The sequence below is a fragment of the Lissotriton helveticus genome, chromosome 4_2 (genome assembly GCF_964261635.1).
Source record: "Lissotriton helveticus chromosome 4_2, aLisHel1.1, whole genome shotgun sequence".
Classification (NCBI taxonomy): Eukaryota; Metazoa; Chordata; class Amphibia; order Caudata; family Salamandridae; genus Lissotriton; species Lissotriton helveticus.
In genome coordinates, this window is record NC_136064.1 from 127939337 (window position 1) to 128011425 (window position 72089).

The 72089-nt window shown below is 44.0% G+C and overlaps 1 protein-coding gene across 1 annotated transcript; it reads left to right on the forward strand.

Moving 5' to 3' along the window:
- Positions 1–14499: 14499 nt before the first annotated feature.
- On the forward strand, positions 14500–50925 carry LOC144752105 (nicotinamide N-methyltransferase-like). Its single transcript, XM_078640047.1, has 3 exons — positions 14500–14648; positions 31266–31473; positions 50123–50925. The coding sequence occupies exons 1-3, from the start codon at positions 14501–14503 to the stop codon at positions 50565–50567; spliced, it is 801 nt and encodes a 266-aa protein (XP_078496173.1). The 5' UTR covers position 14500; the 3' UTR covers positions 50568–50925.
- The last annotated feature ends 21164 nt before the right edge of the window (positions 50926–72089 follow it).

A 72089-nucleotide genomic window follows, 5' to 3' on the forward strand; every position in this document is an offset into this window, starting at 1 on the left:
CTGACTGGCCTTATCGGCATCGGGGACCGCTTGCAAAGCATTAAACACCTGAAAGTTCACCGCATCTCCCTTTATATTAGAAATGTGCCACATAGTCTCATTCCCAATTCAACCGCAGCCTCAGGTCCATGTTCATCTTGAACACATTTAATGACCAAGGGAAGGACAGCCATTGACGGAGTGCCGAAGCACCTCGTATACACTGCCGCAAAGATCTTACTCCATGACTCACAGTCACCGGCTTCCGATATCAAGTCTTTAGACAAACTAATTGTAAGAATCCTGTGTTTTTCAACAGGACTCATATTAGAAAATACTGCTTCCAGCTGGTCAAATTTCTTGTCAAGCCAGAAAGGCATATCATCCTTATCTTGGGGATGCTTGCCCATCACTGCATTAACCATTACAGGATGAAGCTTCATTCCGTTCGGTCCGGCTGGAAGCGCTGCAACACCCGGGGCCCCGCCCGGGAGATTGCGGGTAATGTATTGTACTAAGGCCCTAATAACTACAATTGCGGTAGTATGTAGGCACCTTGGATTGGCTAAGGCAACCACCCCCGCTTGAGGATGCGGTGTAAATCCAACCAAAACAGGCCAAGTAGCGCTTGGAATGGACAAAGGACCTAATCTAGTCATTGTTAAAGAGTGGGGAAGGGCGCCATTAATCCAAACTCGATGCTGTCAAGCATTAATTGGAACTTCCTGTGTTGTATAAGGAACATATTCCGTGGGCACGGCTGTGTGTGTATATGTGTGGAACACACCAGTATTTGCGTTCACATCAGGAAAGGTCACCCATCAGTAAAAGATCTCAAAAAGTTAAGCAACCATGATAACTGCCATGCCCTCCAAGGTGACGTTATAAGTTTGCAAATGATTGCGAACCGCAATGCGACTATGCTGCGGTATGTCAACTTCACCCATAACGACACAGAAAGAAAGTGGTACAATGCAAAACTATGTAGCACAACTGGGTAGTAATTCAAAAGGAAACTGTTTTTATAGATTCAAGCTTGCAAAGACCTATGTAACTATAGGTAGGTTTATCCGTCACCACTGTTATCCGGAAACGATAGTCAGGGGGTCATGGACTGATATAAGCACTACTCAAGCGACTTGTAAATACGACCAAACCACATTGGGAGCCATGTTGCAGTGATTCTGCTCCTACACAGAACTGTGCATAGAGACTTAGGACCTCAGTGAATTAGGGTGTACCAAAACCCACCTTAGTACCCAAACCCCCTACCAGACTAGCAATTAGTGACTCATTGGTTCTTCGTCCTATAGCAAAAACACCAATGATTAGTCAACCCAGAACATGTGACTTAGGTTACCTCAGGTAAGGTGAAAACAAGAGCACTCTTTTGTTACAGTCTTACACCAGTCCAAAACAAGGAGTAAATAGAGACACAAGCAAGTTTAAATGTTTATTTCTAACGCTGTACCTTAGATATTACAAGCAAACATATTACCAGAAACAAGGTTGTCAGCATTGTTACTATTCCATAAAATACAAATGGAGAAAGCATCTTATAATGCTAAAGGGAAACAGGTTTAAGAAATATCTAGATTTCACCCTCCCTAACTAGTAGGTTAGTTTATAACTACAGAAGGTCTCATAGGAATACATGGGCGGCCCCATACCTCTGGTACTCAGCAGAAGTGCATCACATTGAGTTCTGCACAAGCTATCAGCATACGAATGTTCTCCAAGTGTGTCTGATCATGCCTGCACAGTGCCTTATTAAACGGGCCAGTATCAGAGGTGGCCACAGCTGCATATGTGTTATGGCTAGAACGTGCGCTGATCATTCCCAATAACAGACACAGTGTCCATGATAACGTTGACGGCCCAGGCTTTCACTGTACAGACTAAACTAGCAAGGCAGTTTAGAAATGTAGCATAGCAAGCTTTTCTCATGTGAAGCAATATATTCAGCCTTCTCGAAACAATATCGCAAGTGTGTGTCGTGTGCAAAGCAGAGCAGGAAAGTAAAAATGGCGTTTAAGCTTCTAATAAAGCCATGCTAACTTAACACTGTGTGAGTGTAAGGCTCAGCCCCATGACAGCACATCTTGATGAAGTTGCAAAAAACTTTGAAGAATCCTAATGGACAATGTGAAAAGGTAAAAAGTTTGACTGGATTTGTTTTTTGCTTTATAATTGTTGGTGCTGCTTCAACATTGCACACTTTTCATATAAGCCAGCTGGCTGCGTGTACTATAGCTACCAGGGGCTTATTGGAAATTCGCTCAGAAAACTGTTTTGATATACCCAAAGAGAGTTTTTTGTGTTGGTATGAGTACCCCTTCCCAATTAGTAACCCTATTTTTAAAGAAATATTCACAATGTGGTGATTCCCGACTTGGCACATTTATAAGATTTTGTGTGAATCTGATATCACGCACATGGTTATACTTTAAGGGCGCAATAGTTATTTCGGTCAGAAAGCCATCCAACAGGTTGTCGCAGGCTTTCCGTCCACAGGGGGATTTCACTTTGTTTCTGAAGGGCTCACAGAGCCTGTTGGAGCTGGCGGGAGGAACAGTAAATCCAAAATGCCAGTGGGGCCAGCTTTGACTCAGCCGTTGGGATTATGATGTCATTTTGTACCTGCCCTTTCATAGCTCTCTGCTATGAGGTCTGGGGGGCACCATACATCCTCCAGCATATGGCAGGCACTGCATGGTGTCTGCCATATGGTCCATGGATGGTATAAATGTGTATATGTTATATTGAGGCCTATGCTGCAACCTGCAGCATAGGCCTCACAAGAAATGATTTGCTCCCAGACCAGTGTTAAGGTGGCCGCATCATAATAGTGGAAGGAGGACTACCGACTCCTAGTCCGGCGGTCCTGTTTCTGATTTGATGCTAGTCGGACTCTCGTCCAACTGACATCATAATTAGGGCCTACGTTTTGTGTATTTTTGTGATACTAATAATTTATTTGATCAATAAAACCACTAAATACTAAAAGCCCAAATCCAAGCTTGCTAAGAGAATGATTAGCAAGTGCACATTTTAAAGGACTTTTACAAAAATCCTTTTCACTGCAGTGGCAGACATTGCATTGCTGTATCTGTTTCAACGAAGATGATGACACATGTGGCTTACTTTATAGCATTATGCTTTGTAAACAGAATGCTAAATATGTATAAGGTTGACTCTGCTGACATCAAAGAAGAATGGAATTTGGAATGAGGTTTGGAGTGCACACACATGAAAGTGACTTTTGTTCATCAATAATTTGCAATTTAGATTATTTAATATAAGAATATGTGCTCACACAGAAGAAGTAAAGTTTGAAACTTTTCATCATTGAACATGGCATCATTTTCTGACCCGAAAGAGCTCCATGATCGATACATGGATACAACAGCGGCAGTGAATTTATACATGGCAAAGGATTCTGCCTTCCATTATGAGCTAAAAAACGGTGATGGATCAAGCCCTGATCTTTTGACTGGGTAGGAGTGTTCTGCTTAATTCAGATACTCTGTCCATCACGACCCCCCTTTTTGAATCGTTTTAGCCACCACAAGTGTGGAATGGTATGCTCAGATGTGAGTCCCTTGCTCACTGCACCATTAGGATTCAAGCAAGCCGGGCCGAAGACGGCTGTAATGCCAGAAACCGGTCCCCGGAAGCTTGTTTCCTTTCCAGTAAAGAATTGGCTTGGTATTTTGGTCTGCCCTGTTCCCATGATGCACTGGGCCAGGGTCAGACTAATTTGCATGTAGCCAGGTTCTGAACTGGGATGGTGCAGTGAGCTAAAAAACGGTGATGGATCAATCCCTGATCTTTTGACTGGGTCGGAGTGTTCTGCTTAATTCAGATACTTTGTCCATCACCACCCCCCTTTTTGAATCGTTTTAGCCACCACAAGTGTGGAAGGGTATGCACAGATGTGAGTCCCTTGCTCACTGCACCATCAGGATTCAAGCAAGCCGGGCCGAAGACGGCTGTAATGCCAGAAACCGGACCCCGGAAGTTTGTTTCCTTTCCAGTAAAGAATTGGCTTGGTAGTTTGGTCTGCCCTGTTCCCATGATGCACTGGGCCAGGGTCAGACTAATTTGCATGTAGCCAGGTTCTGAACTGGGATGGTGCAGTGAGCTAAAAAACGGTGATGGATCAAGCCCTGATCTTTTGACTGGGTAGGAGTGTTCTGCTTAATTCAGATACTCTGTCCATCACCACCCCCCTTTTTGAATCGTTTTAGCCACCACAAGTGTGGAAGGGTATGCTCAGATGTGAGTCCCTTGCTCACTGCACCATCAGGATTCAAGCAAGCCAGGCCGAAAACGGCTGTAATGCCAGAAACCGGTCCCCGGAAGCTTGTTTCCTCTCCAGTAAAGAGTTGGCTTGGTAGTTTGGTCTGCCCTGTTCCCATGATGCACTGTGCCAGGGTCAGACTAATTTGCATGTAGCCAGGTTCTGAACTGGGATGGTGCAGTGAGCTAAAAAACGGTGATGGATCAAGCCCTGATCTTTTGACAGGGTAGGAGTGTCCTGCTTAATTCAGATACTCTGTCCATCATCACCCCCCTTTTTGAATCGTTGTAGCCACCACAAGTGTGGAAGGGTATGCTCAGATGTGAGTCCCTTGCTCACTGCACCATCAGGATTCAAGCAAGCCGGGCCGAAGACGGCTGTAATGCCAGAAACTGGTCCCCGGAAGCGTGTTTCTTTTCCAGTAAAGAATTGGCTTCGTAGTTTGGTCTGCCCTGTTCCCATGATGCACTGGGCCAGGGTCAGACTAATTTGCATGTAGCCAGGTTCTAAACTGGGATGGTGCAGTGAGCTAAAAAACTGTGATGGATCAAGCCCTGATCTTTTGACTGGGTGGGAGTGTTCTACTTAATTCAGATACTCTGTCCATCACCACCATCCTTTTTAAATCAGTATCAGAGGTGGTCACAGCTGCATATGTGTTATGGCTAGAACGTGCGCTGATCATTCCGAATAACAGACACAGTGTCCATGATAACGTTGACGGCCCAGGCTTTCACTGTACAGACTAAACTAGCAAGGCAGTTTAGAAATGTAGCATAGCAAGCTTTTCTCATGTGAAGCAATATATTCAGCCTTCTCGAAACAATATCGCAAGTGTGTGTCGTGTGCAAAGCAGAGCAGGAAAGTAAAAATCGCGTTTAAGCTTCTAATAAAGCCATGCTAACTTAACACTGTGCGAGTGTAAGGCTCAGCCCCATGACAGCACATCTTGATGAAGTTGCAAAAAACTTTGAAGAATCCTAATGGACAATGTGAAAAGGTAAAAAGTTTGACTGGATTTGTTTTTTGCTTTAAAATTGTTGGTGCTGCTTCAACATTGCACTCATTTCATATAAGCCAGCTGGCTGCGTGTACTATAGCTACCAGGGGCTTATTGGAAATTCTCTCAGAACGCTGTTTTGATATACCCAAAGAGAGTTTTTTGTGTTGGTATGAGTATCCCTTCCCAATTAGTAACCCTATTTTTAAAGAAATATTCACAATGTGGTGATTCCCGACTTGGCACATTTATAAGATTTTGTGTGAATCTGATATCACGCACATGGTTATACTTTAAGGGCGCAATCGTTATTTCGGGCAGAAAGCCATCCAACAGGTTGTCGCAGGCTTTCCGTCCACAGGGGGATTTCACTTTGTTTCTGAAGGGCTCACAGAGCCTGTTGGGGCTGGCGGGAGGAACAGTAAACCCAAAATGTCAGTGGGGCCAGCTTTGACTCAGCCGTTGGGATTATGATGTCATTTTGTACCTGCCCTTTCATAGCTCTCTGCTATGAGGTCTGGGGGGCACCATACATCCTCCAGCATATGGCAGGCACTGCATGGTGTCTGCCATATGGTCCATGGATGGTATAAATGTGTATATGTTATATTGAGGCCTATGCTGCAACCTGCAGCATAGGCCTCACAAGAAATGATTTGCTCCCAGACCAGTGTTAAGGTGGCCGCATCATAATAGTGGAAGAAGGACTACTGACTCCTAGTCCGGCGGTCCTGTTTCTGATTTGATGCGAGTCGGACTCTCGTCCAACTGACATCGTAATTAGGGCCTACGTCTTGTGTATTTTTGTGATACTAATAATTTATTTGATCAATAAAACCACTAAATACTAAAAGCCCAAATCCAAGCTTGTTAAGAGAATGATTAGCAAGTGCACATTTTAAAGGACTTTTACAAAAATCCTTTTCACTGCAGTGGCAGAAATTGCATTGCTGTATCTGTTTCAACGAAGATGATGACACATGTGGCTTACTTTATAGAATTATGCTTTGTAAACAGAATGCTAAATATGTATAAGGTTGACTCTGCTGACATCAAAGAAGAATGGAATTTGGAATGAGGTTTGGAGTGCACACACATGAAAGTGACTTTTGTTCATCAATAATTTGCAATTTAGATTATTTAATATAAGAATAGGTGCTCACACAGAAGAACTAAAGTTTGAAACTTTTCATCATTGAACATAGCATCATTTTCTGACCCGAAAGAGCTCCATGATCGATACATGGATCCAACAGCGGCAGTGAATTTATACATGGCAAAGGATTCTGCCTTCCATGATGAGCTAAAAAACGGTGATGGATCAAGCCCTGATCTTTTGACTGGGTAGGAGTGTTCTGCTTAATTCAGATACTCTGTCCATCACCACCCCCCTTTTTGAATCGTTTTAGCCACCACAAGTGTGGAAGGGTATGCTCAGATGTGAGTCCCTTGCTCACTGCACCATCAGGATTCAAGCAAGCCGGGCCGAAGACGGCTGTAATGCCAGACACCGGTCCCCAGAAGCTTGTTTCCTTTCCAGTAAAGAATTGGCTTGGTAGTTTGGTCTGCCCTGTTCCCATGATGCACTGGGCCAGGGTCAGACTAATTTGCATGTAGCCAGGTTCTGAACTGGGATGGTGCAGTGAGCTAAAAAACGGTGATGGATCAAGCCCTGATCTTTTGACTGGGTAGGAGTGTTCTGCTTAATTCAGATACTCTGTCCATCACCACCCCCCTTTTTGAATCGTTTTAGCCACCACAAGTGTAGAAGGGTATGCTCAGATGTGAGTCCCTTGCTCACTGCACCATCAGGATTCAAGCAAGCCGGGCCGAAGACGGCTGTAATGCCAGAAACCGGTCCCCGGAAGCTTGTTTCCTTTCCAGTAAAGAATTGGCTTGGTATTTTGGTCTGCCCTGTTCCCATGATGCACTGGGCCAGGGTCAGACTAATTTGCATGTAGCCAGATTCTGAACTGGGATGGTGCAGTGAGCTGAAAAAATGGTGATGGATCAATCCCTGATCTTTTGACTGGGTAGGAGTGTTCTGCTTAGTTCAGATACTCTGTCCATCACCACCCCCTTTTTGAATCGTTTTAGCCACCACAAGTGTGGAAGGGTATGCTCAAATGTGAGTCCCTTGCTCACTGCACCATCAGGATTCAAGCAAGCCCGGCCGAAGACGGCTGTAATGCCAGAAACCGGTCCCCGGAAGCTTGTTTCCTTTCCAGTAAAGAATTGGCTTGGTAGTTTGGTCTGCCCTGTTCCCATGATGCACTGGGCCAGGGTCAGACTAATTTGCATGTAGCCAGGTTCTGAACTGGGATGGTGCAGTGAGCTAAAAAACGGTGATGGATCAAGCCCTGATCTTTTGACTGGGTAGGAGTGTTTTGCTTAATTCAGATACTCTGTCCATCACCACCCCCCTTTTTGAATCGTTTTAGCCACCACAAGTGTGGAAGGGTATGCTCAGATGTGAGTCCCTTGCTCACTGCACCATCAGGATTCAAGCAAGCCGGGCCGAAGACGGCTGTAATGCCAGAAACCGGTCCCCGGAAGCTTGTTTCCTTTCCAGTAAAGAGTTGGCTTGGTAGTTTGGTCTGCCCTGTTCCCATGATGCACTGGGCCACGGTCAGACTAATTTGCATGTAGCCAGGTTCTGAACTGGGATAGTGCAGTGAGCTAAAAAACGGTGATGGATCAAGCCCTGATCTTTTGACTGGGTAGGAGTGTCCTGCCTAATTCAGATACTCTGTCCATCACCACCCCCCTTTTTGAATCGTTTTAGCCACCACAAGTGTGGAAGGGTATGCTCAGATGTGAGTCCTTTGCTCACTGCACCATCAGGATTCAAGCAAGCCGGGCCGAAGACGGCTGTAATGCCAGAAACCGGTCCCCGGAAGCTTGTTTCCTTCCCAGTAAAGAATTGGCTTGGTAGTTTGGTCTGCCCTGTTCCCATGATGCACTGGGCCAGGGTCAGACTAATTTGCATGTAGCCAGGTTCTGAACAGGGATGGTGCAGTGAGCTAAAAAACGGTGATGGATCAAGCCCTGATCTTTTGACTGGGTAGGAGTGTTCTGCTTAATTCAGATACTCTGTCCATCATCACCCCCCTTTTTGAATCAGTATCAGGGGTGGTCACAGCTGCATATGTGTTATGGCTAGAATGTGCGCTGATCATTCCGAATAACAGACACAGTGTCCATGATAATGTTGACGGCCCAGGCTTTCACTGTACAGACTAAACTAGCAAGGCAGTTTAGAAATGTAGCATAACAAGCTTTTCTCATGTGAAGCAATATATTCAGCCTTCTCGAAACAATATCGCAAGTGTGTGTCGTGTGCAAAGCAGAGCAGGAAAGTAAAAATGGCGTTTAAGCTTCTAATAAAGCCATGCTAACTTAACACTGTGTGAGTGTAAGGCTCAGCCCCATGACAGCACATCTTGATGAAGTTGCAAAAAACTTTGAAGAATCCTAATGGACAATGTGAAAAGGTAAACAGTTTGACTGGATTTGTTTTTTGCTTTAAAATTGTTGGTGCTGTTTCAACATTGCACACATTTCATATAAGCCAGCTGGCTGCGTGTACTATAGCTACCAGGGGCTTATTGGAAATTCTCTCAGAACGCTGTTTTGATATACCCAAAGAGAGTTTTTTGTGTTGGTATGAGTACCCCTTCCCATTTAGTAACCCTATTTTTAAAGAAATATTCACAATGTGGTGATTCCCGACTTGGCACATTTATATGATTTTGTGTGAATCTGATATCACGCACATGGTTATACTTTAAGGGCGCAATCGTTATTTCGGGCAGAAAGCCATCCAACAGGTTGTCGCAGGCTTTCCGTCCACAGGGGGATTTCACTTTGTTTCAGAAGGGCTCACAGAGCCTGTTGGGGCTGGCGGGAGGAACAGTAAACCCAAAATGTCAGTGGGGCCAGCTTTGACTCAGCCGTTGGGATTATGATGTCATTTTGTACCTGCCCTTTCATAGCTCTCTGCTATGAGGTCTGGGGGGCACCATACATCCTCCAGCATATGGCAGGCACTGCATGGTGTCTGCCATATGGTCCATGGATGGTATAAATGTGTATATGTTATATTGAGGCCAACGCTGCAACCTGCAGCATAGGCCTCATAAGAAATGATTTGCTCCCAGACCAGTGTTAAGGTGGCCGCATCATAATAGTGGAAGGAGGACTACCGACTCCTAGTCCGGCGGTCCTGTTTCTGATTTGATGCTAGTCGGACTCTCGTCCGACTGACATCGTAATTAGGGCCTACGTTTTGTGTATTTTTGTGATACTAATAATTTATTTGATCTATAAAACCACTAAATACTAAAAGCCCAAATCCAAGCTTGCTAAGAGAATGATTAGCAAGTGCACATTTTAAAGGACTTTTACAAAATTCCTTTTCACTGCAGTGGCAGAAATTGCATTGCTGTATCTGTTTCAACGAAGATGATGACACATGTGGCTCACTTTATAGCATTATGCTTTCTAAACAGAATGCTAAATATGTATAAGGTTGACTCTGCTGACATCAAAGAAGAATGGAATTTGGAATGAGGTTTGGAGTGCACACACATGAAAGTGACTTTTGTTCATCAATAATTTGCAATTTAGATTATTTAATATAGGAATAAGTGCTCACACAGAAGAAGTAAAGTTTGAAACTTTTCATCATTGAACATGGCATCATTTTCTGACCCGAAAGAGCTCCATGATCAATACATGGATCCAACAGCGGCAGTGAATTTATACATGGCAAAGGATTCTGCCTTCCATGATGAGCTAAAAAACGGTGATGGATCAAGCCCTGATCTTTTGACTGGGTAGGAGTGTTCTGCTTAATTCAGCTACTCTGTCCATCACCACCCCCCTTTTTCAATCGTTTTAGCCACCACAAGTGTGGAAGGGTATGCTCAGATGTGAGTCCCTTGCTCAATGCACCATCAGGATTCAAGCAAGCCGGGCCGAAGACGGCTGTAATGCCAGAAACCGGTCCCCGGAAGCTTGTTTCCTTTCCAGTAAAGAATTGGCTTGGTAGTTTGGTCTGCCCTGTTCCCATGATGCACTGGGCCAGGGTCAGACTAATTTGCATGTAGCCAGGTTCTGAACAGGGATGGTGCAGTGAGCTAAAAAACGGCGATAGATCAAGCCCTGATCTTTTGACTGGGTAGGAGTGTTCTGCTTAATTCAGATACTCTGTCCATCACCACCCCCCTTTTTGAATCGTTTTAGCCACCACAAGTGTGGAAGGGTATGCTCAGATGTGAGTCCCTTGCTCACTGCACCATCAGGATTCAAGCAAGCCGGGCCGAAGACGGCTGTAATGCCAGAAACCGGTCCCCAGAAGCTTGTTTCCTTTCCAGTAAAGAATTGGCTTGGTAGTTTCGTCTGCCCTGTTCCCATGATGCACTAGGCCAGGGTCAGACTAATTTGCATGTAGCCAGGTTCTGAACTGGGATGGTGCAGTGAGCTAAAAAACGGTGATGGATCAAGCCCTGATCTTTTGACTGGGTAGGAGTGTCCTGCTTAATTCAGATACTCTGTCCATCACCACCCCCCTTTTTGAATCGTTTTAGCCACCACAAGTGTGGAAGGGTATGCTCAGATGTGAGTCCCTTGCTCACTGCACCATCAGGATTCAAGCAAGCCGGGCCGAAGACGGCTGTAATGCCAGAAACCGGTCCCCGGAGTTTGTTTCCTTTCCAGTAAAGAATTGGCTTGGTACTTTGGTCTGCCCTGTTCCCATGATGCACTGGGCCAGGGTCAGACTAATTTGCATGTAGCCAGGTTCTGAACTGGGATGGTGCAGTGAGCTAAACAACGGTGATGGATCAAGCCCTGGTCTTTTGACTGGGTAGGAGTGTTCTGCTTAATTCAGATACTCTGTCCATCACCACCCCACTTTTTGAATCGTTTTAGCCACCACAAGTGTGGAAGGGTATGCTCAGATGTGAGTCCCTTGCTCACTGCACCATCAGGATTCAAGCAAGCCGGGCCGAAGACGGCTGTAATGCCAGAAACCGGTCCCCGGAAGCTTGTTTCCTTTCTATTAAAGAATTGGCTTGGTAGTTTGGTCTGCCCTGTTCCCATGATGCACTGGGCCAGGGTCAGACTAATTTGCCTGTAGCCAGGTTCTGAACTGGGATGGTGCAGTGAGCTAAAAAATGGTGATGGATCAAGCCCTGATCTTTTGACTGGGTAGGAGTGTTTTGCTTAATTCAGATACTCTGTCCATCACCACCCCCCTTTTTGAATCATTTTAGCCACCACAAGTGTGGAAGGGTATGCTCAGATGTGAGTCCCTTGCTCACTGCACCATCAGGATTCAAGCAAGCCGGGCCAAAGATGGCTGTAATGCCAGAAACCGGTCCCCGGAAGCTTGTTTCCTTTCCAGTAAAGAATTGGCTTGGTAGTTTGGTCTGCCCTGTTCCCATGATGCACTGGGCCAGGGTCAGACTAATTTGAATGTAGCCAGGTTCTGAACTGGGATGGTGCAGTGAGCTAAAAAACGGTGATGGATCAAGCCATGATCTTTTAACTGGGTAGGAGTGTCCTGCTTAATTCAGATACTCTGTCCATCACCACCCCCCTTTTTGAATCGTTTTAGCCACCACAAGTGTGGAAGGGTATGCTCAGATGTGAGTCCCTTGCTCACTGCACCATCAGGATTCAAGCAAGCCGGGCCGAAGACGGCTGTAATGCCAGAAACCGGTCCCCAGAAGCTTGTTTCCTTTCCAGTAAAGAATTGGCTTGGTAGTTTCGTCTGCCCTGTTCCCATGATGCACAAGGCCAGGGTCAGACTAATTTGCATGTAGCCAGGTTCTGAACTGGGATGGTGCAGTGAGCTAAAAAACGGTGATGGATCAAGCCCTGATCTTTTGACTGGGTAGGAGTGTCCTGCTTAATTCAGATACTCTGTCCATCACCACCCCCCTTTTTGAATCGTTTTAGCCACCACAAGTGTGGAAGAGTATGCTCAGATGTGAGTCCCTTGCTCACTGCACCATCAGGATTCAAGCAAGCCGGGCCGAAGACGGCTGTAATGCCAGAACCCGGTCCCCAGAAGCTTGTTTCCTTTCCAGTATAGAATTGGCTTGGTAGTTTGGTCTGCCCTGTTCCCATGATGCACTAGGCCAGGGTCAGACTAATTTGCATGTAGCCAGGTTCTGAACTGGGATGGTGCAGTGAGCTAAAAAATGGTGATGGATCAAGCCCTGATCTTTTGACTGGGTAGGAGTGTCCTGCTTAATTCAGATACTCAGTCCATCACCACCCCCCTTTTTGAATCGTTTTAGCCACCACAAGTGTGGAAGGGTATGCTCAGATGTGAGTCCCTTGCTCACTGCACCATCAGGATTCAAGCAAGCCGGGCCGAAGACGGCTGTAATGACAGAAACCGGTCCCCGGAAGCTTGTTTCCTTTCCAGTAAAGAATTGGCTTGGTAGTTTGGTCTGCCCTGTTCCCATGATGCACTGGGCCAGGGTCAGACTAATTTGCATGTAGCCAGGTTCTGAACTGGGATGGTGCAGTGAGCTAAAAAACGGTGATGGATCAAGCCCTGATCTTTTGACTGGGTAGGAGTGTTCTGCTTAATTCAGACACTCTGTTCATCACCACCCCCTTTTTGAATCAGTATCAGAGGTGGTCACAGCTGCATATGTGTTATGGCTAGAACGTGCGCTGATCATTCCGAATAACAGACACAGTGTCCATGATAACATTGACGTCCCAGGCTTTCACTGTACAGACTAAACTAGCAAGGCAGTTTAGAAATGTAGCATAACAAGCTTTTCTCATGTGAAGCAATATATTCAGCCTTCTCGAAACAATATCGCAAGTGTGTGTCGTGTGCAAAGCAGAGTAGGAAAGTAAAAATGGCGTTTAAGCTTCTAATAAAGCCATGCTAACTTAACACTGTGTGAGTGTAAGGCTCAGCCCCATGACAGCACATCTTGATGAAGTTGCAAAAAACTTTGAAGAATCCTAATGGACAATGTGAAAAGGTAAACAGTTTGACTGGATTTGTTTTTTGCTTTAAAATTGTTGGTGCTGCTTCAACATTGCACACATTTCATATAAGCCAGCTGGCTGCGTGTACTATAGCTACCAGGGGCTTATTGGAAATTCTCTCAGAACGCTGTTTTGATATACCCAAAGAGAGTTTTTTGTGTTGGTATGAGTACCCCTTCCCAATTAGTAACCCTATTTTTAAAGAAATATTCACAATGTGGTGATTCCCGACTTGGCACATTTATAAGATTTTGTGTGAATCTGATATCACGCACATGGTTATACTTTAAGGGCGCAATAGTTATTTCGGGCAGAAAGCCATCCAACAGGTTGTCGCAGGCTTTCTGTCCACAGGGGGATTTCATTTTGCTTCTATAGGGCTCACAGAGCCTGTTGGGGCGGCGGGAGGAACAGTAAACCCAAAATGTCAGTGGGGCCAGCTTTGACTCTGCCGTTGGGATTATGATGTCACTTTGTACCTGCCCTTTCATAGCTCTCTGCTATGAGGTCTGGGGGGCACCATACATCCTCCAGCATATGGCAGGCACTGCATGGTGTCTGCCATATGGTCCATGGATGGTATAAATGTGTATATGTTATATTGAGGCCTATGCTGCAACCTGCAGCATAGGCCTCACAAGAAATGATTTGCTCCCAGACCAGTGTTAAGGTGGCCGCATCATAATAGTGGAAGGAGGACTACCGACTCCTAGTCCGGCGGTCCTGTTTCTGATTTGATGCTAGTCGGACTCTCGTCCGACTGACATCGTAATTAGGGCCTACGTTTTGTGTATTTTTGTGATACTAATGATTTATTTGATCAATAAAACCACTAAATACTAAAAGCCCAAATCCAAGCTTGTTAAGAAAATGATTAGCAAGTGCACATTTGAAAGGACTTTTACAAAAATCCTTTTCACTGCAGTGGCAGACATTGCATTGCTGTATCTGTTTCAACAAAGATGTAGACACATGTGGCTTACATTATAGCATTATGCTTTGTAAACAGAATGCTAAATATGTATAAGGTTGACTCTGCTGACATCAAAGAAGAATGGAATTTGGAATGAGGTTTGGAGCTCACACTCATGAAAGTGACTTTTGTTCATCAATAATTTGCAATTTAGATTATTTAATATAAGAATAGGTGCTCACACAGAAGAAGTAAAGTTTGAAACTTTTCATCATTGAACATGGATTCCTTTTCTGAACCGAAAGAGCTCCATGATCGATACATGGATCCAACAGCGGCAGTGAATTTATACATGGCAAAGGATTCTGCCTTCCATGATGATTTGATTACACGGATGTTACCTACTTTCAACAAAATCTTCTCCTCAGGTCTGTTTTTAATAATAAATATATTTTTATTTCATGTTGCTAGAGAAATCAAAAGCAGGGATAGGCAATTCAAAGGAATTATCAAATGTACATTCTTGTGCTTTGGTCAAAAACACATTGATAATTAAAAATACATTGTAAAGTATATCAATATTTACCATTCATCCATAGCGTCTTGTACACTGTGTATTAAAAACCAAGATGGACAACATATATGTCCCTTACTTTCCCTGATGTTGCACACATAATGTATATTTTCAGAATAGAGAAGTGTAATAACACACAGGAGGCTGTTTCTGCAGCTCAATATATAGAAATCACCAGAGACTGAGAAGAGACAAATTGTATTACAGATCTGATGCCATGAAATATTAGTGACATTAAAATTCTGAAGATTCATAAATACAATAAACAAATATATTCCCCTAATTCTTTTTTAATCTCACTATTTCATGATAACACATTAATACCTGTGTATATATTTTACCAAAGATTATGTAAACTAGACTCAACATCACAGGCCCCCACACCATTTAGCTTGCCCAGAGGATAAACATGGCACTTGCAAGGGCTGCATTCAAAGGTATATCAACCTTCCACCTTTCTGGAGGTGGCTGTGGTTTTAAACATATTTAAAGGCTGTGTTATATTTGGATACTGGGTTAGATTGTGCATTAAACTACTTCTAAGTTGAAGTTAAACATGTTGAGCTAATGTTAATAGTACCATCACATTGAATCAACCACACAAAATGAGTTAGAGATGACACCTTATAACATACATTGTGTCGCTACAAACATGCAGGGCTCCAGAACAGGGCCGCGTAGAAATCACCCTCCTTAAAATGTTACCTTTCAGTGCCCTTGCAAAGACCCACCAATCAATCAAGTCATGAACTGTATTTAAAATTAAAGATTTAAGATATTAACTATCTTTTGAATTAACCCTGTACATGTATCCAAGAAATGTTGTGATGGCAGTTATTCATATAAGTTTTGTCTCTTGTTATTATGTCTGTAAATGTTATGATGTTTTTCTTACAAATGTCTGTTTCTACCCAAATCAAGCAAAGAAAAAATGCTATGATTTATGAAAAGCTTCAGTGGATCATGACAAATCAATAATGGACAAGTCACATATAAAGGTGTGATACATATGAGTGTATAACTTGGGCTGAATATTTAAATAATAGTGGGTCAAATCAAAGTCCATAGAAGGAACACCTTTTTGGTTTCTTCTATGAGAGTGAATTTTGAGTGATGGTCTGGGAGGCACCATTCCTATTTTGATTTTGTACGTACTGATTCCAGCCTCCACAGTCCACAATCGAATCACCCTGCTCTTCAGCCAATATATTGAGATACTCTGGCACTGTTCAGAAAGGTAAATTTACCTCTAGTAGAAGGTACTCCTACAATTTTGTGTATTTATTGTTTTTGGGTATTAACAAAATCGGACTGTAAAGTTATTCAAAAATATAGTCTTACTTTTCCATCACCCTTGAAACAGGGGAAGAGACACATTTATAAGTGAAAAGTTACTACTGCCAGAAAGGAACAGTAGTAAGTACAGCACCATACATGGCCCACCACTGAAACTGAACACCTTCCCATAGAAAATAATGATGGTTGTGACTTTAAAAAAAAGTATTTACTTAAAATAAAGTAAAATGTACATAATCTTATTTAATGGTTATACATTATCTAAAAAAACATATCATTTATGATAAATTAATTTAACAGCATTTTATTTTTAAGGTGACATTAGGTTTTACTGAAATATAATTGAATAACTTTAGAATATGTCTATACATCACTTATAATAAGTAGTAATACATAATAATAAATAAAATATTTATTCTGTGTGAGGATTTTTTTTTCCTGTATACTTCAGAAAAATAATGCTAATTTATTTGAATACATTTGACTAACTGATTGCCTGCCTACCCTATTCAGTGTTGGGAGGACCACCAGATTTCTATTGAACAAGGCCTACATTGATGGAAAGCAACCTCTGATCCCCCAATGTGATAGGAGCTGTTTCAGGTAGCACCTTAAACAGCCCACCCAACTTAGAGCATACTGTCTGAGTCCTTATCCTGTTTCCCACAGCCAGGTAAAACCTGGGGTGGGTAGAAATATTGACCTCACCCTCAGTAGAAACTTTCCCTGGATACAGGGTTAAGTATTTGTTTTTGTTATGCTCTGAGACACCACTGTGTGTGTTGCTCTATAAAGTTTGGCATTCATGGGACCTGTGGGCACTGAGCAATGAACCAAGTTCTCCCAAAATCTTGCAGGCACAATAATGACACAGAAGACACGCTAAACACTTTGACAGGAGTTTTTGCAGTTAGTCGACCAACTGGCAATCACTCAGGGTAATATTCTGCGCCTTTGCTCTTTTGCTTACCTCGCCACCTCAAATGTGTCCAGTCCCATCTGTATGCAAATTATTCTTGGCACTGCTTCAATATGAAAAGCCCATTCCACATTGCTAAACCAGGCCCTCTCTTAAATGCAAAATGAACATCCCAAGAAGGGGTTTAGCCAGATTGGGCCTTGTCAGTTGGCTGTGGGTTGGTTCCAGGTGCACAGTGAACAAGTGCCCCTTAGCCACTTAGGGCTACATAACAGGGAAATGGCAAGAATGTGCCATATTGGCAGCATTTTGGCTACATAGTGCCTTTGCAGTCACCGTTCAACCAGGGTGCCTGTGTAGCATGCAGGATTGCTTTTGTGCTGGAAAGGGTACCTTCATGCACAAACACAATTCTCAAATTGCTACACACATAGAAATGGGAAGTAACAGGGGTAAATAAATATATTTCTCCTCATACACCTCCCCTAAAGGTATAATGTGTGAATTCATGTACACATACGGGCAACTGTACATGTCACGCCCTACTGCCACTGTAGAGGAAATCATGGACTATCTATCCGACGTAGAGATTGCATGGCTTTCAGATGCACACAGGGACTATTTGTCACGGCCTGTTACCGTCGAAGAGATAACGGACATAATTAAACCGCTGCCGAACGTTAAGGCGCAGGGCCTTGATGGTTTTACGGGCAAATTCTATAAAACGTTTTCGGACATGCTAGCCCCACACATGATACGGCTGTATGGAGACGCTTACGACAAACAAACCCTCCCACCCACATTACGGGAGGCAATGCTGATTGCACTGCTTAACCCCGAAAAAGATCCGGAATATTTTGAGTCTTATAGGCCCTTGTCAGTAATCAATGTAGATACAAAGATTTTTGCTAAGTTGTTTACAAGGCGCCTCAAGCCATTAATGCCATTATTGATTCGGCCAGATCAAGCAGGCTTCATCCCTGACAGATCTACGGCACATAACATGAGAACACTCTTCGCATTGTCACACTACCTGATCCCTGGAACTAAAGCTGCTGCGATCCTCCTGGACGCGTCATACGTACGAACTATGGCAAAGTTATCAGCACAATGGAGGATAAAATTAAAAGATGGAATAGATTTCCATTGGCACTGGCGGACAGAACAGCTATAGTGAAAATGGTGATTCTGCCAAAATTCCTTTACTGATTTAACAATGTCCCTATAAAGCCACCGATGAAGGTGTTAAGCAACATAAACACGTTGATACTAAACCTCATTTGGGCAAGTAAACAAGCCAGAATTAATTTGCAGACATTAACTTTGCCCTTCGGTTGGTTGTAATACTTTATTCGATATGTGCATATCAATAAAGTACAAACTTTTCCAGACATAAAAATACTTTAAAAAAATATTGTATCCATTTCTTAGCTAAAAAGCAATAAAAAAAACTATGTACAATTAAAAGGTATGGTTTACAAAGGGATACAGTGCATTCACAGTAATATACAGCATTTAACAGCCTTGTACGAATAAACCAAGCACTTGCAAGATAGTTTGCAACCCCACATACGATATACAAAGATGTTGTATCTGTTGAGAGGATACGTAGGGCAATACTGAAATCTCTAACGCCCAGCTCCCTGCATACTGGTTTTAACCATCTTGTTCTGGGCATCTTGTATGCTTTACAAGCAAACAGGAAGTGGGATAGAGATTCCTTCGTACATGGGCAGCCTGGGCAAGTGAGATAATGATCCCTCGTTCTTTTCCACCCATCTGTGAATTTATTAAGTATCCCATATCTCATTTTCAAGAAAAGAGATCTGTCTCTTGGGATCTGAATGTAGTCTAGGAAAGGTTCAAGCTTTCTAATGGGCTTGTGTTCCAAAAATTGGCTAGTTAACTCCCCCCACTTTAAGCTCTTTAGTTCCACAGCCTGCACCCACTCCCAATAAAGTTTTTTCAGAACTTGCTTGTGGGGTGGGGACTGGGAAATCTAAAATTCAGCCAGTCCTAGACTCACAACCAACTGCTTCAGTTTGTTAAGACACTGTATCTTGTTCGAGCTATTCAGACTAATCAGTTCATCCAGCACCAAAGCGTAATTTGCCAGTTCTGGTGTCCTTCTCAGGCGCACCCAGAACAGCAAAGGTCGGAGGCGTACTATGTCTGCGATTGGGTGTTTACCCAAGTCATTGAAAAGGGATTTCAAAGGGGTGGAGTGCGGTAGGGAAACTAAGTCCCACACAAACGTGTTCTCAGCTCTTACCAAATCCGTGATGCTCTCGCAGCCCCACAGTTCAGAACCGTAGACTGCAGAGGGCAGCGCCTAACCCTCATAGATGGCAAGGGCGGGAGCTATGGGCCTACTGATGGACATACGCTGATTCTTCAAAATTGCTCCGGAGACTCTTTTGAGGTTTAGGAGCATCTTGGCCACATGGGAGTCCCATTTCATTCTGTTGTTAATCCTGACTCCCAAGTAGTCAAATTCCTCCACCACCTCAAGCAGGGACCCATGAAGGGTAACATGTACTCTCCTTGCTTTTTTTGAGGAAGATAACACTGTCAATTTAGTTTTAGTGGTGTTTACAGTTAGCCCCCGCTCACATCAAAACAGACTAAATCTGTCTAGCAATTTCTGTAGACCCGTGGGAGTTTTGGACATCAGGAGGGTGTCATCTGCAAAGAGGAGGGTAGGTGTTTTCTCTCCCGCCAGGACTGGGGCATCTGCAGGGTCCTCCCTCAAGTGGGCTACCACCCCATTTATAAAGAGGGAGAACAGTGTTGGGGCCATCACACAGCCCTGGCGGACCCCCCTGTTCCCAGGCGCCCTCCCTGTTTACTGTTCTTGACTCCCCACCTAATTCTAGCATAATTATCTTGGTGAAGCTTCATGTTGTATATAAAAGAAGTCCATGAGTCATGGATATATTTATGGTTGCTTTATTCAGGATAGTTACAGGTCCAGTTCTTGAGATGATAATTAGGAGACCCCACCAGGAGTGACCTCCCTGTCACTCAGCCTGCCTCCAACTGCCCTTAGGCTCAGGCAAAGCCCCCAACATTCTATGATGTCACTAGGAAATATCACAGTGACATCAAGAGAGCAACAAGGAAATACAAAGCTAAGAGAAAGAGACAAAGTCCCTGTACAACATATATCCTTTCTTTAGGGAAAAGAACAAATAGATGCAAACTAATATAATTATTAAATGAGCAAATAGAAACAATTAGTACAAACTAATATCATTGTTAAATAAGCGAATAAGCTATGTCGCCAAACAAGAAGATACGAACATATAAGAAGCCATAAGAAAGAAAGAGGGGTGGAAAAACAAGGAAGACACAAAAACCACCAGTGAGGTATCGCACACCACCACCTTCTTCCTAATAATGGTCAAAAGCAAGAAACATACAAGAAGTTAATGAAAAACACAAGAGAAAGAATACCAGACGTCTCCGGCACCCTAAGTATAGTGAAAAAGAATCCGCCAAAACACAAGTGAACCAGCACGAAGAGTAAAGGCAGGAGACTAAACACCAAATTACAGGAAAATAGAAAGTTCAAGAAGAAAAAAAAACATGAATGAAGGGATACACTCACCCAACAATCACTCAACCCGGAAACAATCTGTGGAATACATATAGCCACACGTACTAACAGTAAAAAGATATAAATTCACCCATCAATTACTCAACACTCAACACCAATAACGTAACACGAAAACGACCTGCAGGAATTACACATGAAAAATCAAGGGATACACTCACCTTAAAAACAAGTTGCAGGGATACACTCACCCAGGGATGCAACTAGGACGTAACGGGGTTTACAAGAACACCTTAACCCGTGAAAATATCAAACGAAATCAAGGGATACACTCACCCTAAAACAAGTTGCAGGCATACACTCACCCAGGAATGCAACTAGAACGTAACGGGTTTTACAAGGAAGCCTTAACCCGCGCAAATATCAAGTAAAATAAAGAGAAACACTCACTCTAAAACATTTTTTTTTTTTTATATTTATTTCTATGATGTCACTAGGAAATATCACAGTGACATCAAGAGAGCAACAAGGAAATACAAAGCTAAGAGAAAGAGACAAAGTCCCTGTACAAAACTTCACAACAAACTCCAGGAGGTAACATGGGAACCCCATGTCTAGCAGCACCTTCCAGAGTTTATCGCGGGGGACCACATCGAACTTGTTTTTTAAATCTATGAAGGTCAGGCATAGGCTGCCCTTCGCGATGGACACAGATTTCCAGTATATCGCACAGAACCTGAAAACCTGTTCCATCGTGCCCACATTTTGCCGGAAACCCGCCTGGAAATGGGTCAGAATGTTACCTTCATCAAGCCAAGACCCTATTCTAGTGACAATGGCCCTGCCAACTACTTTCTGAAATGTATCGATTAGACTTATTGGTCTGTAGTTGGCAGAGTCCTCCCTATCACCATTCTTGTATATGGTTACTACTTCAGCACCCTTCCATGATTCAGGTACAGGATGTCCATGAAGGATCAAATTCATTAGGAGGGGGATGAAGTCGGACTACAGCTTAGGGTCATGCAAAAGTAGGTCGCCCGGTAACCTATCCGGACCTGCTGCTTTACCGGGTAATATGTTTGTAATAGCATCATACACTTCCCGGGCGACAAAGGGTTCTACATGTGATTGGTTCTCAATCACGAGTTCAGTTGATGGCCCCAGTAGTTGGCCCATATCTGCTTCACCACAATATAATTTTGAGAAGTGGGAATACCACTGCTGCTCCGTTATGTGGTTTGCTATGGGCTCAGCTCCCCTTCTGTCGAGTTTATTTACCAAATTCCAGAACACAGTTGAATCTTTCAAGCTGGCAGCGTGCTTAAGTTGCTGCCAATGCTCTTCCTCCCAATCCCTCTTAGCCGTTTTGATGCTAATATTATACTCTTTTCTAGCTGTCCTCACTGCTATCGCATCCTTCCTCCTAATAGAAATCGATATGGCTTTTCTCTTTTTCCTACATTCGGTCGTATACAATGGGGTGCCAGTCTTTGTTTTTTTTTTCATCTTCATTAGCCCACTAGCCCCCTCAATAGTAAAACATGCACCAATTTTCTCTAGTAAATTCATGTAGGAATCAGTTAGTTTAAAACTTTGAACATTAGCCTGTACAGGCATGAAGGATAAAAGGTCTCTAGTCTCTGCTTGCACACGCTCTTTAATGCTGGACAGTTTGTCCTCTTCACACATTACCCTGTTCCATTTTAACTTGCGATTGCAATTGGAAGGAATTACTTCTTTTGCAATCATTAGTGGGCCACTCATTACTTCATTCTCACTCCCCCATCCAATTTTCATGCAGAGTGGGTTATGATCACTGTCCTGTGATTGTCTAACCTCCATATCCACTAATCTGCCCCAGGATTGGGTATCAAGTAATATATAATCAATAGGCGACGGGCAGCTAAGTCTATTGTACGTCATTGCCCCGTTAGAGTCTGAGATAGTCCTCCCGTTTAAGGCGCGCAGATTGTGTTCTAATGTTAAAGCATTTATTTGAAATGCTCTAGCTGTCCATTTCTTAATTGGTGCCAAATTTAGGGAGGGGATAGACTGCCTCAAGTCCTCTGTGCTTAACCCCAGTAGATCTTCTTCAGCTAGGGGTTCGTATGTACCATTGAAGTCTCCCCCTACAATAACATTAGACCAGGGGGAAACGCCCGCTAATTCTACATCAAGTAGTGCTATCGTAGGTGAAGTCTGACAACCCGGGGCGCCTCTAGCATACACACAAAATAATTCCATAGTACTTCCCGCATGGGGGCCTTTAAGAGATATATATAGAATATCATCTGTAGGTAAGTTATGCAAAGTCACAGCCCAGTTCAGTACCACACTGATCCACATATGGAGACCACCAGATGGACGTCCTCTCCCTACCGAAGTTGTCGGGTTAAAATAAGTGGCATACCCACTTTTATAAAGTGGGATCATGCTCCATGTTTCTTGGAACATACAAATCTTATACCTATCGATGAATTCATTCCATTCCGGAATGGCCAATTTTTTTTGGAGACCCGCTATGTTCCATGAAAGAAGGTTGATTACATTGGAGTTTGCCACCGTTCCCTTATAGGCTACCTGAGAGGGAGAAGTCATAAGATTTTCCATAGTACAATCAGTCATCTCCTTATTCAAATTTGTATCCGTCATGATTAAGTTGCATGTCATGGAAGTATCTATTATGCAACTACTCAGAATACTTATACAGGGTTGTCCCTGGGGGTCAAGTGTGGCCTGATTTGCCATGCCTAAACGGCACGGGGAGATTTCGGTTGTATTATCGGCTACATTCTTGGCTATTGGTCAGTGTACCCCCCCAAGCCCAGAGAGGGGTTCAAAACGATTATTTATTGGGACATTAAAAGGATCCCCTGAGGGGCAATAATTGCCCCCACGGTAGCAATTGTTAGGCAAGAAACCTCCATGAATACCATAGACCTGTGGGGCTTTATATTGATTACCTGATATAAAGTTGTTCCTTCCACTATATGGATTATGAGGCCTTAATCCATCAAGACAGCCAAAGGCGGCAGGAGCCGGTGGGTAAAATTAGGTTAGATCAAAAGAGAGTATACCCCCAGAGTTACCATAATTCGGAAAAGCACTAATAAACTGTACCACTCTCGGGTCTCTAAAGTTAACTATGATACAGTCACCTTCGATATCCTTTCTTTTGTGACCCACCCAGTTTACTCTTCGCACGTTTAAAATTTCCCCCTGCAGGTCTGGTCTTAAAGTTCTGTTCTTTCCAAACCAGAACATGACTTTATTTTTCAGCTCATAGAAGGTTTCAACCCTGCCATGCTGCCACTCAGGTACACCAGCTAACACAATCACACATGGATATGAATCTGGGGGAAGATCTATTCTCATTCGGGAACCTTTTCTGCTTAATTGTGCATCTTTCTCCGGCACTTTGAACTTTTCTACTTTCTCCAAATTTCTCTCAGCACTATCTTTGTCTTTGTGCCCCATGGCTATTGCTCTGGTTACTACGGGTCTAACTCCCTCAGCGACCTTACTGCTTACCTTTCCACATACCAGCTTGAGTTGTACTTTACTCACTTGCCCTGGCTTTTTACTAACTGTACTCAGCTGTTTATCTCCAAGTAAAGTGGTGGGACTAATTTCAATGGATTTATTCACTACCAACTTCTTTAACATTGCAAATGGGGGTGGGGTCGCACACTACTCATACACCAGCGGTATCGCCCCTAAGGACCATGGTTAATGTAGTTACGTGTTCCGCGATGCATCTTCTTTCGATTCTCTGCTATCTTCGCTGTCTTCGCCATCCCTGGAAACGTGTTTCGGGGTATCACCCTTCATCAGCAGGGATAGGCCGTGCTCAGGGGTTGCCGGTGGCTGCCAAATATCTGCCAGGTTTAGTACTACTCAGGCGCGCAGGTGCGGGGTCCCAGGCTCGTCAGCCAAATGCTCGAGGGAGCTTTAACAATACAAATGGGGGTGGGGTCGCACACTACTCACACACCAGCGGTATTGCCCCTAAGGACCATGCTTAATGTAGTTACGTGTTCCGCGATGCATCTTCTTTCGATTCTCTGCTATCTTCGCTGTCTTCTCCATCCCTGGACACATGTTTCGGGGTGTCACCCCTCGTCAGCAAGGATAGGCTGTGTTCTGGGGTAGCCAGTGGCTGCCAAATATCTGCCAGGTTTAGTACCACTCAGGCGCGCAGGTGCGGGGTCCCAGGTTCGTCAGCCAAATGCTCAATGGAGCTTTAACATTACAAATGGGGGTGGGGTCCCACACTACTCACACACCAGCGGTATCGCCCCTAAGGACCATGGTTAATGTAGTTACGTGTTCCGCGATGCATCTTCTTTCGATTCTCTGCTATCTTCGCTGTCTTCGCCATCCCTGGACACGTGTTTCGGGGTATCACCCCTCGTCAGCAAGGATAGGCTGTGTTCTGGGGTAGCCAGTGGCTGCCAAATATCTGCCAGGTTTAGTACCACTCAGGCGCGCAGGTGCGGGGTCCCAGGTTCGTCAGCCAAATGCTCAATGGAGCTTTAACATTACAAATGGGGGTGGGGTCCCACACTACTCACACACCAGCGGTGTCGCCCCTAAGGACCATGGTTAATGTAGTTATGTGTTCCGCGATGCATCTTCTTTCGATTCACTGCTATCTTCGCTGTCTTCGCCATCCCTGGACACGTGTTTCGGGGTATCACCCTCGTCAGCAGGGATAGGCCGTGTTCTGGGGTTGCCGGTGGCTGCCAAATATCTGCCAGGTTTAGTACCGCTCAGGCGCGCAGGTGCGGGGTCCCAGGCTCGTCAGCCAAATGTGCGAGGGAGCTGCAACATTACAAATGGGGCTGGGGTCGCACTCTACTCACACACCAGCGGTATCGCCCCTAAGGACCATGGTTAATGTAGGTACGTGTTCCGCGATGCATCTTCCTTCGATTCTCTGCTATCTTCGCTGTCTTCGGCATCCCTGGACACGTGTTTCGGGGTATCACCCCTCGTCAGCATGGATAGGCCGTGTTCTGGGGTTGCCGGTGGCTGCCAAATATCTGCCAGGTTTAGTACCACTCAGGCGCGCATGTGCGGGATCCCAGGCTCGTCAGCCAAATGCTCGAGGGAGCTTTAACATTACAAATGGGCTGGGGTCGCACTCTACTCACACACCAGCGGTATCGCCCCTAAGGACCATGGTAATGTAGTTACGTGTATGCGATGCATCTTCTTTCGATTCTCTGCTATCTTTGCTGTCTCTGCCATCCCTGGACACGTGTTTCGGGATATCACCCCTCATCAGCAGGGATAGGCCGTGTTCTGGGGTTGCCGGTGGCTGCCAAATATCTGCCAGGTTTAGTACCGCTCAGGCGCGTAGGTGTAGGGTACCAGGCTCGTCAGCCAAATGCTTGAGGGAGCTTTAACATTACAAATGGGGGTGGGGTCGCACACTACTCACACACCAGCGGTATCGCTCCTAAGGACCATAGTTAATGTAGTTACGTGTTCCGCGATGCATCTTTTTTTGATTCTCTGCTATCTTCACTGTCTTTGCCATCCCGGGACACGTGTTTCGGGGTATCACCCCTCGTCAGCAGGGATAGGCCGGGTTCTGGGGTTGCCGGTGGCTGCCAAATATCTGCCAGGTTTAGTACCACTCAGGCGCGCAGGTGCGGGGTCCCAGGCTCATCAGCCAAATGCTCGAGGGAGCTTTAACATTACAAATAGGGGTGGGGTCGCACACTACTCACACACCAGCGGTATCGCCCCTAAGGACCATGGTTAATGTAGTTACGTGTTCCGCGATGCATCTTCTTTCGATTCTCTGCTATCTTCGCTGTCTTCGCCATCCCTGGACACGTGTTTCGGGGTATCACCCCTCCTCAGCAGGGATGCGCCGTGTTCTGTGGTTGCCGGTGGCTGCCAAATATCTGCCAGGTTTAGTACCACTCAGGCGTGCAGGTGCGGGGTCCCAGGCTCGTCAGCCAAATGCTCGAGGGAGCTTTATTGTTACAAATGGGGGTGGGGTCGCACACTACTCACACACCAGCGGTATCACCCCTAAGGACCATGGTTAATGTAGTTACGTGTTCCGCGATGCATCTTCTTTCGATTCTCTGCTATCTTCGCTGTCTTCGCCATCCCTGGACACGTGTTTCGGGGTATCACCCCTCCTCAGCAGGGATGGGCCGTGTTCTGGGGTTGCTGGTGGCTGCCAAATATCTGCCAGGTTTAGTACCACTCAGGCGTGCAGGTGCGGGGTCCCAGGCTCGTCAGCCAAATGCTCGAGGTAGCTTTATTATTACTAATGGGGGTGGGGTCGCACACAACTAACACACCAGCGGTATCGCCCCTAAGGACCATGGTTAATGTAGTTACGTGTTCCGCGATGCATCTTCTTTCGATTCGCTGCTATCTTCGCTGTCTTCGCCATCCCTGGACACGTGTTTCGGGGTATCACCCCTCCTCAGCAGGGATAGGCCGTGTTCTGGGGTTGCCGGTGGTTGCCAAATATCTGCCAGGTTAGTGCCACTCAGGCGCGCAGGTGCGGGGTCCCAGGCTCGTCAGCCAAATGCTCGAGGGAGCTTTAACATTACAAATGAGGGTGGGGTCACACCCTACTCACACACCAGCGGTATCGCCCCTAAGGACCATGGTTAATGTAGTTACGTGTTCCGCGATGCATCTTCTTTCGATTCTCTGCTATCTTTGCTGTCTTCGCCATCCCTGGACACGTGTTTCGGGGCATCACCCATCGTCAGCAGGGATAGGCCCTGTTCTGGGGTTGCTGGTGGCTGCCAAATATCTGCCAGGTTTAGTACCACTCAGGCGCGCAGGTGCGGGGTCCCAGGCGCGTCAGCCAAATGCTCGAGGGAGCTTTAACATTACAAATGGGGGTGGGGTCGCACACTACTCACACACCAGCGGTATTGCCCCTAATGACCATGGTTAATGTAGTTAAGTGTTCCGCGATGCATCTTCTTTCGATTCTCTGCTATCTTCGCTGTCTTCGCCATCCCTGGACACGTGTTTCGGGGTATCACCCCTCGTCAGCAGGGATAGGCCGTGTTCTGGGGTTGCCGGCAGCTGCCAAATAGCTGCAAGGTTTAGTACCACTCAGGCGCTCAGGTGCGGGGTCCCAGGCTCGTCAGCCAAATGCTCGAGGGAGCTTTAACATTACAAATGAGGGTGGGGTCGCACACTACTCACACACCAGCGGTTTTGCCCCTAAGGACCATGGTTAATATAGTTACTTGTTCCGCGATGCATCTTCTTTTGATTCTCTGCTATCTTCGCTGTCTTCGCCATCCCTGGACACATGTTTCGGGGTATCACCCCTGGTCAGGAGTGATGCTGGTGTATAAGCAGTGTGCGACCCCATTTGGTGAACTTCTTTAACATGGCACAGTTATCCTGGGTAGTTTTTCGAGTATCCCTAACTGGTCATTCATCCTTCTCATTCGTTCCAGTAGGGGCAACATTAGAGATTTAACCAGATGTTATATATTTTCTAATGTACACCCTTTACTCCTGACCTCATTGATTGTGGAGTCACCCCTATTGTCAGTGGGACTGTTAGAACTAAGTACCAAATCCTCCTCATGTTTAGGTCTAGTTTCCCTTGCCTCAATAACCTTTACAATAGAGTGAAATGGAATCACTTTAGGCTTTTTAGTTTGCCCCCCTTTCTGCTGGTTTCCTCCTCGCTTATGTTTTAGCTTATTGCCAGTAGCCAACGTATGGTCAGATATATTTTTTTCAGTAAGTGGCTTTTTGGACATATGCAAGGGTTCATAGGGGGCAGGGTCCACTCTGGGATATAAAGGAAACAATGCTTGCTTCAGCCTCGCTCGAGTCTAAGATGATCGATAAAACCTGTTGTTGTTGAGATATAACATCATCCTGAGAACTAATAGTAACTTTATGCTCGGGAGAGGGCACTGCGGCAATCCCCCCAAGAGAGGATCTTCTCTAGAACGTCGGATCCAGAGATAGACGGCGTTCTGTCAATGCTATCTCCTTCTCAAGCACAGAAGCAGCCCTTGTAATGAATGCATCTAATGTGCCGGTGATACTGCCACTCGCTCCCTTGCTTCCATGCAGTTTTCCCTTTAGATTTTTTTGTGACATTATCCTTTACACGGATCGGTAGGTATACCAGAATTTAAGAGCCAATTGCAAAAGAGAAAACCCTAATATGGGTTATTTTAAAATAGGACTAAACACATATATAAAGACTTTTACAAAATATATAAATCAAATACGGTGTCCAAGCCCAATCTCTCACTGTCTCTGATGGGCTCAGACGGTCCTGCCCTTGGCTCGTCCCACGATGCGCGTTAATGGTGCAGTCTTTAAACCACCTGTGGAGGGCGTGGCGGGGAGGAGTGTCCCAGCCCAGCTGGATTATGGGCGATGTAGTTCAGCCTCTCTCTCGGCCGTAGAAAGCCCCCAAGTGCGAGCGTTTCCTGCGGAGCGGGAAATGCGCGAAGTATGCTGGTGCTGGTGATGCCTCAGTAGAATGGGGGAGCTTGGTTCTCCACCTTGGCGTAGCCCCTGGTGCTCTGAAAAAGGTAATCCGCTTGTCTTTGCTGCTGCTTTACGCGGTACGCGGTAATGGTGCAGTCTTTAAACCACCTGTGGAGGGCGTGGCAGGGAGGGGTGTCCCAGGACAGCTGGATTATGGCCAATGTAGTTCAGCCTCCCTCTCGGCCGTAGAAATCCCACAAGTGCGAGCGTTTCCGCGGAGCGGGAAATGTGAGAAGTATGCTGGTGCTGGTGACGCCTCAGTAGAATGGGGGAGCGTGGTTCTCCACCTTGTCGTAGCCCCATGGTGCTCTGAAAATGGTAATCTGCTTGTCTCTGCTGCTGCTTTCCCATATGCACAAGGTGGGTTGCAAGTGCAAGACTTACTACTTTCTTACTTATACACAGAAGCAAAATTTGCCCACTATTGGTATCACAAAATACCTTTTATGACGCACGTAGCAATAGAAGAAGGCGATGCACTCCCAATACCCCTATCGGCTACTTTACTGCATCAACGACCCCCATTACACGCACGCGACATAAATACAATTGATACTAACAACGAAGTCTGGTATTTAATGGGCAAGAAAGCGAACAAACTACCATTATATGCGGCGACCCTTCCTTTACATTACCATCCAGCACTTTCAGTCACTCAAGAAAATGTAGGTATGGATTTGCTTAAACAGACGGGTATAGACACAATGGGAGATCTATTTCAAGATGGGCAATTTAGAATACTAGATACTCTAACCTTCATTAGTAATCCTAGGCTACTTTTTAACTTTACATACTTCAGACTGCAAAAAGCAATGTAGGAACTTTACTCATCATACCCTAGGGAGCCACAGCAGTTATCTTCCTAGCAGTTTGTACTAACAGTACCTACAGCACATCACATTGTTTCTAAACTTTATATCAGGTTGCAAGAGGATATTGCAGGCAACACAGAGAAAGTGTTAAATAAATGGAATACTAGCCATTCCACCCCGTTAACAACGGAAGAATGGACAACATTTACACTCACCAGCCTTCTGACACCCAATGGTAACTTGAGAATAATACACTACAAATATTTACACCAAACGTACTACACACCGCAACGACTCTATAGATATGGATTAAGTGCAGATTCAAAATGTAAAAGATGTCAGGTGGAGGATGCAGGGTTTGTCCATCTTGCATGGAGTTGCCCGAAAATAGCATACTACTGGATTAAAGTGACTAAGATGATGAGTGCTATGATTGCTGTTCCTATTGACTGTACAATACTTTCGTGTTTATTGGGTCTGGTACCTAATGTAAGAGCAGCAAACCGTACATTTTGTGTAATAGCGCTGTTACTGCAAAACGTAGGATATCATTTAGCTGGAACTGATCAGGGGCTCCAACTATACGGCAATGGATTGTGGACCTCATCTACTGCAAGGATACCTTACTGACATATGAAGAGGAACTCCCAACGAGTTCGAGACCAAAAGACTACTGGATGTATCTGGCTGAATATCTGAAATCGCATCAGATAGAGTAACATGTATATATTATGCTCCATGTGTATGTCTTTATGAGGGGTTACAATGATGTTGTACTTAGCGGGAGGACGAATGTTGTTGTGCAACGGTCGATGTTTTTCCTTTTTCGGTTGCTTTATGGTATCTAAAAATGCCAATAAAAATAATTTAAAAAATACAAAACAATAACAAATCACCCCGTTGCTCCTCGCGTCTTTGCCCCATCATCGATGCACTTAAGGAACTTTGCAGCAGGTCTATCCTGATCCATCTATCTGGACTAAGCTCCATTGCGGTTGATCTGATCGTTTGTATTTGTTCCAGTGAAGTATGACCAGATAACCCTGCTTGGCGAATTATGCTTTTAAGCACTACATTTCAGTTTATACTTTAAAAATTCATGACTCAAGTTCTCCTTTTTGGATTAGTGTAGCTGTTGTCTAATTTTGTTCATGAAATCAAACTATATTTGTCTAAACAGGTGTGGTATCTTCTTGCGTGGTGTTTTCACTGTTTTACTGTTTGAGGTGCTGCACAAATAATTTACACGCTGTCTCTAAAAAAAAACCTGAATGATCTGTGCCAAGTTACCAGGGGAGCAGAGGTTAATATAATCTATTGACTTTAAAAATCCTAATCAATAACCCATTTCTGTACTTTTTTTACCAGGTGGTGTGAAAGGGGAGCTCCTGATTGAGCTGTCCTATGGTCCTTACTTCCATTGGACCTTTCCAGCCTGCGACTATTTTTCAGAGATCGTTCTTGGCGGCTCCACTGATCAGTGTGTTGCAGTGATAGAGAATTGGTGGAGAAATGAACCTGGAGCTCTGGACTGGAGTCATGTAGCAAAGGCAGTGTGTGAGCACCAGGGCAACAGGTATGTATTAAGTGTGGGTGGACAATCCGTTCCGCTCGTGGAATTTGTGAATTTTCCGCAATTTCACGAACCGCAAATCTTGCGAAATTGACAAAAAATCTGCGAATCCACTTGCGGCTAGATTTCGTATTTTTTTTGCACATGCCCAAGTTGAAGCTCAAATTCAGTAACGTTTTAATCAGCCGTAAAAATTAGTGAGCCCGGTTGAGGCTGGGAAAGTGTGCTTTATCCCAGGTTCAAAAGCCTCTGCTTTGCCCATAAAATCGCCCACAATAAAGGTCCCAGCTATCTGACAAACCTAATGTCAATTCATCGTCCGCTTAGAAACCTGAGATCTTCTGGATTGACACAATTCAAACTGCCCCGTATACACAGAACCAGAATGGGAGGAAGATCCTTTCGTTACCTTGGAGCTAAGCACTGGAATGCACTACCAGTTCATTTGCGAATGGAACCCTCGGAAACGCTTTTTAGAGCCAGACTAAAAACACACCTCTTCCCTCAATAAATTTCCCCTGCTCCTCCCTTTTTCTGCCTCGGACAGTTTCAGTTAGCAGTTAGCGCGGGGACGCACAGTTTGTGCAGCCATGCGCTTTAGAAATGTTTTATTATTATTATTATTATTATTATTATTATCTGCCATCAAAAATTAGCTGTAATCCTTGAGGAAGGTCTTTGCATCCATGAGTTTCTCTAGCGCCTCACCCCCTGTACTGCTGTGACCAAGAGGCTGATTTCTCCTCATCTGTTGCTCTGCTTGGCCTCTGACCCTTTATAAACAAGAGTCATGTGAACTCGAATATAAGTCCTGCCCGATTGGCCCCACCCACCACACACTAGCGGTATGAGATGTCTCCCCGCCCTTTCCCCACTATTATGGACAGCTCACTCAAGGGACAGGCACACATGGTCACTGGAGACAAATCTTCTGGCCCTTTACGCAGCTGCAGTGTTTGAAAAGCACTATACATTTACCCATCTAGGTAGCACTTACTGATTAGCCAATAGAAAGTACTCCAGTTGAGTAGAGGTATTGAACAAAACGTGGCATCTTCATGGACAAATATGCAGGGCAGGATTCATTCTGGCACGCTGCTCCTGTCACAAAAATTAAACCTCAACAGGAAGCACTTACAGATATAAATAAAGCAGGTGCCCGAGTTGAAGCTCAAATGCAGTAACGTATTAATCAGCACTAAAAATTAGTGAGCAAGGTCGAGGCTGGGCAAGTGTGCTTTATCCTCATATCTGCCATCGAAAATTAGCTGTAATCTTTGAGGGAGGTCTTTGCATCCATGAGTTTCTCGAGCGCCAACCCCCTGTAGTTCCTGTGACCAGGTGGCTGCTTTCTCCTCATCTGCTGCCCTGCTCGGTTTCTGACCCTTTGTAAACAAGAGGCATGTGAACTTGCATAGAAGTCCCGCCCGTTTGGCCCCGCCCACCACTCATTAGCGCTATGAAACGTCTTCCCACCCTTTCCCAACTATGATGGACAGCTCACTCAGGGGATCTCGGCTCCTTTTGTCGCTGTGGCAAAGTTACAGACTCACATGGTCACTGGAGACAAATATTCTGGTCCTTTACGCAGCTGCAGTGCAGGAAAAGCACTATACATTTACCCAACGAGCTAGCACTTACTGATTAGCCAGTAGAAACAGTGTTCTAGTATATTTGTACAAATACGCAAGTTCATGGATTTTTCTGCAAACTCGCTGATTTGTTTGCCGTTTCGCGAGATTTCGCAGACCGCAAATCCGTAAAGTTCTCCCATACTTAGTATGTATTCTGCACCTGATGATGTATTACAAATGTCTGCCTAACGCCGAGGGCAGCAGTTTTGGTTTCATGAAATTAATTTCAATGTTTCCATTGGTGAGCAACAGTTTCATGCCACGTTTCCATTTTTTAAACTAGAGATTTGTAGGGCGTTCATCAAACTGCTTTCCATCTTTGAACCTGTAAGTGAACAAGCATGACAAACAGCTCTCCATTTCTTGAAATGCAATTCTTTGGTTATTGTGATTTGGTAATTTGTTTTGTATCATAAAAGGTTATCAACTCATTCTGAATCACAAATAGGGGAAGTCATGCTTTGTGCATCTCCATTGTTTTTAGGATTAGCATTGAGGTGTGTCACTGGTTTGTTACTGCAATTGCGCTCATAAAAGTTAAACAAGTTGCTTAATTCTCAAAGGAGTTGATAAAACATTCAAAGAGGGATGCTGTTCCATTGGACAGTTTCCTTTCCAGGGAGTTTGTTGGGGTGTCTGCTTCTGTAAATGAGTTCTCAAATGGGATTTTGTTTAGAACAGTAGTGCAGGTTCCTTTGAAAAATATCACTTTTTGGAATTCAAATACAGGGATTATGATATGCTGTTCCCTGTAATCATTCATCCTTGTGTTTGGAGCCAGTCGATGGGAGTCACAAAAAGTGTCCTCCCTACTCAATATGCCTTAGCTCAGCTTTTTTGACACTTGACATAACTTGAAATCTCGCAATGCAACTATATCAATATATAGATTGTATTGGAGATAGTTCAAAAGAGCGTGGTGATCAACTCCCAACCTCTAGCTGTTTCTACACCATTCCCTAAGCTTAGTAGATGAAATGTCAACATTTTTTATTCAAAATAATGAGAGAACCTTAAAAATGGAAAAGCTTCGAACAATTCTCACCTACTTTATCATTGTACAATTTCAGCCATAACAAATCAAGAGCACATTTTAAGATACCAAATCTAAGTAAATGTTCAGGTGCCTATTCACAAAATGCTTTTGTAGTATGTTTATTTCTACTTCAATAGTACTACTAACATACTACAACATGCTATTCACAAACGTTCATGTGATGGTTCCATCTGTGCCTCCCAAATGCATTTGTGTTGCAAATATGGGTGAGACAAGGAGGAGTTGTTGCAAAGGTAAATATTAACTGCTGAAGGGGAAGGGTTAATGACGGAGTATAGAGGATTAGGTAGGGATATTCACCCATCTACAAAAGCGTAACAACATTACCTTTTACAAACTGCAATTCTAAAGTTATTATTGGACAAGTACTCCTCATCAGAGGTAGTGTAAGCCCAGCCTCACACATGGCTAACGACTGATAGTATACCCATGGAAAATAATCCCGCTAATAACTTCAAATAAACCCCCACGGAAAATAAAATGAAATGGAACTAAATATTAAAGTTATTTGAAAATAGGAACACATGTATTTTATTGTTTAAAAACCTATTTAAAAGTAAATATATTTTTATCACATTTTAATATGTTATCATATGTTTTTTAAATGAGAAATTAATGTACCATTATAAAGTTTTGTACAATTACAATCCAATAATTTGTAATTAATTGTTTTAATTAATTCTATACATCATTTTTAATAATTATTAAGTGAATGGTGATATCCAAAAGTAGCAAAGTTACTCAATAGTGTATGAGTAAGCTACCCTATGGGGATTTACTAACATGTAACTTTAACTTTGTAAATAGACCCTTGGTGAGAAGATACAATTGAGAGCATTTACTAAGCAACAATGAGTCTGACATCTAAGTCAGCTATCGCAGTTCAAAATCCCATAGTTTCAAAGAAAGGGCTGCCAGACTCAATCCGTTCTTGTGGACAATTCTATGACTTAGAGCCTGATTTTGTCTTTGGCGGATGATTATTCTTTCACAAATATGACAGAGTATCCTGTCCCCATTATCGCAGTATATTATATCCTGGGTCCCTTGTAATACAGCAGACAGAATATTCCACCTAACAAACTCTAATCAGGCCTTGAGTACTAATGTCAAACTAATTGATGGTCAGGAGAAGATTAACAAAAGCTGATTCCTTACTAACCAAGCTAAATGCTAGAAGAGAGGGACAGTCAGGAATAGAAGGGGAAACATATTAGATTTGCAAATACAAAAAGAAATCCTATATTTTTAGACACTCACAGTTCTTCTAAAAAAATATGCTAGGCAAAAGAATACAAGGTCAACCTCAATTTCTTCAATTGTTTCATAATTGGTGCACAGTTTTGTAACCATACTTCCTTTGGCCCATTTTTGAATAAATGTACACAGCAGTAGCATCCTATTCCAAATGTCAAATGCAGGATTTTGGCTAACTGGGGCTTGATACGGTGTCAATATTTATCCTCATAAAGTGTCAAATTATGCTATTTTATTTAGATTTCACTAACACATTAAAAAAGATGAGTACGATAGATCACAAGTAGGTGCTAGAAAAAGAAGAATTTCTGATTACAAGGTCAAGAGACTGATTTATATATTGGTGAGGCAAGAACTCTGTTGTAAAGGTGACAGAGTTTCCACCCCACCAACCTTGTGGTCTACCCGCTCAATTTAGATGCAGGTGGACATTGAGTCAAACCACATCAGTGATTATACCATGAATGCCATGACCAAATGTCTCCAATTGCCCAAAGAAGAAAGTGTTGGTGGAGAATTGGATATATGCCCATCCACCCTCTTAGGATTGGTGGACATATTGCTGTTTTCCTACTGCCTGTCACTGCCAGGCACACCCTGGTGGTAAAGGAAAAATAAATATCCCCACCACATTGGAAATGACTTCCATGGAGGGGGAGGCATTATTTGATTAATTGCAAAGGATTTTTTTTAAATAAAGAAAAATACTCTTTGGTCATGCTTCTGGAACAGTCTGCACTTAACATCGAAAGACTTTGACGAAAACTGCTAGGACAGTGGTTCCTGCCAATGCTTTATGAAAGACCACCTGTCGGTGGGAAGTTATAAATCTTTAGTGTGGTACCACCGCCAGAGTGATAGACTAATTTATTCCATCATCCTAGTACAAAAATTGCCTGTCCATTGTAATCTAAATAAGGTCAAAGTATACATTACTTTTCTAAATATAGCTAAGTTGCACTTAGGGTCAATAGGAGAGAATTACACAGTTCTGTTAAGGCTCAAGTCAAGTAAGCAACAAATGGTTGGCTGAGCACAAGGACCAATTTGGAGCATAGGGTATAGATGTGCATGTCAGTAACCGCACTGACGGACACATTAACAGGCTTTCAAACTAACAGATAGGCAGCCAATGAAGAGAACTGATGACAGAGACTGGCCATATTAGTGTCACTTGCATAATTAAGCCTAAACTTCAATATAAGATATAACAAGGGTACAAGCCAGCTTGCTCTGATGCATGAAATGTAAATGATGCCTTACTGTAGTATAACCCCATCTCAGTCTTTTTTGGACTTTCAAGAGAACATTTGTGGACTTCCACCGAGGTGAGAGAGCAAGGCAGAGTGACAAAGTTTTTGCTTGCTGCTCTGAGGAGATGCATACTCTACGTCTAGACAGGTCAAATATGAATGTGGGCCATATTTAACTTTTTCACTAAGCACATTCTTGTCCTTTCCTAGCGCTGTTGCATATTTGGCTGCCTAATGAGAAATAAGGCACATTTACATCACGGGTGCCTGCACTGCAGGCAGATTTATTTGTGTGCCGAAAGACACACCTTCCTTCACAGAAAAAATCTTCAGAGGCATTTTGTCTTTCTACGTGTGCTGCAGAATACAGCACACATAGAAAGAGAAAATACAAGGAGAAATGAAGATATTTCTCCTGCAATTCCTTCTCTGGTAAGGCGTAACATTTTGACGCATTCTCCTGTCTACCAAACATGGTTAGTCTAAGAATGTGCCAACATTCACAGGTGAAAGTGGATAGTCATAGTTAGGACCAAAGATTCAATAGAAGATGCATTTTTTTTTTTGCCAAGAAAATTGGCACCAGTGGACGAATATTCGTAAACGTTTCACAAAACCTTTGGTTCAGCTTCTGTGTTGAAAGTTTGGGGGTTATTTGGCAAGCAAGGGCTGAGAAAAAGGGGGGGGTCCCAAAGTGTGTTTTTCCCAGGTTATATCTATTGAGATTTTTTAGTTTTTCAACATTACTACAGGCCGAACTGCTCCACAGAATTATACCAAATTTGTCAGAAAGCTAGATGATGATTCGGAAAGTGTGCTGTTTGTGATTTGGTGTAGATCTATTCAGTATGTTTAAAACATATAGATATGTGGAAGCCCAAAATCATACGGAAATACTACTGAAATTTGATTGGCTGCCAACACTTCAACCAGGAAGTGAGTTGGTGCGTGCATGATTTTCTGGGTCTCTAAGTGGGTGTTTCAGTGGCTGTATAGATGTCTGAGTTGGTGTGTGAGTGGTTGTGTGGATGTGTAAGTAGGCATATTAGTGTGTGATAGGTGGGTGTATGAGTGGGTGTGTAAGTGGCAGTGTGAGACTCTGAGTGTATGTGAGTGGGTGTGTCAGTGGGTTTGTGATATATGCATGTGTTAGTGTTTGTATTAGTGGCTGATGGTATGTGGGCGTGTGTGTAAGTAGCTGTATAGGTATGTACGTGGCGGTGTGTGAGGCCTGTGTGGGTTTATGGGTAGTTCTCTGTATCTGTGAGTGCATGTGTGAGTTACTGTTTAGGTGTGTGAGTCTATCTTGTGCATACAAAAAACATGACAATATTTTCTTGCCCTTAAGAGATCCTTCACAGACCCCTCAATCATTTCCTGTTTTTTTAAATTATTTTTATTGAAGAATTTTAACACATACAGCACAGCATCAGAAAAAAAAATATTGATTCAGCAAACAGAGCATCAAAGAAACCACAAACAAGAAAAGAGAATTTTACAGTAAACAAACACATTCCAACAAGTCCTAAATATCCTTACTAACGGCCCTCCTCTATACCTCCCCCCTGTCCCCTTTCCACAGCATTAATGGTTTCCAGATCTTCCTCCCTAGTGCTCTCCCCCTTTTTGCCTTTCCTGTCTTATATTCCTTTTTCCAGATTATAAACCGCCAACAAGGTGGCAAACCATTGCTGCATCACTGGTGGAGATTTATCCAACCATGTCCTGGCAAGCAGTAATCTCAAGACTGCCATAGCAAGGAATAGGAATTCCGTATGAATACCAGAATATTCTGCTGCAACTCCTAGCAACATTAACCCTGGAGTGAGATTAATGCTTGCCCCTACAACTTGTGATAGCAAATGCTCGATATCTTTAACAAGCGTATGCAATTGTGGGCATGTTGAAAAGATGTTTATAATATCGGCTTCTGATGCATCACAGCGAAAGCACGTCGCCCCTGAGGTGCCACCCCACTGGGCAATTCTCGCCGGCGTGTAATAGAGCGAGAAGAGTGTCTTGTAGTGCTGAGACTGCAATGGGGCTGAACATAACACTGTACAATCTACCTCCAGTAAATCTTGAAACCTAACCATTTCAATCCCCATCTGGTTTGGTGATAATCAGGTTGGCATAAACACTGCGCACTGACACCCCTCCTCCCCTTTCTATCAAGTCCAATATACTGTTATTGTTAAATCCTGCCGCTCCCCCGCTTGTTACCCAAGAAGCTGCGAACCTGCAGTATTTAAAAAAGCTATTCCTGCTTTTACTAAACTTGACCTGTAGTTCCGAAAATTTAACAATACCCTGGGGACCCACTAGATCGCCCAGTTTTACAATCCCTTTCTCTGTCCATTCTGCCATGACTGAATCCGCAAAAATCTCTGAGGGGAGGGATCTGTTTTTATAGAGCCGAGTGTACCTATTATATCTTCCTAGTCCAGCTATCCTTAAAAAGGCATCCCATAATGTACATGCAGCCCTTACTGTCTTGAACCGTGTTTCTTTATAATATGAGGAATCTAGGCAGTTAAGAAATGCGTTCTCTGCTTCTGTCCCAAGAACTGTAGAATAAACCTCTGTAGAACTAACCGTGATGCTAGGCTCCAGCCCACCACCTCCTAACATACCCTGCATATATAGTATGGAGGCTGCCCAATAATACAGCCTAAAATCTGGCGCCCCCCATCCTCCTCTTTCTCTCGGAAGGGAAATGTATCTATAAGCCCTCCTTGTCTTTCCATGGGCCCATATAAACGTATTCAACACTGCCTCTAGCTTACTAAACCAACTAGATTCAAAAAACAAAGGGATTGCCCTAAAAAATATAAAAATTTGGGCAAAATAATCATTTTAATCACATTTGTGCAACCTACTAGGGTTAAATGTAAGTTATTCATTCGTACCAGATCTGCTGATACTTTAGCCAATAGTGGTGTCATTTTGCATCCTACGATATCATCTAATTCTGAGGAGATCTCGACCCCCAGGTATACGGCGGAACTCACTACCCTTTAGTCCCTACAGATAAGATGTGAATTCTTGACTATTTGGGTCTTTTCTCTATTTAACCTATAGCTTGAAGCCTCCCCAAACCGCACAGCTTCTGCTTCGATCTCCCGAACAGCTAATGTGGGATTAGGTGAGACAATTGCCACATCATCCGCGTAAGCAAATGTTTTATGTTGTCTGTTGTTTGTAATCACTGCGGGTATGTTACCATTGGCTTCTAGCCTCCTAAGCAGAGGGTTCATATACAATGCGAACAGTAATGGTGAAGCTGGACACCCCTGCCTAGTCCCCCTGGAAATCTGGACCGAGGCTGTATACCCTCTATTTATCTTGATCCTAGCTGTTGTCCCTGTGTACAGTGCCTGAATTGCTTGAACATAGCCCGTTCCCATCCCATAGTGGAGAAGTACCGCCCATAAATAGTCCCAGGAGACCGTATCAAATGCCTTCTCGGCGTCTAGAAAGAGAGCTGCGAAAGGATCCCCTGGGACCCCTGCGGCATCAAACAGGGTAATTACCTGTCTGATATGGTGCGTGGTTCCCTTCCACAGAATGAACCTGTGCTGGGTACTACTAACCAAGCCCTCGATCACTTTTGCTAGCCTATTGGTTAGAATCTTTGAGTAGACCTTTGAATCGGCATTCATCAGGGTGATTGGCCTATAAGAACCTGGGGCTGTGGGTATCTTCCCTTTTTTAAGAATGACAATAACATTTGCCCCACCCCAAGATTTCGGAATAGAATTCCCCTGTTGAGCCTGCAGCAACACATTCAGCATCTCGACGATAATCATCCCTTGAAATACCTTGTAGAATTCAACTGGCAATAAATCCGGGCTTGCTGCCTTCCCAGCCGGGAGATCTCCTACTGCTCTGAGGACTTCTTCTAAACAGATTGGGGCCTCTCAAGCTACCTGTTCTTCAGCCGAGAGGTGCGGGACAGTTCCACCTAAGCTCAGATTTAAATACTCCTCTATTCCTAATACACCGCAGCCTTCTTCTATACCATATAGCTCTGCATATAATTGTCTGAAAACTTCTCGAATTTCCTCTACGTCCTTCGTGATAGTCCCTTGATTATCTGTATTTTCCTTAATCTCCCCCGTGGTTAGTTGCTGCTTTTTTCGGACTGCCAGGATATGCCCGACTCTCTCACTTAATTCAAACGCTTGCTATTTTTTTACTAGATATTTCGCCGCTGCCTTACTAATAATATCTTCTACCACTTCCGCTTTAAGCTGAATAATCCTAAGCAACTGCTGCTCCATGTTGAATTAGAGAGCTCAGTTCTTCCTCTGCCTGCCCAATTGTCCTCACCAGCTGCTCTACTCGGGCTCTTTCCCTTTTCTGCTTAGACAAAGTATAGATCATTGTCTCACCCCGGGCTCCTGCCTTAAATGTGTCCCACACAACCCTCACTGACGCACTCTCTCTATTAAACTCCCCAAACTCCTGAATCCACTTATTCATATGCGTAATGTATTCTGAGTCCTTCAGGAGAGCTCTCGCAAATGTCCAATCGTTATCCCTAGCTGTCACCCCCTCCATATTGACCGCCAGGACAAGAGGACTATGGTCCGAAATAATCCTTGGATATTTCTGAATATTAGTTTTTACCAGCACGGAATTGGAAACTAAAAAATAATCTAATCTTGCCAAAGTTCTGTGAGGTGCGGAGTAAAATGTAGTACCTTCCATCTGTGGGTGAAGCCCTGCCCATACATCACAAAGTGAGTTATTTTGTGCCATATCTCTAACTGCTCGAGATACCCTTTTTTTTCCTACCCGCATATCCATGCCCTGCTTGTACTCCATTCCCAGAGGGCATACTAATGTTGAAGTCCCCGCAGCATATTATTGGGTCTGCCAATGCGCCAGCTCTGCATCAAGGAATTCAAACATCTCTGGATTGTCCTCTGTTGAGCCATATACCGAGACAATTGTAACCTTCGCCCTCCTATGCCTTATTTCAGTAATCACCCACCTACCCCACTGGTCTTCAAGTTTCATAACCACTACGCTATCCCTCCCTTTGGCCAATATAGCCTCACCCCTTGTTCTAGTTCCCTGCCTTGTGCAAGGCAGCATATTGAAGCCCAGCTGATCTAGGAGAAATGTCCTCCCTCCCTCGACATGTGTTTCCTGCAGGCATACAACATCTAGTCTCATTGTTTTAAGCATTGCGGCCACCCGAATCCTTTTCTGAGGGTCATTCAAACAACAAAACAAAAAACAAAAAATCTATCTCTATATAGATATAAATACATATGTGTATACATATCTATATATACATATATTTATTCACAGCTCCCCTCACCAAAATTATTTGCAAATAAACCTATTTTGGTTTTACTTACTACGAGTGCTGGTTTGCTGACTTTGGTCAGGGGAGCTGTGAATACGGAAAGCGGCACGCCGCCGCCTGCACCGGCACCCACTCGGATTGAGTGCGGATTCTTATGGGCGATTTTGGAGCAGTGATACATATATTTATATATATGTGTGTGTGAATGTATTTATATATTACCTACTGGCGGTCGCCAGTAGGTATATATAGTTAGGATTTTTTCTCTATGGGATTTTTGAAAATTCTATGTCTAATAACTTTGGCATTTGTGGACGGAATTGGCTGACATTTTGTTTCTGAGCAGCCCCTGAAAATTTGGGGGGGTTTCGTCAAGCGGGGGCCGAGAAAAAAGGGGGGTCCCAAAACGTGTTTTTAACATTGAGTTTTCCATAGGGCGGTTGGCCTCACTTTTAGCCCGAACGGCTGAATGGATTTGCACGAAACTTGGCAAAATTGTAGGGACTGGTAGCCCGATGTGCCTTTTGTAGGTCTCAATATATGTGCTTCAGTGGATTTTGAGAAATTAACGTTCAAAAAAAGATATATATCTGTAACAGCGGACCGGGCAGCGCTCCGGTTCGCGGACTTTTCGCGCAACGGAGCTTTGTGAAGCGAAGCTGATTGGTTCTCCGGCGTCTGTAAACATTCCAAACAGTCCGTAGCGGGCGCCATCTTGTCTCTCGGTAGGATCGAGAGACAAGAGGAGGCCAAAGCGAAGGGGCAAATGACCATAAGGGGGCATAGTAGATCCTCGCTGACCCCCTAGGTTTGATGTGGAGGTTTTAAAAGGGCCCCGCGGGGCAAAAAAAAAATAATAATAATCGAACGGCTGAATGGATTTGCACGAAACTTGGTAAAATATTAGGGACTGGTAGCCCGATGTGCCTTTGCTAGGTCTCAATATATGTGCTCCAGTGGATTTTGAGAAATTAACGTTCAAAAAAAGATATATATCTGTAACAGCGCTCCGCTTCGCGTAACAGAGGTTTGCGAAGCTGATTGGTCATTCTGTCACTGGGCTATAGTTGGGCTACATCTGGCTGATATTTGGGCTACATTTGTTTTTTTTGTCTCTGGCGGCCATCTTTGGGCTACATTGGGCTTCATTGGGGTTCATTGGGCTACATTGGGCTACATTTGGGCTCCAACATATATATAGGCCAATGTAGCCCAATATATATTTTTCAAAGTTAATTTTCGTAAAAACCACTGGAGCATATATCTTGAGACATAGCAAAGGCATATCGGGCTACCAGTCCCTACAATTTTGCCAAGTTTCGTGGAAATCCATTCAGCCGTTCGAGCTAAAAGTGAGTCCAACCACCCTATGGAAATGAAGGAAATGAATTTGGTAATTTGTAATTAGCAAATAGCTCATCGCAAACTAGGAATGGTAAAGAATCGCTATTTATTCCTTAAAGTTCGCTATTTAGGAAATGCAAAAAACTTTGATGATACATATGGCGGTTCATCTCTAACAAGATAAGAAGCATAGGGATAGATTTATGATGACTGGCGCATCACCAGGGATGTGTTAGTCATTCTGTGCCGCTGTTCCGTCACCTATGGTGTGCTGCATTTACAATGCGGCGCATCATGGGGCAAAAACAGCACAGATGCGTGATGTATCTGTGCCGTAAAGGTGGCGCATTGCTGGAGTTGTATCGCAAGTGTGATGAAGCTCCAGCAAGGGTCGGGGGTGCCCCTGTCGCAGGGTTTCTGTACTCGCACAGAACTGTGGACAGAGGATTGGAACCTCGGCGAATTAGGGTGCCCCAAAACTCACCTTAGTAATCAAAAACCCCTTTGCAAGCTAGGTACAGTGTCACATCGGATATAACAAACTCTCAATGTTTAGACAATCCAGAATATGAACTTATAGTACCTCAGGATACGTGGAACTCATGAACAGTCGGTCGTTATATATTTCTTAGAAACCAGAACATGGAGTTAAGAAGAACACATGTGTATTTGAAATGTTTATTTACTAATGCCGTCTTCTCAGGCGTAGTATCTTAGATAATACAAGTACACATATTATCAGTAGCAAAATTACCAGCATAGTTACTAGTACATAAAAAGCGAATGGTGACAGTATGTTAACATGCTGTAAATGAATAAGAGTTAGCAACACTTATAAGCAGCCGCGGGCCGTGGAGGGAGTTACGGTGGGGCAGGGAGGCGGGGAGGGGGAGGGGCAGGGTGGAGAGGGCTCCACCCTGCCCCTCCCCCTCCCCGCCTCCCTGCCCCACCGTAACTCCCTCCACGGCCCGCGGCTGCTTATATCTCACCCTCCCTAATACACATATTATATTATTTGCTAAGAAGGTCTGTTTGTGTTGGTTTAGGGCGTGCCCATAATTTAGTGTCTTAGATTTGAAGGAATCACATCAGCATACACCAGCTCTCTCTTCATGTGAACCGCATCAACTGTTGTGTATGTGTGTTCGGCAAAGTAATATAAAACCCGCCTCATGCCCAGAATTGGCAGAAGCTGCACTTATGTTATGAGTATGAAGTCGTGGAGATCAGACCTCATAACAATTCTGTATCGTGTTGTTCTTGAAACTTCAGCACTCGCTGTACAGATATAGTTTAACAAGCAAAGCAGATAGTAGAGCAATAACATATTATTCTCATGTAAACCATGATGAACTACTAGGTTGAAAGCTAAAGCAACAACTAAGTGTCGTGTGCAGAAGTTGCAAAAAAGGAAAAATGGCGTTTAAACCGGTAATGAGCCCATGCTAACTTAACACGGTGTAAAGATATCCAGGACCTAGATAACACCTCCCCATGATCCGGAAACGAACTGAATAAGATAATAGAAGTGCCATCTCATGAGAGCAGATTGCAACTTTATATGTGGACGGTCCGCAAGGTAAAACATTAAAAACTAGGAAAATTTAATGCTAAAGAAAAATAAAACAGCCAAGTACTTTATCGAGTCTTAAGCCAATAGGCAAGCTAAATAATAAAAACTTGAATTGTCAATGAAATGCTAGTACTCAGCATATCAAACATGAAAAAGGTCTATGACATAACTGTGTATGCAAAATAAGCTGCAACAGCCTCCAATAGGAAGTCACCGTCTTCATCCGAAAAGAGTTCAGCCATCCAATTTAAAAAGCGGAAAAGAACATACGTGCTCTCCCAGCACCGGATCCTCTATCACCATCAGAGGACAGCTCGGTGGATTTTCAAGAAAGCTCTGTTCCAAGAAAGACTGTGTTGCCGCCAGTAAATTCCAGGGACCAATTAGTCCATGCATCAATGCCACAGCCATAATCCTTTCGCCAGGACAAACCAACTCGTGAGTAATGATAGGAGTCATCAGCTGATTAAAGTCGACGTCAGGAGAAACCGGTCCGCAGAGACACAAATCAATGGCCCAATCGAAATCACAGGTCAGGCAGTGAAATACAGGCTGGACACAGGTGAAGTAGGAGAATCGAAAAGATAATCCATATGCCGTGCTTAATATCGCCAACGGCATTGTGCCATAATATTCTAGCATGCGATTGCGGAACAGTGTCAGCAGCTGCAGGGCGAGAGCTTGCACAGGAGGGACATCCATATTTAAAAATGTAAAAAAGCACAAGAGCGTCCGCTGGTAATGCAAGTAAAAATGGGAATCCACGAAGCAGAGTGGAAAAAATAGAATGAAAGAAAGCAGGGATGACTCCCAAGATTTTCTCAAATGAAGTCACGAGACCACTGGTAACAACTTTAAAAAAGTGCGCCAGGGCCTTTGTGGAGGACGCGTTAAAGATAGTCCGAACCATCTTGCTGAAATGGAAAGGCAAATCTGTATTGAAAAGGGTCTGCACCTCTGTACGGGTGTTCGCTATGTGAAGTACGAAAGTTTCACGGGCCGAACTCAAGGCCACCTCTCTCTGAGACAAAAGAGCTCTTATTCTTGCCATGCCGTTGAAATCTGCTCCCAAGGTTGGTATTTGTGGCCAGATTGAAAACTCCCTATGTTCATGTGTGGGAGGAAATAGAACATTTCTGCAGCAAATAACCCGTTCACTTACTGTTACGATAAAAGGAATACTTTTAATTAACCCAGAACAATCTTCATTATTGAGCATCAAATAACTACCATTTTCCAACAACTTGAACGTGGGGATGATAGCAGGAACTGGCGTGCCTTGCAACACGCAAGCCATATTTGGTCGGTGTTTGTTGCATGAACCGTGTAACTGTATGTGCCTACACATTAGTGAATGATCTGGCGTCTCAGTGCATTCCTCTCCATTCAGATAAACTTCTTGATCATCTTTGAAACATCTGTATGTGTATGGAAGCGACCAGACCTCATGAAGAAAAGCACTACCTAAAGGTTCATAACGACCTATTGGTATATATTTCATACAATTTGAAAACTTATATAAAGCAAAAGGCAGCGTTATTAAACCGTGGATAAGGCACGTTGCCAAAAAACCCGCAATCCTCTGCTGATGATGTCACTGAGCATGTCATGAATGATGTAATATGTGACATCATCAGCAGTGGATTACGGGTAATAGTATCTCTAGTTTACTCCCCTATAGCTGTCTTTCTTTTAACATAAGTGTCTGTTTCCTTCCCTTATACTTACTGTTCTTTTTTTTAGAAAAAAATTTTGGTTCACTTCCGGTTCGCGTACCGGCGAGCGAACTGGGAAGCGAACTACGAGAAATAGAGGTTGGCACAGTTCCAAATATTGTACCAATTTTTTAATAACGGGGAGGTAGTTCTGACCATGTCATGAATGATGTAATATGTGACATCATCAGCAGTGGATTGCGGGTGGGCGATATATAGTTAGTGCAACTAACTATATATGGAATTTCAATGGTTTTGTGTGAGTAAAATAAGGTTTTCTAAATGCTAATTCCTAACTATATATGGTCTATAACCTATGGTTTTTTCAGTGAATTTTCAAGGTTTTGTAAATGCTAATTCCTAACTATATATGGTCTATAACCTATGGTTTTTTCAGTGAATATACATATATATATATATATAAATGTATGTATATATAATTTCACTAGCATTAAAACCTCCTCATTGGCTGTCTATCTGCTCCAGAGTATATGTAAAGATCTCTACATTTGAGATGCCCTTTGAACAAATGGGTTGTAGTTATCCTATTTTTAACGGGAGCTAACCAACCTATGACAAGCGGAGTTAACTAAACATAGCTGCACAGTTTAAAATACTGCATCATTTTGACACATCCTTAGTCTTTTGCTCCAATTATGTGTATTACTGGTCAGAGTCTTTAGTTGCTTTGACTGTTTCATATTCTTCAATCTTAGTATATGATCCTCAGTTTCCAGTGTATTGCTACTTGAGAAGTCTCTTATTTTCTGGCTGATTGCTATACACTTATTCTTGTCATTTTACATATCTGAGAGATGTTGTAGGGTGTGGGATAGTGGGTTTATAAAAGTGGTTAAAGTACAGTATAGTTTGGTATTGTTGTCTCGTTCCCTGGGTACTGCACTTGAATTTTACATTCATGTTTGCACTATTGTATTCTTTTAGGCCGCTGTCTCCATACACTCCTGATCTTTTTTTTATATTTTCTTCCTGCCTTTTCATACTTTCCTTACACATACTTGCACATCATACTTCACAGATCTGGTGTTCTGATCTGTGGTGAATGGCCAGTGTTTGCCTTTCTAACAAACCTTTGCTTGCCTGAGTACAACCATGTCAATGAAAAACAGACATCCCCCATTTACGTCTGTGTCCCCCAGTGTGTATTGCAAATTTAAGAAAGTGGAGTCCTGTAGATTGGAGACCTTATTGCAATTGTTAGAAAGTGGAGTTCTAAAGAGTCCTTATTGCAAAGGTAAGAAAGTGGAGTACTATAGAGAGGAATCATGGGTGGTGTAGTGAAATGAGTTTGAGTGTTGTTAAGTGGAGTAGAGTGCAATTGAGTGGAGTGGAGGGGAGTGGTGTAGTGTGGGGTGGAGTTGGGTAGAGTGGAATGGCGTAGAACAGAGTAGCATAGAGTAGAGTGCTGTATAGTTGAGTGTTATAGAGTAGACAGCCATGGTGTGGGGTACCCTAGAGTAGATTGGCAGGTTATAGAGTTTTGGAAAGTGTCAGAGAGTGGAGTGGCATACATAACAGTATTGTTGAAAAGAGTAGTGTACAGTACAGTGTTATAGAGTGTGGTAGGGTAGAGTGTTGTATAAAGTTGTAGAGATGATTGGCATAGAGTGCATACAGTGTGAGGGAAGAGGTGTGGCTCTGCAGCCAGGGTGACTGACACCGGATGCTGGGGCTCACGGTTTGATCCCTGGCACTGGCGGCAGGTCAGCCCAGCAACATGTGACTCTGGGCAATAGCTCTTTTAAACTTCCTGATGGCCTGCGGGTAGCTGTGTGCTCTAAAAATACTGGATTTAGTGGAGTGGCATACAGTGGAATAGTAGAGTACAGTGGGGTGTAGAGGTATTGAAGGATTTGTGTTGTTGTGTATCCTAGAGTGAAGTAGAGTGTCCTACAGTGGCATACAGTGTTGTACAGTGGTGTTATGGGGCATATTGTAGTAGAATATCTCATAGTGATATAGAGTGTAGTAGAGTGTTGCAGTGTGGAGTTATATAGAGTAGAGTAGAATGTTGTAGAGTGGGGCAGCATGGAGCAGAGTGTTATAGAGTGGCCCAGAGTTGGGCAAAGTGTCATACACACCATAACGTGAAGTAAGTGTATTAGAATGGGATGCAGGTTTCAGAGTACCATGTACAAAATATGTTTGAACACCTTGAATATGTAGAAAATCGAAGCACGTGTCAGTGTATTAGATTGTTTTTTTCCTTTTTCTGCATATTTAACTTTTTGGTACTTCAGACATTGTAGTCTGTGAATTTTATAGAAAAAAAAATAAAATATATATGGAAACTTTATATAATTGTTGCCTTCCAATTAACACTTTAATAAAGTACCTAAATCTATGCCCTAACTCATAAAACAGACAAACAAATGACTGTGGCCACAGATATCTCCAAGTTCAAATGCCTTATGAGTTTTAAAATACTACTTACCTCTACTACCCAAAAGTATCATCTGCACCCGTTAATCTATACTGTTCTCAAGTTTCATTAACATCTGTTCAGCTGCTTTTTTTAACACTGCCTGCAATACACATTTCTATGTAAAGTTCAATAAAGTAAAAACACTTTTTGGTTACCCCTCTTTCTTCTTGTGCCTGGTTGACTAATCACCACAACACTCTGCTGATGTAGTAAAAGCTCTAGGTCTTCTAGGTTTTGTAGAGATTCATCAAATTGGAAGAAATGTATTAACAGACAAATATCTTAGGAATTCCAGCCTCTGGAAAGTCTAACTATAAACAATACATACATATATGTGAAAGATGATATTACCTCATTGTGATAATTCTCTATAAGGGAGATTATTTAACTCTGACTTCTGTGCAGAACACAGGCTGGTTGAGTCCTGGTTACTGGAAGAGAGAAGGGTTTGGAAAATATATTGATCACTCAAAAATTGTATATTGATTACTATGATCAGGAGGGAGAAGTGGTAGTTCCTAAGGTGTGACTGTGGATCTGTTGAAGATATGCAATCATTTAAAGGGGAGGTGAGCATAACAAGCAGATATGGTGTCCCGGGGTAAAACTACAATCTAGAAAAAGAGGTGCAGAAGGGCAGTAATGCAGTTATAAACTGATATTTGCTAAGCCTAGAAAATAATGTGTCAGTAAAACACAAACAGCTTTCAGAATGCTTTTGTATGGGTGTACAAATGTATATGATGCATGTGTTTGTGCCTGTCTTTTTGGAGCATATGCTATGAAGACTGGACCAGTCACAATGTTGCTTAATGTCTATATCATACAAATCCCATATTAGTTAGAGTAAAGTTCACTACAGGGACAGAACCTCTCGCAGTCTTTTCTATTTTACAATATTTTAAATATTGTTTTTTCAAAAGCTGTAGATATATATATATATATATATATAGTCCCTCACAGTTTTGAAAAATATGCCATAACTTATGAGAAAATAACATGTTTTAATCAATAATACATTTAAATGAAAAAACTTTGTATTTTATTTTTTAGTGACGCATGGCCTGAGAAGCAAAATATGGTACAAGGAAAAATCAAGCAAGTTTGTAAATATGATCCCAACAAAAATAACCCATTGTCTCCCACGATCCTGTCTAAGGCTGACTGTCTGATTTTGCCTCATTGTTTGGAGACCCACGTGACAAATAAAGAGGGGTTCTGCAGTGCTTTACAAAATGTATCATCACTGGTTAAAGATGGCGGGCATTTAATCCTGATAGCGTGCCTCGATACCACTTATTTCATGGTTGGGGGATTTAAGTTTCCCCATCTATGCATGGATGAGAGTTTTATAAGACAAGCGCTTGGGAATGCTAACTATGTTATCAAGGAGCTGCATGTGTTTCCTAGAACACGTGATCAATTGTATGATGTGGTAGACTACAGCAGTTCAATACTTGTTCATGCTAAAAAAAATACACCTGTTGAATGTACTTAGGGATCGTAATTGATAGACATAATGTCTACAGAGAGGAAAGGAATAGGTTGTTTCTGTCCTGAATCAAATCCCTTCTGTTTCCTCCTTTGTTGGATCTATTGCTGCTGACACCAGTGATGTTCTGCTCTCTGTCTCTCCTTACTTCTTAACAACAGGCCTTTGCTTTTGCTGGATAGCTTTCCCTTGGCTCTGCCAGTTTCTGATTTAATAAATATCCTCTTGTCCTTTACTGAAAAATCAAATGGATTGTTGCTCAGTCAATAACTGCTGGGAGGAGTGATGATTTGATAATGCATTTGATTCCATTTGCAGCTGTAATGATTATTTAAATCTTCCAATAAAATGATGGTCAATTTTCTCGAAGAATTTAAATCTTGTGTGTTTTTTTCTGCAATGCTCTACCTCTTTTGTATCTTTGTGTGTCCATTAATGCCCATAAATAGATGCTTGAGAAATATAGTGGCTATTTTTCCTTGGAGAAAAGGATTTAGCCCTCTTTTCACTATCTATGAATTCTGAAAGTGTATTTTATAATATTTAAATATATTACCAAAGGATACAGGGTCAGAGCTTTTAACGGTGCAGCACCAGATGTCACTACTTAATATGCCTCTTAGATTAGCACTAAACCTCAGTGCAACAGGTCTGGGATGTGACCCAACCAAACAGGTTGTTAGAAACCCCCGTCACCCACAGCTACAAATTGACCCTGCACCCGAGAAGAGTAAATAAAAATTTCACAATTAACCTAATACAACTCATTCAAGTGTATCTTGATTGTAGTTATAGTAAATCTTTTATTGTAAATCACTTGTCCTTTTTAAAATCACCACACAATTGCTTGCCAATGCTTTCATCCCTCGTGTGACTTATTCAGGGCTTGTTCAAGTTCTGTTTCTTTTACATAATATATATGTAATTGTGCGACCACTTATGATTTTGTTTCGATAATCATGGTTTGGAGATACCAGTTGATCGTGGCTGTGAAGAGGATGCAACACTGCATTAATAATACTTTGAGGTTACTTGAATTACCCAGCCACATGATGGTACAGTTGTATGAAAAAAGCCACTAAACATACAGATGTAATATGAATAACATGGACATTTTCATCATTTTTATAATAGGGAGTACATGAGATACGTCTGGTCTTTTACTACGGATTATCAAAACTAAATAATAAGTGGTCACACAATTACAAATAATTATTACCTTAATAATCATTTTAATATAGGATAGACTTTCTGGTGTCTAGAGAGAAATAATGATATATTATCGACAACGTTCAGACCAATACCAATACACAGTTTCACCAACGTTGCAGTTAATATTAGCTCGGAGCCATACTTACCATCAACATCAGAAACAGAACTTCAACAAGCCCTGAAGAAGTCCGAAGAGGGATGAAACGCATTGGCAAGCAATTGACTACTTAATCAGCATTAGTGGTAATTGAGTACATCTCCCTTAATGCACCATGCTAGTTAAAGTTCCTGTATTGTATTTTAAACCGGATTATGCTCAATTTGCCACTAACACCAGCTCCATACATGCTCTGTCCTTATCTATAAAACTAGACTGAACAATATGTTAATTTAGCCTGTTGTCTCTGACTCTCAATTGTAGTTATACATAATCAGTGCTCCATAGTGTTTATAGGTTAATACACTTACCGATGAATTCTCAGGTTTTCTCTAGCCTTTCAAGATAATGTTTGACGTCCTACAAATATTAAGACAATATGGAGTAATAATGTAATGGGGAAGATACATGTTTAATCACTCTTATCTGGCTGAAGCACAGCACTGTTGTTAAAATATTAGTAACTATCTCTGTGACCTTATAAGGATGCAATCACTCTTAGGTTACTTGCATTCACAATTCACAATTTAGTAGGATCGGTTATTTTGTTCAAGTAAGTAATAATACTGAGGGTACATTTTGCAATGGACATTGTTGTGTGTAGTATGGTCCACATGCATCTGCCATTTTACAATTATGTTAAATATACACAACGTTATTTGAAAACAACAGTAGAATCTAGGTGTCTAACATATTGATTTAAAAGAAGGAGTAATGTGTCACTCAAACAATACATCTGACTCTGTGTTGGACATTAGTGAAGACACATAGGTAAAACAATGAACTAATGTACTCACATTGAATACTTCTAAACACGTTATTTAATGACTTACTAGTTTGAAGTCATATCTATTCTTTTCATCTTACTTCTTGGTATTTATATAATTTTTGTGTTGTAGAACCTCATCTCAGTCACACTAAAGTAGTGTTTATCTAAAGTGGAAAATATGTTTTTTAATTTCTTCATTAGGAACACATACACGAGTCTGTGATATAACTATAGATACAAAACCATTCAAAACTAAGGGTTAGATTGATAAATGTTCTTGAATCAATAAATATTCAAGAAGTGATAGTACTTCCTCTACTTCTTTTTTACATTGTACGAATCAGCCATCATTGAAGTTCAAACATTTGCTCAAAATATCCCAATCTTCTGTATAAGCCTTCAGTGGAGACACAACTCCTGCTGGTCTGGATCATAATGAGGAGCAGTCTGGTCTGTCAGGCGTGTCCGGGCAGGTTGATAGGTTGAGCCTCACGTATCCTTTAACTCCTACAACCTGCTTCTTCTCCAGATATTATAACTGTCTCTGCTCCCGGTGGTGAAACATCTTGAATCTGGACCCACTGTTACGGTACACACTGTTCAAAGGCCACAGGGTATTGTGATATGGGGTTAGGCTAATATTGAGACAGCTGAGCATGGCCACTGATACCCACAGCTTTCATGAAACTGTGGGACACAATATCATGGAAAAGTCTCCAGACAAGAAGTCCAGGTGGACGAGGTAATTGGGATCCTCAAAACAAACAATCAGTTTTTTGGGGAGAAAAACTACTAGTTGTATAGGGAGTGCAATGACCTTATAGTGAGGTAGATCTCAGTCTTGTGCTTCCTTAATTGGCTGGTGCAGGATGGTTTGAGGGCATCGATATGGCTATTAGAGATTCATATGCCACTTTCCATAGACCTTCAATATGAGATATCACTCCTCTATGTTACTACACAGAAAGGGAGGCCCTTCAACCCCTGGAGACACCTGTCATCACCTAAAACTTTGAAACTGTGGATTCATACATCTCACTCAGCAGGAGTAATTTGGCTGGATCAGTGGGAGATGATTCTAACAAAACCACCACCAAGAGGAGCAATACCAACTTTTCTTCAGTGAGGCACTAGCATTTACTCTTGGGCCAAATGTATTCCACACAATTGCCTCTGGGTGAAAAGATCTATTGCAAACATGATTCCAAACTACTGTCTTTACCCAGATAATTTAAATCCATCATACATGTTAATTCATTGTATGAAAATATATTTGTTACATAATGTTTTACCATTTTCTGTATAGTTAGTAATAACATTTAAGTTTACTTTTTTTGAACAAAAGAATCTATTGTTTAATACAATTCATAGTTTACTTATTGATTTATCTTGAGTTGGTATTGGAACATTGAAGTAAAAAATGATTTTTTCAATCAATCAATGCATTTATAGAGTGAGCTACTCACCCATGAGGGTCTCAAGGCGCTGTGGGGGGGGGGGGGCTGCTACTGCTCGAATAGCCAGGTCTTGAGGTGTTTAATGAAGGTAAGGTGGTCCTGGGTCAGTTGTAGGTGTGCAGGGAGGGAGTTCCATGTTTTGGCGGCCAGGTAGGAGAACGATCTTCCTCCCGTGGCGAATCCGTGGGACGGTGGCGAGGGCGAGGCTGGCGGAGCGGAGCTGGCAGGTCGGAGTGTGGAACGAGAGGCGGTTGTTGAGGTTTTCGGGGCCCATGTCGTGGAGCGCTTTGTGTGCGGGGGTGAGTAGCCTCAAAGTGAAACCAACATAAGGTCATGTAACCATTACCAAAACTATAAGACAACACATATAAGTGGTTATAAATGTCTAAAAATTTGGAAGTGCAAAATGTATTCTGAACTTCCCTATATTTGGGTAACATTTCCAAACAATTATTTATTGAAAAATTAAACAAATATAATGAATGTGTATGTTTACTGCTTTTTGGTATCGACAATTACTTGCTAATAGTAATTTTATTAGTGGTAACTTTACTAATATTTATTCTACTAGTAGTAACTTTAATACTAGTTACTGTATTAATAGTGACTTTAAGTGTAATAAAGTGGTAAACAACCTTTACCGCGAAGTTTTTACCACGCGGTACCTTTACCACGCGGCCGTTACAACGCAAGTCGTTACCACGACTTGTGCTGGAGGGCGCTGTGGGATAAGGAATTTTATAAATTTATATTCCAACACCTTCCCTACTGTTACGGGGACTGGTGTTGGAATATAAAATTTAAAAAATCCTAAATCCGCGCCCTTTAACGCAAGTCGTGGTAACGACTTGCGTTGTAGCGGCCGCGTGGTAAAGGTATGCGTTGTTACAACCTGCGTTGTAACAACGTACATCCTAATAAAGTTACTAGTTTTAATTTGCATTAGTGATTACCAAAGACTACAGAATTTACACTTAAGTCAACGTTTACTACTTTTTGGTATTCACAAAGGCAAGTTAATACTAGTGAGTGAGAGAGAGCATGAAGGCATTTATGGGTCAGTGAGTTAGAGCATGAGTGCATGTATCTGTGAATGAGTGAGTGCATCAGTGGTATATGGGTGATTGACTGAGAACATGAGTGGTGTATAGGGGAGTGAGTGAATGCAAGAGTGTATGTGTGAGTAAGAGAGAACTTTAGTATGTACATCAGTGAGTGAGTGAGTACATGAGTTTGTATATGGTTAATTGATTGAGTGTGTGTGGAGGTGAGATAGTAAGTGTATGACTTATGCATGGGTGAGTGAATGAGTGGTGTGTGGGTGATTGAATGCATGAGTCATCTATGGATGATCGAGTGAGTGCATGAGTGTATGTATGGGTGATTGAGTATATGATTGTAGTATGTGTACATTATTGAGTGCATGAGTGTGTGTATGGGTCAGTGAGTTAATTAAGTATGCGTGAAATTTGCGAATTCAGGTTGCGCTAATTCACGTGAAATCGAATCGTAATCCGCAAAATCTGTGAATTCGTGCAAATTTGCAGATTTTTGTTTATTGCGTGGTCGCGGGGTTTTTTGCGTGTTCGCGGGGTTTTTTGCATGTTCGCGGGGCGTTTTTGCGTTTCGCGGGCCGCTTGCATGGTGAAGTTACCCATGCAGTCGTGTATGGGCACAGCACCCTCTGGTTCACCCCTGCCACCCTCTGGTTCACCCCTGCCACCCTCTTGTTCACCACTGCCACCCTCTGGTTCAGCACTGCCGGGTTCACCACTGCTACCCTCTGGTTCATGACTGCCACCCTCTGGTTCATCACAGCACCTCTGGTTCACCACTGTCACCCTCTGGTTAACCACTATCACCCTCTGGTTCAGCACTGCCACCCTCTGGTTCACCACTGCCACCCTCTGGTTCACCACTGCCACCCTCTGGTTCATCACAGCACCCTCTGGTTCACCCCTGCCACCCTCTGGTTCAGCACTGTCCCCCTCTGGTTCACCACTGCCACCCTCTGGTTCACGACTGCCACCCTGTGGTTCATCACAGCACCTCTGGTTCACCCCTGCCACCCTCTGGTTAACCACTGTCACCCTCTAGTTCACCACTGCCACCCTCTGGTTCACCCATGCCACCCTCTGGTTCACCACTGCCACCCTCTGGTTCACCCCTTCCACCATCTGGTTCATCACTGCCACCCTCTGGTTCAGCACTGCCACCCTCTGGTTCATCACTGCCACCCTCTGGTTCACCACTGCCACCCTCTACCGAGACCTTTTGTGACACAGCGGCAGCACAAAATTTGCGCCATGGTGTTGGGTTTTAACAACATGACGCATCTGAGAGATGCGTCACGTTGTAAAGCCCTGCGCCATTAGGAGGCGTTACGGCGCAGGGGAGGGCGTTCCTGCGCAGGAACGCCTCCTAAAAGTGGCTGAGTGAAATCTACAAGATTTCACTCAGTCACCTTTAGGCCTATGCTGCGTCAAAATCCTGCGCCTACTAGAAGCAGATGCAAGGCTTGATGCAGCATTGGGGAGGTAGGGCCCCCAGAGCATTGCTGGATCTGCGTCGCAAGCGCAACGCAGCTCCAGCAATGCGCTGCTTTTACGGCACAGATGCGTGATGTCAAGACCCGAAAACCACAGGTATCTGTAATCTAACATTAGAGATATAGCCATGCCAGATTGAGCCCTGTGGGAAATGCTTGGACAGAGAACATGCGAATATGGAACTCCAAGATGGCCGCGAGACAGGCCACAAGAATGGAGTTGGTGTTCGCTGTCTAGTGTACTTGGCGCAATTCAACAAACTTGTCGTTGAGACTGACTGGCCAGAGAGCAAGCGAGCAGCAGTATTCTACTGTGGGTTAAAAGACGAACTAAAAGATGCCCTGGCAGACACACAGACCCACCGAAATTTAAGCATTAGTGGATCTTGTGTTGGAAATAGACTTTTGACAAGGAGAAAGAAAGGGCAAAAAAAGAAGAGAATTTAGACCAACGATTCCCAGGTTTGATCGTGTTAGATCAGAGAATAGTCGAAGCAATGAAGGTTCATCGGGAGTGGAGCCCATGCAAATAGGAACTATTCGTGGACCCTTGTCGAAGGAAGAAAAGGAGAAAAGACGGAGTAGTAACCTGTGCATGTACTGTGGGGCTGGAGGTCACTTTGTCAGAAATTGCCCTAAGAAGCCTAAGACAAGCTACAAGCCGAAGGAAAACTAAGAGCACCACTTGTTGGCGGAGTTGAACAGGTGGGTGCGAGTTTAGAAAAGACTCCTGAAGAACATAGAGCAGCCAACACCCTCCAGTCCGCGGCTCCTCGTTTGAGTTTGTCAATGGAAGTCAAGTTCAGAGATGGAGTGTCGGTATTGATAGACTCCGGAGCCACCGGAAATGTTTGTGATCTGAAATTTGCAAAAAGAGTGGGAATGCAAGGAATTATGAAAAGTAAAAGTGAACCAATGTGAACCAATGAGAGCGGTGGATGGGACAAATTTGTCTTCTGGTCCCATAGCCAGTCACACAGAAGTAATCCATCTTATTTCAAATAATGGTCATGAAGAAAAAATTCAGTTTAATCTGATCGATGCCCCCCAGTTTGAATTAATCCTTGGTCTACCTTGGCTCACCGAGCATAACCCAACAATTGATTGGAGTAACAGAACTATAAAGATGGATTCCAAGTATGCCAGGAGAATTGCTTTGGAAATAAGGAAAGAATGCAGTAAGTTAGTCCGGCCCCACTCATTGTGCCAAATTGGAGGGTCAATATGTGTAATTAACACGCTGGAGCTCCCAGAAGAGTATGCCGATTTTCACGATGTGTTTAATGAGGTAGAAGCAGAACAACTACCCCCGCACAGAGTCTACGACTGCAAGATTGAATTAGAACCCGGTTCAAACCTGCCCTGCAGTCAAGTGTATGCGCTGACTGAAAAGGAACATCGCCACCTAAAAGAATATTTGGACAAGTACCCTGCCAATGGATTCATTCGGCCGTCTCAATCCCCTGTCTCATCGCCTTTATTTTTCGTGCCAAAGAAGGAAGGGGATCTGAGGACTTGTATAGATTACAGAGCGATCAACAGAATTACCAAGAAGAACAGATACCCATTGCCCCTTATATCTGTGTTATTGGACCAGGTAAAGGGAGCCTAGATCTATACGAAGCTTGATTTGAGTGGCGCCTACCATTTAGTCAGAATGCGAGAAAGTGATGAATGGAAGACGGCCGTCAGGACCCGAGCAGGACTGTTTGAATATCAGGTCATGCCTTACGGTCTTTGCAATGCCCCCGCAGCCTTTCAACACTTCATTAATGATGTACTAAAGGAGTACACAGATCAATGCGCTATAGTATACAATGATGACATCCTTATATATTCTGCAGACAAGGAGAGGCATCAAGATCAAGTCCGAGGGGTCTTGCAAAGATTACGAGATAACAGGCTGTTTGTTAAGCTGGAGAAATGTGCCTTTAACGTCACGCAAGTAGAATTTCTGGGTTTCGTCATTTCCCCGATGGAATACTCATGGATCCACGGAAGGTTGAGGCAGTGACAAAATGGAAGTCCCTAATGTGCGTAAAAGAAGTCCAAAGTTTCATTGGGTTTGCAAACTTTTACCGAAGGTTCATCAGTGAATTCTCCCACAAGATTTTACCGCTTACGAAGTTGCTAAAGAACGGAATTCCTTTTGAGTGGACCAAAGAAGCTGAAGAGGCTTTTGATTCTTTGAAGCAAGATTTTACCTCTGCCCCGATTCTTCAACATGCTGATCCAACTGAACCCTTTTATGTCGAAACTGATGCGTCATATCAAGCTGTCGGAGGGGTCCCATCCCAACGAAATAAGATCACAGGGCAACTGCATCCAGTTGCGTACCGATCAAGAAAGTTGTCTCCAGCTGAATGTAATTATACCATTACGGAGAAGGAGCTTTTGGCGATAAAGGACGCCTTTAAGGAGTGGAGACATCATCTCATGGGAGCTCAGCATCAGGTAACTGTATATACAGACCATCGTAACTTAAAATTCTTAAAGACTGCCAGAACTTTGACTCCAAGACAGTTGTCATTGTACTTCGCCGACTATGATTTCGTAATTACCTATCGGCCAGGAACACAGAATGGAAAGGGGGACGCCTTGTCCAGAATTGATACAGAAAATCAAAAGACGCCATTGGAGAATCAATCTATCATACCCTAGAGGCTAGTATTGCAGAAGTCATGAATGCCGAAGTTATGCAAGACTGGGTCAAAGAAAAGGAAGGTAGAAATATTACGTGTCAGCTTCCCTACTTTCAAGACCGCTTATACATCCCTACTAAGGAACTACAACTACGAGTCATGCAAGAAAATCATGATGCAAAACTGGCAGGACACAAGGGAGAGGCGAAAACTAAAGAACTGATCAAGCGATTTTACTGGTGGCCGGAAATGGCAAAAGACGTAGAGAACTATGTCAAGACTTGTGAGATTTGTGCTCAGGGAAAATCTGAACGGCAGGCCCGAAAGGTTTGTTACAGCCTTTACCCACACCACCCTATCCTTGGCACACAATCACCTTGGATCTCATTACAGACTTACCACTCAGTCAAGGCTACGACACAATATTAGTTGTAGTTGATTCCTTTTCAAAAATGGCACACTTCACAGCACTGCGAGGGCTTCCTTCCGCAAAACAGTTAGTCACTCACTTTAGTACAGAAATAGTTAAGATCCATGGAATCCCTAAAGTAGTGATTTCAGATAGAGACCCACAGTTAATTTCTCGTTTTTGGAACAGGATGGAGACTGGTCAGAATATCTGTGGCCAGCCGAGTTTGCCAATATTAATGCAAAGAACGTTTCCACAGGCTTTTCTCCCTTCTATGGGCGAGTGGGACTTGTGGTGAGCGTTCTAGCGCTTTTCTAAACCAGCAGGTGTGCCCTATTTAAGGTGAGCTCTAGATCTGCTCGACCTCGGACAAGGTAACAGCACGCACGCGCGCTATGCTGCTGTAATTATAGGCTGCAGCGCTGGTGTTTTTAAAAATTACCATTTTTTGTATTTTCTTTGTGATTAATTCATATTTAGCCCTCTTTTAGCTGTGCTTCTAAGCGCCCACATACTTACAAGTTAATAGTGCCCCTCACCGCGTTTTGAGCGGATTTTCATCTGTGTGCTTGCGTTTTGGCGCGTGGCCGCCATCTTGGGGGTGGCTAGTGGCGAGTGGGACTTGTGGTGAGCGTTCTAGCGCTTTTCTAAACCAGCAGGTGTGCCCTATTTAATGTTCGCTCCTCCCGCGCAGCGGTGGCGCGCAGCGGTAGCGCCTGGTTGGCGGCTGAGTCAAGCCAGAGTCCTGCCCGTCTGCGCCCGTCAGCGACCCGGAGGCGCTCGGGGCGTGGCGGCGGACTCGGTCTTGTATTATGTGCCGAGTAGGTCTTCCTGTGCTGCGCTACACTGCGGGGGAGCTTCGCGCTTACCTCCCTGCCTCCAGTGGTTGCTGCACTGTCTTCCCTGGCCGTCACCGCGGTAAGTCCATCTGCCCCGGTTGCGGTTGGCGTCCCTCACGTGCTCTGTTACTGCCTCCTGGCAATACCGGCGCCAGTGTACGATATCTCTGCATGCTACTAAATACTAGATCGGCATGCAGACATGCTCAAGACATCTTTGAGCTTTTGGACATGGCTAAGCCACTGTGTCTCACGCTTACTGAGACATGGTGGGGAGACTCATCGAATCCAGATGTCGCCTTGGCAATTCCGCCTGACTACAATGTATTCAGGAAGGACAGAGTTGGGGGAAGGGGCGGTGGAGTGGCACTGGTGGTGAGGAAGGACATGGCATGTTCTATCTTGCCAGTGGAGGATATTCGTGGTTCGGAGGCCCTTGCTTTTTCTATCTCTCTGGCTCCGCACCAATCAGTTAAGGGGCTATTAGTCTATAGACCGCCTGGCCCTCCCGGAATGTTTTTTGAAGATGTAGACTCCGCCCTACTGAGACTGGCCCTGAAAGCAGAACACTGCATCGTGGCCGGGGATTTTAACTTCCGGATGGACGATCCTTCGGACGCTGCCGCAATCAAAATCTTTGAGGCTACGGCTCCATTGGGTTTGCTTCCCTATTTACATGAGCCGACGCATAATAAGGGGCACACTCTAGATCAGGTTTTCTCGACCTCCCCTTTAGAGGTGTTAGAGATTATCCCGGTTCTATGGTCAGACCATTCGCTGGCTAAATTTTTGATCAAAGGCACAGCTAAATTGGCTGTTGCCGCCCCACAGCGACATGGCCAACCCCATAGGGCGTACCATCGAGTGACCCCTGAGATGTTGGCTCAGGCAGCTCTGGATCATCCCTGTCCTCTCTCCGGAGATCTGACGAAGGATTTGGAGTCCTTGCAGGTGTGGCTGGCTGATAGGCTTAATGACCTGGCCCCGGAACTAGTCCCCCGTCTTACTCCTAAACGAGACTCCGCCCCTTGGTTTACCGCTGCACTGTCGGCTAAGCGGCAGCAGTGCAAGGTAGCTGAAAGAGCTTGGCGGCTAAAATATGATGTGGAGGCGAAGGTGGCTTTTAAGAACATGGTCAAGGAGTATCACCGAGACATCCGCCTAGGTAAGAAAACCTACCTGGCAGGGAGGATTGATGCTGCCTCCAACTCCTGCAAGGAGATCTTCTCTATAGTGAGGGAGTTTACATCGCCACGGATAAACACTGCTGAGGAGAGGCCCTCTGATTCGTGGGCTGCGGATCTTGCTGGTTTTTTTACCAGCAAGATCCAACTTATACAGGCTTCTTTCCCGGCGATTATTCCCGAGGAGCGGACTGTCATGGAGGCCATTCGATCGCCCCCGGCTTTGCCTGGCCCCACATTGGGCGCATTTCCACCTATCTTGGCGCCCGTTTCCTTAGCACTTATGAGTAACTTGAAGTCTGGCTCGCCCCTGGACCCTTGCCCTGCTAAGAATCTGGCGAAACTGGCTGAGGTTAATAATCCATTGGCTAATCCGTTGCTGAATCTCTCGTTGAGTCAGGGAGTGGTTCCGCAGGCTTGGAAGCAGGCGATGGTCATCCCGCTGCTTAAGAAGCCTGGCCTGGACCCTAAGGCACCTGCTAACTATCGGCCTATCTCTCTGCTGCCGGCTCTTACGAAGGTTGTTGAGAAGCACGTGCAGACGGTGCTCTCCAATTTTCTAGAGTCGAATGAGATTCTGCATGCCACCCAGTCAGGTTTTCGCCCGAGTCTCAGTACGGAGACTGCGCTCCTTGAGGTCTCCGAAACAATCAAGGGGATCTTGGATTCAGGGGGCAAAGCCATGCTGGTGATGTTGGACTTATCGGCGGCTTTTGACACCGTTCCCCATGATGGTCTTCTCACAAGACTCCATGAGATAGGACTTCGGGGAACAGTGTTCAGCTTTTTTTCTTCCTTTCTAGCTGGCCGCCGGCAAACGGTCTGGGCCGCTCCAGATTCCGCCGTGATGCCGCCTTTGGGTGTCGGGGTCCCTCAGGGCTCTATCTTGAGCCCGACCCTCTTTAATATCTTCATGACCCATTTGGCGGCATTGGCGGAGTCGTTTGGGGCCCGGATCGTATCTTATGCCGACGATACCCAGCTCCTCTTCTCGTGTAAGAGAGGAGGAGATTTTGAGGGGGAGAGTATCCGGGATTGCCTTGGGGCTGTGTTTCAATGGTTCCATCTACACAGCCTCAAGTGCAATCCCGATAAGTCTGAGGTACTCTTCTTTGGGTGCGATATGGAACCAGATTGGCAGGCTTGGTGGCCTATTAATATGTCCCCCCCTACGTGTTCATCCCAACTGGCTAAGAGCTTGGGTGTTAAGATGGACACGGGGCTAACAATGAAGGCCCAGATTCTCGGGGTGTCGGGTATGTGTTTCGGCCTCCTTAGGATGCTACGGAGGTTTCTTCCCCTATTATCGGAGGAGCACAGGAAGCTGACTGTGCAGGCCCTGATAGGCTCCAGGTTGGATTATTCTAACGTTCTATACCAGGGCCTGCCAGAGTACCTGTTACAGCGGCTGCAAGTTGTGCAGAACGCTGCGGCACGAGCAATCTACGGATTGAACAGACGTGCCAGTGCTGCGGGCTTGCTCCGGACTTTGCACTGGCTCCCAATCCGTAAGCGAATCGCCTTTAAGGCTCTGTCTCTGACATACAAGGCCCTCCATGTAACGGGGGCTAAGTACCTCCAAAGGAGACTTACCTTTTACCAACCGGCTCGCTCTCTGAGATCAGAATCCTTATTTCTGGTGACTGTTCCACGAGTGAAGCGAGCACGCTTGGGAGGTCGCTCCTTTGGATTACTGGCGCCCCAACTGTGGAACTCTCTGCCCCTGCCACTTCGGGGAGCCACTAGCTTATTAGCCTTCAGAAAGGACCTTAAAACGTGGTTATTCTCCCCGTAGGCCCCCTGTGTTTGTTGTTTTCTTTTTATCTGTGATTCTCTCTTTTTAATGTGTTATGTTAGTTTACTGCAGCCTTATTTAATTAAAAGCGCAGGGACACTCTTTTTGAGTAGCCGTGCGCTCTACAAAAGTCATTTTAACATAACATAAGATAACATAACATAACATATGAACTATGGAAGACATCCAAATTCAACCCTCAGACAAATTGACATCACAGTTCCAGCAGTTAAGGATGCAGTGTCACATCTAGAACAAATTCACCAAGAAGCTGTAGAGAGTCTAGGGAAGGCCAAAGAAAAATATAAGAACTATGCTGACAAGAAAAGACGAGAAGGTCCTTTGTTGGAAAAAGGGGATAAGGTCTGGTTAAGCACTAAGAATCTGAGGTTGAAGGGGTACGGAAAATTACAGCCTTGTTTCACTGGTCCTTATCCGATAGAGAAAAAGATTAATCAGGTGACTTATCGACTTATCTTGCCATCAACACTTAAGATTCATCCAGTCTTCCATGTCTCACTGTTAAAGAAGGCCCCAATAAATTTGCGAAAAACATTACCTCCTAAGCCTCTCTATTTAGAAACTGGAACAGAGTAGGAAGTCAAGGAAATACTAGATTCAAAATGTTCCAAAGGACAATTATACTACTTAGTGGATTGGAAAGGATATGGTCCAGAGGAATGTTCTTGGGAGCGAGAAGAAGATGTTCATGCTCCAAGATTAGTCCAATCTTTTCATCAACGATTCCCTGCAAAACCAAGGGGGAGAGGATCTACCTTGTTGGGGGGTACTGTCAGGACCCGAAAACCCCAGGTATCTGTAATCTTACATCAGAGATATAGCCATGCCAGATTGAGCCCTGTGGGAGACAGGCCACAAGAATGGAGTTGGTGTTCGCTGTCTAGTGTTAGCCCCTGTCATCAGCCGAGTCCAGGTGAAGCGCGTGCCAACTGAGATCTGCGCACTTCACTGACGACCAGTCCCGGTGAGGAAGCATTTTCGTAGTAGCCGAGTTGTAGAAATTTAAGTCTGTTAGAAAAAACGGTATCTCTGTTAATAGAAACTCCCATTTTAATACCCTGTGATAATTTATCTGAGCGACCGTTCTCAGCTTAGCAAGTTGGAGCGTTGTTAGAAATTTCCCGTTGCGAGTGTGACACGAGAACAGCGAGCACTGACGGCGACCGTACCTGTCACCTCAGAAACAGCGTCTCGTCAGGAGAAGATAGCACAAGTGTTTCCGGAATCTACAGACCACTTGAGAAGCACCTAAGAAAGAAAGGAAATAAGGAAGATAAGTGAAATAACTTCATGTTTAAAAATGCAAGTAACTGTAAAGAGAAATTGTGAAATACTCACCTTGACACGAGTAAATAGAGCTTAGGAACCAGCTTAAAAACCTCAGAACCGAAGCTTGTCATTATTCTACCTAAAAAGAGGAAACAAGACAAGAATTAATTAGAAGAGAAGAGAATATACAAGACAAAACGACAGTTTAGCGAAAAGTAAGTCAGAATTAATTAACAACCAAATTAGTAAGCCCAAAAGCGTATATTAAATAGTAACCCCATTGTGTAATGTGAATTACTTTGCAGGAAGGCTAAATAGCAGAGTAAGAGGCACCTAGGATAACAGCGCAGGAGGGCAGAAGATTAAGTGAGTGCTAAGAGTTAAAACTAGAAATAAAAGAGAGTTTATCTAAGCAATAAAAGAACCTAATAGCGATAAATTGTTGTAAATTACAGATACAACATACCAGTGAACTCAGTCCACCCAGTGCCAAAAAAAAAGAAAAAATAGAAGAGAGGGCAAGACTCTTGGGAACTAATGGTAGGTGAAGAACAGAGAGGAGTAGCTGTAGGAGGTAGAGGAGGTTTTCAAACAACAGTTAACCCAGATCTTTTCCTGCAGGGTTCAAAGCCAGTAGCGGTTTGCGGGTCGGACTGACGAGCGGAACCAGCCAAGAAAGTCTCTTCTTGTTTGTTATTTTATCCATTTTCCCCCTGCCCCTCCTGGTAACGGGTTAGAGATTCAAATCATTGGAGCTCTGATTTGTTGCCTTGGGTGGATTCGGGAGTCAGCATCTCTGTTCCTGTGCAGTTACGCAAGGAGTATTCTTTTAAGTCTGACACGTGACGCATCTGTGCCATTTTTGCCAGCCAGATTGTTCAGATGCTTCCTGAGGCACAGCCAGGAAAGCAAGGAGTTCACTTGTAACTTTAGAAAATTGAATGCTAATTTTTTAAAAAGTGCTAGTTTTTAATTGTGTATTGTACTGTGTTATTCTGTTACAATTACACTTGCCCCACACGGTGCTTCTCCCTTCCGCACTGCCACCGCGAACCTAGGCACCATACGTGGACCAGTCTGGGGTGACGGTCTAGTTGTTGAGAGATCCCCGCCGCCTCCCTCCCCTATATATGGCAACCATCAGTCGTCCGCGCAGCGGGCGGGCGCAGCGCCGAAGGCGCGCCAAAGGCAAGCCCGTTTGCGCCCGTCATCGCCAAGTCATCGCCTCTCGCCAGGACCGCTGGTCGAGTTACACCAGACGTCCCGCTCTACGAAAGAGAGGTACTACTATCTCTGAACCCAGGGGGGGAGAGGTGTATGAGACCGTGATGCAGCTGGGTGAAACTTGTTTGGACTGCACTGTTTGCCAGTTCAGAGCCCCCGTTCCTGGTCGAGTGAGACAGGACAGAAAATCAGAAATTCTGGCATCGATATCGGTCTTCCAGCTAAATGTTAGATCACTTGTTAAACACTATCTAGAAGTACAGACGCTCATTATTGAGGAATCTGCGGATGTGTTCTTTATATGCGAAACGTGGCTACGAGACGATGACATGACAGGGATAATTAATCTTACTCTTCCGGCAGGTTACTTAATGAAGGCACTAAACAGGGATACTAGAGGCGGTGGTATCGCGGTAATCTACAAAGCTCAGTACCCCTGCTCCTTCATTAAGGAAGAGATATGTGGAGGGGAATGTGCTCGTTTTAAGATTACTATCGATGCACATTTTAAACTCTCAGGACTATATATCTACCGTCCACCAGGGCCTGCCTCTAAGTTCATTGAAGCTCTTTTAGACACAGCTAACTCGGTCGTGGTGAGGTCTGCCAATTTTTCAATTCTTGGGGACCTGAACCTGCACTTTGATCTGGCTCAGGACCCAACTATTCACAGTCTACTGGCAGACCTAGCTTCCTTACAGCTGGACCCGCTGGTGAGAGGGGCTACGCACCTAGCTGGTCATACCCTCGACCCAGTGTTCTCTAACATTCCAGAAATGTCCTTAGTTATTCCGAAACCTATGGGCTGGACCGATCACTCTCTGATAAGAGCCAGCTTGGAGATTTTGGCGCCTTTTAGGGTGGAGGAGGCGAAGAGGGTCCTGAAAAGACCTTGGCATAAGCTTAAACTAAAGGACTTCCATGCATTTCTTGGAGGGCTCTCTCTGGAAAATATGGCAGATCTGGATACGGCCTTCTGTGAGTGGATTACGTAAGGCTTGGACGCCTGTATACCTATGAAATGTACAAAGGGACGTAGATCCACCTCCAATCCATGGTACGAAGAGGCTCTAAGAGCATTGAGGAAGGAATGCAAGAGAGCCGAACGGTCATGGAGGAAAGACTATAAGGAGGGGGACAAAGCCATTTACCTGGCTAAAATGAAGGTGTATCACAAAGCAATTTGCTCTGCTCGGGCCTCATTTTATGCGGAGGAAATACAAACCAGCTCAAACCCTACTAAACGCATCTTTAAAATTTTTCAAGAACTAAAGAACCCCAGAATTATAGCATCTAAAATATCCTCGATACAGCACTGTGAGGAACTAGCCACTTTTTTTTATTGAAAAAGTGCAAAAGATCTATAAGACCTTCCCACAGTATGTATTAGGCCCTCAAATCCCCGGTGAAGTTAGGGTGGATGGCCCCACTTTGGAAACCAACCCTAAGATCTCTGATGATGAGCTAGGTAAGCTCTATAGGAAGGTGAAATCGGGCTCCCCAGCGGACCCGATGAGGCCGGCGCAATTTTTGAAGTCCCTGGCGCACTTCCAACAGCCGCTTGGCGACATCATTAACCTATCTTTCTCCTCTGCTAAAGTACCTAGAGCCTGGAAACAGGCTTGGGTCTCCCCCATTATTAAAAATCCCTCTCTAGATCCTTCTAAGCCAGAAAGTTTTAGGCCCATCTCTCTCCTTCCATGGGCGGCAAAGATTGCGGAAGCGCATGTGAGTGACGTGCTGTCCCGTTATTTGAACAACAATGATATCCTGGATCCGTCTCAGAACGGGTTCAGGCCGGGTCACAGCACCGAGTCTGCCTTACTTGCTACAGCTGAACATCTTAGGATGATTCTTGACGCCGGTCGGAGTGCAGCACTGATTTTATTAGACCTCAGTGCTGCCTTCGACACGGTATCTCATGACATCCTCTTGTCTCGGCTGGAAGCGATAGGGATCACAGGATCCGCCCTAGAGTGGTTTCGATCATTCCTTGAGGAGAGATCCTTTCGGATCTCGGCTCGACCATTCATCTCTAAACCTCACCCTATCGGTCAGGGGGTCCCACAAGGATCTGCACTCAGTCCATCTCTTTTCAATCTCTATGTGCAACCTCTGGCCGATGTAGCAAAAAAGTGGGGCCTCACCCTGGTATCGTATGCAGACGATACCCAGCTGGTCATCACCTTGTCCGTCATCACCTTATCCGAAGGGCCATCTGCTTTGGCTACCAGGTTTAGAGATGGAATGACAGCTGTTGCCCAGTGGATGACGGACAACTATTTGCAGCTCAATACCAGCAAAACCGAGGTTTTGCTGGAAGGGAAGAACACCGCCCTCTGGACTGAGCACTGGTGGCTGGCATCGCTGGGCGAAATGCCAACACCAACGGCTCTTGTTAAGAACCTGGGAGTCTGGATGGACTCCTCACTAACTTTCCAGACCCATACTAAGAGAGTGGCAGCTACGTGCAAGGGCCTGTTGAGAGGCCTTAAACCCATCCTGAAATAGTTTGAACCAACGGTGCGGCAGATCATCATACAAGCCATGGTATCCTCACGCTTGGACTATACCAGCGTGTTGCTCCTGGGCGCTAATATAACTGAGATCCTGCGACTTCAAAGAGTTCAAAATATGGCCGTGAGAACCCTGAAAGGGCTCCCTCGATGGTGCTCAGTTAGAGCTACAATGAAAAAACTACACTGGCTACCGATTTGATCTCGGATTCAGTTTAAAGCTCTGGTGATGGCCTTTAAGATTCTTAAGACTGAGAGCCCGGCCTAACTACGCCCTCTATTGACCTGGTATGTTCCGCAGCGCAGTCTGCGCTCGCTGGGTCAACATCTGGCGAAGGTGCCACGCTTCAAACTATGCTGCATGGGTGGCTGCTCTTTCCGGGTGCTGGCAGCTAAACTGTGGAACTCTCTGCCGATCTACATCCGTGGCATTGAGAATATGCTAGATTTCCGGAAGGCCATCAAAACCTTTCTTTTCCCATCACCATAGTTTTCCCCCTTGAAGTTTTCTGGCTAGCCTCCGCTTCTGTCTCTGGATCTGGTAGCGCTGGGACACCCCTTTGCTGGGGCAACTGTTGCGCTTAAAAAATGTCTTAACATAACATAACATTTTACAATGCGGCGCACCATGGGTGGCGGAGCTGCGGCGCACAATAACTGGCGCATCCCTGGGGATGCGCCAGTTATTGTAAATCTGCCCCTATACATTTAGCCAACGAGTGAGCACTTACTGATTAGACAGTAGAAAGTACTCCAGTTGAGTAGAGGTATTGCACAAAAAGGTGGCATCTTCGTGGACAAACACGCAGGGCGGGATTCATTCTGCCCCCTGTTAGTCTCGTTTTTTGTGCCCTTCTGCCCTCTGTTAGACTCGTTTTTCCCTTGTTTGTCTGCCCTTCTGCCCTCTGTTAGACTCATTTTTCCCTTGTTTTTCTGCCCTTCTGCCCCCTGTTAGACTCGTTTTTTGTGCCCTTCTGCCCTCTGTTAGACTCATTTTTCCCTTGTTTTTCTGCCCTTCTGCCCTCTGTTAGACTAGTTTTTTGTGCCCTTCTGCCCTCAGTTATTCCCTTGTTTTAGTGCCCTTCTGCCCTCTGTTAGACTTGTTTTTTGTGCCCTTCTGCCCTCTGTTAGACTAGTTTTTCCCTTGTTTTTCTGTCCTTCTGTCCTCTGTTAGACTGTTTTTTTGTGCCCTTCTGCCCTCTGTTAGTCTCTTTTTTCCCTCGTTTTTCTGCCCTTCTGCCCTTTGTTAGACTGCTTTTTGTGCCTTTCTGCCCTCTGCTTCACCACATCATCACTCAGCGCTACCCCAGCATCACTCAGCACCACCACATTATCACTCAGCACCACCACAGCATCACTCAGCACCATCACAGCACCACTCAGCACCACCACAGCACCACTCAGCGCCACCACAGTATCACTCAGCGCCACCACAGCATCACTCAGCGCTACCACATTATCACTCAGCACCACCACAGCACTACTCAGCACCACCACAGCATCACTCAGCACCACCACAGCACCAATCAGCACCACCACAGCACCACTCAGCGCTACCACAGCATCACTCAGCACCACCACAGGATCACTCAGCACCACCACATTATCATTCAGCACCACCACAGCACCACTCAGCACCATCACAGCATCACTCAGCACCACCACAGCATCACTCAGCACCACCACAGCACCACTCAGCACCACCCCAGCGTCACTCAGCACCATCCCAGTATCACTCAGCACCACCACAGCACCACTCGGCATCACCACAGCACCACTCAGCACCACCACAGCACCACTCAGCGCCACCCCTGCATCAATCTGCGCAACCATTCAACAACAACTGGTTCAACTATGTTCTCTCAATGTTTCAAACTTTATTACAAGTGTTACAAAAAGATGTTAATATTTCACTTCTGTTCTTGGATTTTCGTCACAATAAAATACACTGAACATAATCTTCACAAATGTTATTTACAAAAGTTTAAGCTATTGCCATTATAAATTAAAATCACTTTTATTCAAAAGCCATTGTAATTTGTAATATCAATACAGCTAAGTCACATAAATACAAACATGTTGCATTATAAATGCTATAGGTGTCACATTTGCGAAAGTTATAACTATTGGCATTGTAAAAGACAAAGCTATTAATTTAGCTATTTTCAAAACCAACACATAAATAAAAAAAATTGTCATTTACAAGACCAATAGCTCAAACTTTCCTAATGCGAGACCTATTGCATTGCAAATGCTTGTTTTTATATCTGTCAGTGCTTCCTGTTAAATTTTCATGACAGGCGCCTCATTGACTACTTGTAACTATTCTCTGACCCTGCTTCAAGGGTCAGAGCAGGGTCAGAGAATAGTTGCAAGTAGGCAACGAGGCGCCAGGAAGCACTTACAGGCTTACAGCAGCAGGTGCCCAAGTTAAAGTTAATTTCTTAGTAACCCTTTTGTAAAAGGTTACAAAAAATTAGCTTCAACTTTTGCACCTGCTGCTGTAACCCTGTAAGTGCTTGGCTGAAAATTCGTTCCGCTGATTTGCGGATTTTACTGCGATTTCGCGAGATTCACGGATCGCGAAATCGCGAAAAATCCGCTAATTTCGGGAGCGGTACAAATTTTCAGCCAATGCTTAGCCTTAATGCATGTATATGTAAGTGAGTGAGTGCAATAGAGGTACATGGGTGATTTAGTGAATGAGTAGTATATAGATGAGTGACTGAGTTCATGGATGGCTATTTGGATGAGTGATTGGCTGTATGAGTGGCTGTATGGGTGAGTGTGTGTTTGTGTTGGTAGCTGTAAGTGTGAGTGAGCGGGTATGTCAATGACTGTATGAATGAGTGAGTGGCTGTGTGAGTGGTCATGTTGCTCAGATAGGAATTTACCTTAACAAAATGAAAATACAAGAGGCATTTGGCAAAACAGGAACACATTGCTTTAATTAAATGCAGCAGCTGTGAGAGCATTGACAGAGTGTGTCTGAAGAAAGTCTCTTGCTATACAAAGTGTTGACAATATATATATATAAATATGTATATATATATATATATATATATTACCTACTGGCGGTCGCCAGTAGGTATATATAGTTAGGACCTAGTTACCATAGGAAATTCCGAACATTCTATTGGAAATAACTTTGGCGTCGATTGAAGGATCTGCCTGTAATTGTCCTTACATTTGCCTCGCTGCGCTCCGCTCCGTCCCTGAAAATTTCGGGGGGATTCGTCAAGCGGAGGCCGAGAAAAAAGGGGGGTCCCAAAACATGTTTTCCCCATGTTAATTTCCATAGGGACATTCTTACAAGGCTACAGCTCGAACGGCTGAACGGAATTACACCAGATTTGGCAAAATGGTAGGGACTGGTATGCAGCAGTGCCTTTTGTATGTTTGGTGTAAATCCCTCTAGTAGTTTTTGAGAAAATTTAATGTGAAATTGAGTCCAATGCAATTTTCCATAGGACCTTTAGACACGGC

What these genes read in the sequence shown, in the direction of transcription:
- LOC144752105 (XM_078640047.1), top strand. Translation starts at nt 14,501, where the DNA reads ATGGATTCCTTTTCTGAACCGAAAGAGCTCCATGATCGATACATGGAT. An exon ending in CAACAAAATCTTCTCCTCAG is followed by an intron (nt 14,649 to 31,265) that starts GTCTGTTTTTAA and finishes TTTTTTTACCAG; the next exon opens with GTGGTGTGAAAGGGGAGCTC. An exon ending in TGTGAGCACCAGGGCAACAG is followed by an intron (nt 31,474 to 50,122) that starts GTATGTATTAAG and finishes TTTATTTTTTAG; the next exon opens with TGACGCATGGCCTGAGAAGC.